At 49.5% G+C, this 72089-nt stretch overlaps 1 long non-coding RNA gene across 1 annotated transcript; it reads left to right on the forward strand.

The window, feature by feature from the left end:
• Window positions 1-15240: 15240 nt before the first annotated feature.
• LOC140394778 (uncharacterized) lies at window positions 15241-41747 on the forward strand. The gene is made up of 4 exons (XR_011935999.1): window positions 15241-15576; window positions 16400-16675; window positions 23092-23354; window positions 41611-41747. It is a non-coding gene; the product is annotated as an uncharacterized lncRNA (long non-coding RNA).
• Window positions 41748-72089: the final 30342 nt, after the last annotated feature.

Here is a 72089-nt window from a genome sequence, read left to right on the forward strand (position 1 = left end):
TTCAGAGGTGCACCCGACTGCACTGGGAGGGTGTTGCAGCATGCTGCCTTCTCAGCCACTTTTCTAAATTGAGGGCTGCCAAGAGCATTGCCGACTCTCCGGCTTGCTGCTCAGCACGAGCATCCTTACAGTTGACCAGCATCACCATTCCCATAGCATCGGGAAACTGTCAGGCAGTGAAGTCTCAGTCGGGCTCAATTACTTATCCTAAACAAGGCTGTACTGTGATTGATACCCGCAAGACCCTGCCCATCACCATTGAAAGCAAACATGGTGAGTATTGAGAGTTTCAGGGCATTACGACACCCTGGGCTAATGCACAGTCAATTCCAGTCCCACTAGACCCAGAGTCACAACACAGTTGAATTAACCAATAATTCTTAGAAAAATATCTGGAATCTTTGGCCCCAGGCTGCCCAATAATTACAGTCAACAGGTTTGTAAGTTTAAACACAATTTCTTTTTAATTATAACAAGACCTATAATGAAGTATGCAACAAATACAACTGGTTAACTAACATCTACTTCCTAATCCCCCACTTCAATTTGTCCCCACTTTCTACACATACACACACATACACACACACATGCACACACACACACACACACACACACACAGAGGGGTGTAAAGGCGATTTGAAAACAAGGATGTGAGTTTTAAAATCAGAATGTTGCTTGACTAGCAGCCAATGTAGATCAGGATGCACTGGGGTGATTGCTGAATGGGAATTAATGCAAGTTCAGACAAAGATAGCGGAGTTTTGGAGACCTCAAGTTTATGGAGGGTAGAATGCAGGAGACCATTGAGGAGTGGCTGGAGGTAAAGCATTTTGGGTCATCCCGTGGTCATGAAAGGCACTATATAAACGCAAGTTTTTTTTCCATTACAGTTCTCTTATTAAAGTGATAGATGGAGTATTGCAATCCAATATAATCCAGTACCAAGATTACCATGCACTCCTCCCATCCTGTCCCCTTTCCTACCGCCATCCAGGTTTGTGTGGGTTTTGGCGTTGTTATCACCATCATTTCTTGGTTTTGTAGTTTGTATCGTTCCTGTGGCTAATGGGGTCATAAATGAGGTAATTTTTTTTCTGTTGGCCCTTATTTAAATATTGAGAACTAGTCGCAGCGGTTGTTTTCTCATTTATTGAGGAAGGTTTCGGCAGTTAATGCACATTTCTGAATCAGCAAATGCTCTCAGTACACTGAAGCTGATTTTCAACCTGCAGTACTGTATCTAACAGGAAGGCGTGTGGAATAGATGACCTGCCCCAAGAACCTGTCTCAACTCCAGCAAGACTGAAGGCTCTGTCTCAGTCATATAAACGAGGTACAGGCTGCTCCATGTGGTCCTTGCTTATAATCCCAGCTCAAATGTATATATATCACGGTGCAATGACAGCTGAGGACTTACTCCTCCCATCCTGCTCCTTTCCAATTGACCTTCACACATCCAGGGCTGTCGGATAACCTGTTTGTCAATATTGTTACTCAAACTCGACACTCAACGATTGGCTATAGGTCCAGAGCAAACCCTTATCAAATACCAACGCTTTGCTGAGTCTGCAGGGAGATTCTGCGAAAGGTGCTCAAAACAGACTTGGAAAGAGTAATAACTTGTTTCACTTTATTAAAAAAAAACTTTTTTAGAGTACCCAATTAGTTTTTTGTTCCCCAATTAAGGGGCAATTTAGCGGGGCCAATCCACCTCACCTGCATATCTTTGGGTTGTGGGGGTGAAGCCCGCGGAGACATGGGGAGAATGTGCAAACTCCACACGGGCCGTGGCCTAGAGCCGGGATTCAAACCCAAGTCCCAGTGCTAACCACTGTGCCACGTGCCGCCCCACTTGTTTCACTTTCATCCTCCAATTCCCTCTGTTGCTACTCCTCTCTCGAAGCTGCTGCCCCTTACCGGGCAAAGGCACCATAAGAATAATCTTTATCATTGTCACAAATAGGTTTACATTAACACTGCAGTGAAGTTACTGTGAAAATCCCCTAGTCACCACATTCCGGTGTCTGTTTGGGTACACTGAGAGAGAATTTAGAATGTCCAATTCACCTAACAAGCACGTCTTTTGGGACTTGTGGGAGGAAACCGGAGCACCCAGAGGAAACCCACGCAGACACGGGGGGAACATGCAGACTCCACACAGACAGTAACTCAAGCCGGGAATCGAACCTGGGGCCTGCCGCTGTGAAATAACAGTGCTAACCACAGCATCAATGAAATATTGCATTGATGTAGCACATTAAAAAATTTCCGGAAGCACTTCACAAAAAACATTATAAATCGAAAGTTGACACTCAGCCACTTAAAATGTTCAACAGCTTGGTGGAGAAAGTTCTAGAATTTAGGACCTTGAAGAAGACTCCCAATGGTGGAGTGATGAAAATCTTGGATACTCAAGATGCCAGAACCTGAGGAGATTAGAGATCTTGGAGAGATATGGGGCTGGAAGAGGTTACAGAAACTGGGTGGGTGTGGTTTGGCGGGGGGGGGGGGGGAAGGCTTTGAAAGCAATTTTGATTCTCGGCTAGGATCATTATCTGTGTGTGTGCAGCTGTACGTTCCTCCCTGTCTGCGTGGGTTTCCTCCGGGTGCTCCGGTTTCCTCCCACAAGTCCCAAAAGACGTGCTGTTAGGTCATTTGGACATTCTAAATTCTCCCTCGGTGTACCCGAACAGGCGGCGGAGTGTGGCGACTAGGGGCTTTTCACAGTAACTTCATTGCAGTGTTAATGTAAGCCTTCTTGTGACAATAAAGATTATAAATAAAGAAATGTTGGCCCTAGGTCTCGCCACCTCCCTCACTCTCTCTTCTCTTTTAAGGCGCTCTCTCTGTCTTTTCAATTCCTGGAGTGAAATGCTTGGAGATATTTTAGCGCATTGAGGGTGCTATATAAAAGAAAGTTGTCATGTTTCGGATGCTTAGGCCATTAGTTCTTGCCATTGGAGTCTCGTGCAGCTGATGTTAACACTGGTATAAACGTGTTGGATTCATTTAGGCCAGTTGTCAAGGCGATGAATTTATTTTGGTTGGGCTTTCCTGCTGCTCAAACCCCATTAAACCTGGAATTAAAAGTCTTTACGGTGATCAAGAAACCATTGTCGGTGGTCGTAAAAACCCAGCTGGTTCACTAACGTCCTTTCGGGAAGGAAATCTGCCGTCCTAACTTGGCCTGGCCTACATGTGACTCCAGATCCAAGCAATGCAGTTGACTCTTAACTACCCTTCGATATGGCCTAGCAAGCCACTCAGTTCAAGGGCAATTCGGGATATACAACAATTGCTGGCCTAACCAGCAATGCCCACACCCGTAAATAGATTTTTTTTAAAGCCCAATGTAAAAGCAGCTATTAATATTTGATTGACGCAGAATTATTTTTCATTCTCCATATTGTTTCATTATCCAGAACAACATGAAATATGCAGCACAGAAACAGGCCATTCGGCCCAACCGGTCTATGCTGGCATTTATGTTTCACACAAATCTCCTTTCACTCAACATATTTTCATTCCATAAGCATAACTGTCCACTCCTTTCTCCCTCGTGTGTCTATGTGGCTTACCTGTGGTTTCCTGGGCGATATTTATCTCCCAATCAAGAAAAGAAAACTGATTATCTTAGGGGCTGGTTTAGCACAGGGCTAAATTGCTGGCTTTGAAAGCAGACCAAGGCAGGCCAGCAGCACGGTTCAATTCCCGTACCAGCCTCCCCAAACAGGTGCTGGAATGTGGCGACTAGGGGCTTTTCACAGTAACTTGATTTGAAGCCTACTTGTGGCAATAAGTCATTTTCATTTCATTTCATCTGGTCATTATCACATTGCTGTTTGTGGGAGCTTGCTGTGCGCAAATTGGCTGCCACTTGTCCTACATTATAACAGTGACAAGACATCAAAAAAAACTTAATTGGCTGTAAAGTGCCTTAGGATGTCAGGTGGCTATATAAATAAAGTTCAGCTTCTTACTCTTAAAGATATCTATGCAAGTTGTTAATTGCATTTACAAGCAATCACCTCCTAACACGACAATCACAGTCTGAGTCCGTTTCTATTTACAGGGGCACAAGTGAATCCTCAGTTGAAGCTTATTTCAAATTTGCAAGTTGCACGAGAGCTCGAATGCTTGTAACGTGTAACTGTGCAAACAAATGTTTTTTAAAAATGTTTTTATTCTCCATTTTCACATTTTCCTTCACAATTTACACCCCACCCACAAACAGTAAACGGTAACAAATACAAAATCAATCCCCTTAACAATACCAACGATCCCATCCTTCCACCACCCCAAACAACGGCCCACCTGTCAATAAATGCATCCCATAAAACAAACCCTCCCACGGTGGAAACAAAAAACAAAAGAGAAAAAGAAAAAGGAGTCCGGGACCGCCCATGGTCACCATTGACCTATAGAGTCCACTCCCCCTCCCCCCCCCCCACACTCAACGCCAACCAACCTCTGAAAGAGTACCGTACATGATACCCAAGAGTTGTACACTCCCCCCACCCCCCCCCGCAGTCTCCAACTCCTCCACTGCCTCTTGTAAAACTCCTCCCCCAACCTTGGTTCCTTCCCCCCCCAACTTTCCACCCCGGCTAGACCACTCGGACCCTGTTCTGCCAGGCTCCGATGGCCCCAGCCCCTCCCCCCCACCTTACTCCCGTTCACTGGCCGGCTTAAACCGGCAAGCGTGGAGGCCCCCGCCCGGGTCCCTTTTCCCCTTGCTCGGCCCTAGGAAAGCCCAGAAATCCCCTTTTAGCACACACACCCCTCATATCCACCTACACCCCAAAGAGCCCTCATTTCGAGTGAAAGTCCCATCACTTCCCTTGTCCAAATATATACAACATTGGCTCCTTTAGCCCCTACACCCGCGCGCAGTGAAACAAAAAAGAAGAAAATACAGTCATGAGGTCACATCGGCACATGGCCATTTCTCAATTTCTCAGTTCTGCCACAGTCCTTCTGCCTTCGCAAACTCCTCCGCTGCTTCCGCCGTTCCAAAATAAAAGTCCCTGAGCTTGTAAGTCACCCTCAGCTTCGCTGGATATACAATGCCGCACTGCACCTTATTAATGTACAGTGCCCTCTTCACCCGGTTGAAGGCAGCCCGCCTCCTTGCCAGCTCCACCGTAAAGTCCTGGTATACACGTATACCAGCTCCAGCCCACTGCACCACCCGCTTCTGCTTGGCCCAGCTCAGGGCCTTCTCCTTCACACTGTACCTACGGAAGCACAGAGTCACTACCCTTGGCGGCTCACTCGCCATTGGTACAGGCCTCCACGACCGATGAGCCCGATCCAGTTCATATCGGAAGGGATCCTCCCCCTCCCACAATAGTTTCGCCAGCATTGCGGCAAAATACTCAATCGGCCTCGGTCCTTCAACTCCTTCGGGCAGCCCCACAATCCTCAAATTCTGTCGCCTGGATCTGTTTTCCAGGTCTTCCATTTTTCCTCGCAGATCCTTGTTAATGTCCATCACCTTCCGCATCTCCTTCCCCATCGAGGCAAGTTGATCACCGTGCTGCAATAACGTATCCTCCACTTCCTTCAGCGCCTCCCCTTGCTCTCGCACCTCCGCTACTGCGCTCGCCACCGCCAGCGCACTCAAAACCTCTCTCATCTCCTTCCTCATTGTCTCCATGTATCTTGTAAACTGCCTTTCGAATCCCGCAGCCATCACCTTAGTTATTTCTTCAGCCACAAGCAATGCGGCCTCCCCTGGTGCTCCAGCCTCCATTTTCCTTGGTGACCCCACGGTGACCTTTCCACTCCCCGACGGACCTTCAGCTGTTTTCTTTACGGTCGATTTTTTGCTTACCCTCGACATTTTTCTTCACTGTGCCTTCACTGTTTCTTCCTGCTTTTGCCGCCTCCGTGGACCCTGGGACCGGGCTTAAAGCCCCGAAAGTGCCGTTCCCGAACGGGAGCCCTCCATTGTGCGGCTGCCTCCCGCCCGCCATCACCGGAAGTGGTGCAAACAAATGTTTATAAAAGTATGTAAAGTGCAGCACGGTGACGCAGTGGTTAGCACTGCTGCCCCACGGCGCCGAGGTCCCAGGTTCGATCCCCGCCCTGGGTCACTGTCCGTGTGGAGTTTGCACATTCTCCCCGTGTTTGCATGGGTTTTGCCCCCACAACCCAAAGATGTGCAGGCTAGGTGGATTGGCCACGCTAAATTGCCCCTTAATTGAAAAAAATTAATTGGGCACTCTAAATTTATTTTTTAATAAATAAATAAATAAAAGTATGTAAAGATTGGCTCCAGTTATATCCTTCAACAAGCGACTTTCTGGGATAGAACATCGGTTGCCTCATTTTGATAGCAAGTTTTAACCACTCCCTGAGTAAAGACGTTTCTCCTGAATTCTTTATTGGATTTCTTAGTGACTATATTATATTTATGATGCGTTGGTTTGGGGCTGTGCCACAAACAGAAGGATTAAATACTTCAGAGGGTGTGTTTCTTTTTAAAATTAATTATGTCTTCTACATCTGTATGCTGGAAATGCCACAAACACTTCTTACAAAACCCACTGTTGGAAGGTTAATGAAAGCCCAGGCCCAATCCCCTTGGCGCGGAAAGCAATCCCTGTGCTGTTGGGAGTGTGAAAGGGCAATTATTCCTCCCCATGAAAATAGACTCAAACAAAACCGCTGTTGTCTTTCTTATTTAGGGGGGAGGAGGGGGGGGGGGAGGTGCAGGGGGGGGGGGGGGCTTGCGTCTTCACAGCTTTGTGCAGTTGGCTAGGACTGGGCCTTTACTTTGCATGGGGTAGCTATGACAGGCTGGAATGAGTCTGAGGGGGTGGGGCAAATTGGACGTGCAAAGGAAACCCAATTAACAAAGGATAATCCGTGACCCGTGAACGCTCTCCCCAGCGAGCCCGAGCAAGCTCTCAGAACAACAGCCAGTTTCTTCAACAACAAGAAAGTGAACACAAAGGCAAAAGCTCAGATGCACAGTGCGCCAATTAACACCACGGTTCTCACTGCCTCGTCCCTCCAAAGCCCATGACAGCAATGGTGTTTGGGTTAATACCAGATGGCTGTGAAGAATTATTATTCACTCTCTCCTCTTCCCGCCCCCCACCTCCCTTTTTTTTTCACAGCAATGCCTTTACAGTTCAGTGAACATTCAAAAGCTAATGGGAGATGACTCTGTAACACGCTCAGTTTCCAGAGATCCTCGAGCTGGAAGCTCACTGAATAGAATATGAATCTGGACAGATTTTGGAGGTTTTTTTTAAGATGGGATCAAAGGCTCATTAAATAACTTGTCAATATGTTTTGTCATTTAAATCGAAGCATTTTTCTCACTTCCAATTTTTCCCCCCTAACTCCTCCTTGCTGCCCCTTAGTCGGTACTTGATCCAAATGGCTGTTCTTCATACGTGATCCGAGACTAGGAGTGTTAGCTGGCTGCCCAACTGTGTGGGGCATCGCAGTTGAGCTTGTTCAAGGTGATTGGCAACAGAACCAGAGGCAACTGAGGAAAAAACATTTCTTTACGCAACGGCTGGCTAGGATCTGGAATGCACCGTCTGAATGTGTAGTGGAGGCAGATTCAAGTCAAAAGGGAATTGGATAATTACCTGAATTGAAAACATTTCCAGGGCTACAGGCAAAGGGCTGGGGAGTGAGACTAGCTGAGCGGCTCTTGCAGATAGTTGGCGTGAGCATGGGTATCTCTCCGCCAAGGCCGCACTTAGAGTCAGCTGCCAACAGGAAAGGCTCCTTGCAGATTGGGACGCCATTTTGTCTGGCTGTCCCGATCTTTCTCCCCCTTTCAACACCCCCCCCCCCAATTTCTGAACTCCCACTCTACCCCCAACATCAGGGAGGTCCCCGGGAACACCCCCCTCCACCTGGTAAGGCCCCCTAGGCCCAAACCTTGGCAGTGCCAACCTGGCACCCTGGCATCATTACCAGGCACCCTGGCAGTTGGAACTGAGAGCGTGCCCGAGTTGCATTGCCAGAGTGCCAGGCTGGAAATACTAAGGTGCCCATGTGCCAGAGGGAGTGATAGGGTGCTACCCTGCCCTGTCCCAGACCACGAGTCTCTAATGGCCTGGGAGACTCTCCCCCCAGGTGCCATTATGACTGATCCATGTTTGTGGAAACTAGTACTAAATGGCATCCTGGCAAGGTCTCTCAAGCACGGATGTTAGGTCCAGATTGTGATGTCTCGTGAGATTCTGTTAAATTGTTTTTTTTAGCTTTTAAAGTATACAATTCATTTTTCCAATTAATGGGCAATTTAGTGTGGCCAATCTACCTGCCCTGCACATCTTTAGGTTGTGGGGGCAAAACCCAGGCAGACACGGCGAGAATGTGGAAACTCTATACAGACAGTGACCCAGGGCCGGGATCGAACCTGGGACCTCGGCGGCGTGGGGCTGCAGTGCTAACCACTGTGCCACCGTGCTGCCCTGAGATTCAGTTAAATTTAGTGAGGCACTTTGAGCGTCGCAAATCTCGCCAGAGGTCTCTCGTGAAATTCAACGGCTTCGTCCCGACACCAAATCGGGTGCAACCAGGCCATTTTTTAGTGATGTTAATTAGAGGGATAAATAATGGGCAGAACAGGAGAAAGTGTTCCCCTGCTCTTCTCCAACATAATGATTTCAGATTTCTCATATGGCAGGACAGATGTGGCCTCAGTTTAATGTCTCCTCAGAGAAGGTGGTGCCTCAGGTATTGCAGCACTCCCTTGGTACCACCCAAACTGACAACTTAAACTTTGTGCGCACGTCTCTAGAATGCGACTTTCGCCCGCGACCTTCTGACTCAGACGCTCATTGCGCAAAGGCCACGGCTGGATAATCCGCAAGACTGTTTGATTCGATTTCTGTGCCATCCCAAGTGAGGGAGTGCTGGATCCCTGAGGCCTGAGGATCCTAAGCCATTGTATTTGATAAAGATCGGAGCTCTTTTTCTCTGAAATTAATCTTGCCTTGTTGTTCTTTGTGGAACTTTGTTATTTGCAAAAGGCTGTCATTAACAGCTACATTTCAAACGTAAAATAGTTGATCATGAAGTACTTGGAGGTGTGATAAGTCCTTTCCTTCTGTTGTCGTTGAGTGGGATCTTGCTGTGCAAAATAACAGTTGCTGTATTTTACCTGAATATCAACAGCAATCAAAAACATTATTCATTCTACCCAATGCGCGTTGAAGGGAGATGGTGCTAATTACCAGTTTTTTCTGAATATATAACATTCAGACATATGTATTTCCATACAAAGGTGGATACGGTGAAAGTTGCTTTGCAGATTATCCCCTGTTTTCTTTTGAATGCTGCATGGGAGGTCCTTGTTTGAGGACAGAACTTATTTTGATCCTACGAATTAGAAGCAGGAGTAGGCTGTAGAAACAGAAGGCTGTATAAGGCTCTGGTCAGACCCCATTTGGAGTATTGTGAGCAGTTTTGGGCCCCGTATCTAAGGAAGGATGCGCTGGCCTTGGAAAGGGTCCAGAGGAGGTTCACAGGAATGATCCCTGGTATGAAGAACTTGTCGTATGAGGAACGGTTGAGGACTCTGGGTCTGTACGTTGGAGTTTAGAAGGATGAGGGGGGGATCTTATTGAAACTTACAGAATATTGCGAGGCCGGGATAGAGTGGACGTGGAGAGGATGTTTCCACTTGTAGGAAAAACTAGAACCAGAGGACACCATCTTAGACTAAAGGGACGATCCTTTAAAACAGAGATGAGGAGGAATTTCTTCATCCAGAGGGGGGTGAATCTGTGGAACTCTTTGCTGCAGAAGGCTGTGGAGGCCAAATCACTGAGTGTCTTTAAGACAGAGATAGTTAGGTTCTTGATTAATAATAATAATCACTTATTGTCACAAGTAGGCTTCGATGAAGTTACTGTGAAAAGCCCCTAGTCGCCACATTCCGGCGCCTGTTCGGGGAGGCCGGTATGGGAATTGAACCCGCGCTGCTGGCCTTGTTCTGCATTACAAGCCAGCTGTTTAGCCTACTGTGCTAAACCAGCACCATTAATAAAGGGATCAGGGGTTACGGGGAGAAGGCAGGAGAATGGGAATGAGAAAATATCAGCCAGGATTGAATGGCGGAGCGGACTCAATGGGCCGAGTGGCCTAATTCTGCTCCTATGTCTTATGGTCTTATGGTAGGCCATTCGGCCGTTTGAGCTTGCTCCGCCATTCAATAAGACCATGGCCTCAACTGGTTTTGGCGTCAATGTCACCACCCCGTTGCCAGTAGCACGGTAGCATAGTGGTTGGCACAGTTGCTTCACAGCTCCAGTGTCCCAGGTTCGATTCCCGACTTCGGTCACTGTCTGTGCGGAGTCTGCACATTCTCCCCGTGTGTGTGTGGGTTTCCTCCGGGTGCTCCGGTTTCCTCCCACAGTCCAAAGATGTGCGGGTTAGGTGGATTGGTCATGTTAAATTGCCCTTAGTGTCCAAAAAGGTTAAGTGGGGTTGCGGGGATATGGTGGAGGTGTGGGCTTGGTAGGGTGCTCTTTCTAAGGGCCAGTATAGACTCAATGTGCCGAATGGCCTCCTCCAGCACTATAAATTCTATCCTGCCTACCCCCACTCCCCAATTCTCTTTGACTCCCTTGTTAGTCAAGAATCTATTCACCACTTCCTTAACATTATTCAATGACCCTGCCACCACTCTCTGGGTAAGAGAGTTGCACAGACTGTGCTCGGTGGAGGTAGTCGTGTTGTGGCATTGACACTAGAATCGTAATCCAGAGGCCCGGGGTAAGGTTCTGGGGACCTGGGTTCGAATCCCACCATGGCAGAGGGTGAAATTTGTATTCAATGAAAATCTGGAATTATAAAGTTGAATGATGACTACGAAACCATTGTCGAGTGACGTAAAAACGCATCTGGTTCAACAATGTTCCCTTGCGAAGGAAATCTGCCGTCCTTACCTGGTCTGGCCTTCATGTCACTCCAGACCGACAACGATGGGGTTGACTCTTAACTGGCCGACCAACCAATGGTCTATCAAGCCACACAGTTTTTTTGTTATAAATTTGGAGTACCCAAATCATTTTTTCCAATTAAGGGGCAATTTAGCGTGGCCAATCCACCTACCCTGCACATCTTTGGGTTGTGGGGGTGAAACCCACACAAACACGGGGAGAATGTGCAAACTCCACACGGACAGTGACCCAGAGCCGGGATCGAACCTGGGACCTTGGCGCCTTGAGGCAACAGGGCTAACCCACTGCGCCACCGTGCTGCCCTCAAGCCACACAGTTGATGGGCGGTTTGGAAATGAGTAATAAATGTTGGCCCAGCCCAGTGATGCCCACATTCAGTGCAAGGAAAAAAGGTTTCCTCATCTCTGCCTTAAATGGGAGACCCCTTCTGCTGGATTCTCCACCGGCGGGATTCTCCGTTACGCCGGCAGCGCACCCACGCCCGTGGGTTTCCTAGCGGCGTGGGGTGGTCACAATGGGCAATCCCATTGGCCGGTGGCAGGAATGGAGAATCCAGTTGCCAGTGGGGTCGCGCCGCCCAGGAAAACGCGGCTGGCGGGCCGGAGAATCTCGCTCCTTATTGTTAAACAGTATCCCCAGTTTCTGGTCTTCCCCACACGGGGAAGCATCTTTTCAGCATCCATCTGTACACCAAGCCTTTGAGAATGAAACATTTTCTGTTTAACCTGTGCCTAGTGTGGAGGAAACTCCACCCGTACCTGCAACCTGACACAGGGCATCAAGCTGAGAGCAAATACTCACGGATATTTGAGTAATTATAAACACAAATTAATGAATATATTTCATTATAAAGTATATGCTGATGAGTTTTTCTTTTACTTTAAATATCCCTCAAGGTTTAGCCACATAATTGAGTCTATAATATAACATGGCGGGGAACAGAGGGAAGTAGATCCTTGGAAAATAGAAGACAGGTTTAGATAAAAGATCTGGATCGGCGCAGGCTGGGAGGGCCGAAGGGCCTGTTCCTGTGCTGTAATTTTTTTTGTTCTTTGTTCTTTAACCGAACACTCCCAGTAAAAAGTCACCATAGTCCCAGATGACCATAGGCTGCTTTCCCCCTTGAGGGGGAGAGCTGACTGGTGGAGATTTAACCTGAGGGTCACCACACCTCAGGCGAGGGGCAAGGTTGAAAAACCTTGCCTTAGTGAATGATCACAGCTGGTACAGGGCTTGAACCCATGCTGTTTGCCTTACTGCGCATGATGAACCAGCCAACTGAGCTAAACCGGTCCTCAACTCCAAGCGCAGTCCTGAGGGAGTGCTGCACTATAGAAGGTGCTGTCTTCCAGGTCAGACATTAAAAATGAGGAGGAATTTCTTCAACCAGTGGGTGGTGAATCTGTGGAACTCTTTGCCGCAGAAGACTGTGGAGGCCAAATCATTGAGTGTCTTTAAGATAGAGTTAGATAGGTGTTTGATCAATAAGGGGATCAGGGGTTATGGGGAGAAGGCAGGAGAATGGGGATGAGAAAATATCAGCCATGATTGAATGGTGGAGCAGACTCGATGGGCCGAGTGGCCTAATTCTGCTCCTATGACTTATGGTCTTAAACCGAGGCTCTGCCTTCCCTCTCAAGAGTATGCAAAGGGCCTTACGACATTTTTTCAATAAAGAGTTGGAGAGATTTCCCTGGGCTCCTGGCCAATATTTATCCCTCCAAGAACATAAGAAAGTAACGAATTACCTGGTGATTATTCTCAATGCTATCTGTGGCAGTTTTCTTTGTGAAAATTGGCTGTTCTGTTTCCTAAATCACAACAGTGACCACATTTCCAAAGTAATTCACTGGCTGTGAAGTGCTTCAGCACATCCTGAGATTGTGAATGGCGCTGTATAAACACAAGTCTTCAGGTGTGTCCTCCAACTGTGCCGAATTTAAACTGACCTTAAGGGCAATTGGTTCTCTGCCCCTCGCTGAGGAAAGAGGACTTGAGTCAGACGGGGCACCTGCTCCTCGCACCCATGTTGGAAGGTCTTGTGTGAATGTTGCTGAGGACAGCTTGAGGCTGAACTGTGAAGGTCCTATGGTTGAATCGTCTGCTCAATGATCAAGCTCGCACGGAAAGAAGGGCGACTGGAGCAACGTAATCGGGGGCAGCACGGTAGCACAGTGGATAGCACAATTGCTTCACAGCTCCTGGGTCCCAAGTTCGATTCCCGGCTTGGGTCACTGTCTGTGCGGAGTCTGCACGTCCTCCCCGTGTCTGCGTGGGTTTCCTCCAGGTGCTCCGGTTTCCTCCCACAGTCCAAAGATGTGCAGGTTAGGTGGATTCGCCATGATAAATTGCCCTTAGTGTCCAAAATTGCCCTGAGTGTTGGGTGGGGTTACTGGGTTATGGGGATAGGGTGGAGGTGTGGGCTTGGGTAGGGTGCTCTTTCCAAGAGGCGGTACAGACTCGATGGGCCGAATGGCCTCCTTCTGCACTGTAAATTCTATGAAATTTCTATGAAATAATCTGAAATATAACTCCAGGCTACAAGTTATTGTGATTTGCAGTTACATTGTACCTTGTCATACCTGTCAGTAATCTCTGAAGCAAATTCACGGTGAATTCCCTTGAAGAGTATCATAGAATTAGAGAATGGTTACACTACACAAGGAGTCTATTTGGCCTATCGTGTTTGTGCTGGCTCTCTGCAAGAGCTAGTTAGCTAGTCCTCCTCCCCAACCTTTTCCCCGCAGGCTTCAATCTCTGTCCAGCCTCTTCTCAATCTTCTTTTCTCCAGTCTATCCTCAAGAATGAAGTCTGTCATCCCTGGAAGCATTTTCGTGAATCTTTTCTGTGCCCTCTCTCAAGCCTTCACATCCTTCCCAAAGGGTGGTGCTCAGAATTGGACACACTACTCCAGTTGGGAAACAATGTTTTCATACACAGCAACATCCCACAATGAGTAATGAAATGAATAATTAGTCTGATGTGGCGATTTGAGTGTTGTCCTTAAGTGCCGTTTGAACCAACAATCTAATGAGTCAGAGGCAAGAATTCTACCTATTGAGCCAAGTTGATAATGATTGCAGAGTCTGAACTCGTTGGGAAAGGTGGACAGAATTGTCAGTGTAGGACTTTGACATGCTAAGCAACATAGATGCAAATGGAATAGTTAACTGCGGTTGTGAGTGGAGTATGGAATTCAAGACTGTAAAATTAACAACTGTATGGAGTAATGGAAATCCGAGGTGTGTTCAGCATGTGATACAGGATTGGAAAAAGAACTCATAAGAGAGGAGTTGGGAATAATTTCTTTATGCAGCAAACCCTTATGTTCTGGGATGCACAGCTTAGAAGGATGGTGAAAGTGGATGGAATGAACAATTCCAAAAGAGAATTTGATGTACGGAGCATGTTTGTAGGGCTCCAGGAATGACCAGGCGTGTGGGATTAATTGGGCAGCAGTTTTGACGGGCTGGGACAGGCATGATGGACGGAATGGCCTCAACTCGGTGTGATTCTGCATTAACCTGAGCAATGAACCTGTAGGACAAATGGCCAGAGGAGAAATCATTGGCGCGATAGTTGACCCCATTGGCAACTCGACAGTACTTTTTGTGCATTGCAGTGGAGTTTGAATCAAGCAAAGAACATGTTAAGGTTCAAATGGAAAGGGATGAAATGGTCTGATTTAAATGTGGTTCCACCCAAATCACCCATACATTGTTAACAATTGTTTCCAATCCAACATTGGGTTGCTCATACCCTTAGCACAATGCACCCTAAAAACGTAATGATTTATGGCATAAAGTTGGCTCATGTACAGGGGTGGTTGCAACCCTTTTCATGTTATCAGGGTGCAAGTGATGGAAATCGAGAGGATGATTTTCGCAGGCTTTAGTGAGCTGAAGTGAAAGGCTCGGCAGAAGGAATGTCGCTGAGGCAACAAGAGGAGAATACCCAATGTGTTACAAATCATTCACAGACTTGTTGGAGTTCCAGCCAGCCTATTTTCATGGTTATAACTCATTATGTTTGTAGACAATAACACCGAGGTGAAGCTGGGGGTCACTTGCTCGCTCTCATTGTTAAGGAGTACTTGGCCCTTTAGTGACAGACTTTCCATTTCATTCCAAAATACAACTGAATCAACCTCAGCAAGCAGCCAACTGTGTGTTGGACGTGTTTTGCTCCGAGTTTGTTAGAAATATTTCCTGAAATTATCGCATAGAATTTACAGCACCGAAACAGGCCGCTCAACCCAATGATGTCAGTGTTTGTGCTTCACACAAGCCTCCTCCTACCCTTCCTCAACAGCAACAATTCATACAGAGCCTTTAACATAATAAAAAAGAATGTTTGAGAACGAGCTACGTAAGGAAATATTTGGCTGGACATGACCTAAAGAGGTAGGCTTTAAGGAGTGCCTTAAGCGGTCGAGAGGCAGAGAGGTTTAGAGAGGGGACCTCCGGACTTAGGATCTGGGCGGCGGGAGGCACGGAGGCACCAATGGCAGAGCAATTAAACCCAGGGAAGGCAGCAAGAATCAGATGAGCATGGATTACCTCAGAGGCTGCGGGGCAGGAGAAGATTACAGAGATAGGCTGGGACGAGGCCATGGATGGCAATGAAAACAAGGGTAAGAATTTTTAAATCGAGACATTGCCGAACCGGAAGACCATGGGCTGGACTCTCCAGTCATTATGTCACGTATTTCTCAGCGCCGCGCCATTCGCTGGTGGCGGGAATCTCAACTCCCGCTGCTTGTCATTGGGATTTCCCATTGAAGACATCCCACGTTGTTGGGAAACCCACAGGTGAGGGTGCATTGCCGGCGGAAACAGGGGGCTGGATTCTCTGTCTTGTGGATTATGCCGTCATCAAAGCTGTGGCCTGTCACGGCAGAACAACTGCCGTGAAAGGGCCACATATTCCTAGCCCTGCAGGGGGCTAGCAGTGAACCATCGTTCACGGGCCCCCAAACCTCCGGGTCAGAGGCCGCGAATGCGCACGGCGGCGGCCTCCAGCAATGGCCGCAGGTAGGGGATATGCGGCGCGGAGTACCCCGTTTTTCAGGAGAATCGGGGAACCGGCGGCGGTCCCGATTTCATGCAGGGAAATGGCTTCTCCGCCCCGCTGCTGGCCGCGATTTCGCCGTCGGGGTGCGGAGAATCCAGCCCAGGGAGTCCCAACGGCCAGAGAATTCCAGCCAATATGGGTCAACAAGGACAACTATTCAATTAACCCTGTCCGCATAAACGTTTATTACTTCCTCCGTCATGTATTGACCCAACTTCCCCGTTAAGATATTTTTGCCTCTACGGGGTAGTGAGTTCCACATTTTAACCACTCGCCGAGTAAAGAAGTTTCTCCCGAATTGGACTTGTTAATGACTATCTTTTTCACTCCTAGTTTTGGACTGAACCCACAGATAGAAACATTTTCTCTACTTTTTATTTTAGAAACTTCTATCGTGTCACTTCTCAGCCTCCTCCTTCCCAGAGAAAAGAGACTAGTCCATGCTGTCTACAGAAAATACGCATTACATTGCTGGTTTCCCTCACCTTTCCGTGCCATTTGTCACCAAGGCAGCAAGCATCAGCTGACTATTTGGCCATGCCAATCTTCACAGCAAGAATCGGATCGTTTCTTCACCTGGCATCCATGTGTGATAAGTTCCAGAGAGCTGGGAGCCAGGGGTTTGAGGTCAAGGCTGGTTTCTCCTCACGCCATCTTTGGTAAGTTGCCGTGGCCAGGCTGAGGTCAGCTAATTCAACACAAAGTGGGGGTGAAACCTAGGACTGGCCTTGTCTGTACACCTCCATTTTACACTGGGCAGTGAACGTAATAACTGAGCCATTGGGGAGGTTTAGGCATTCCCTCACTCCAATCTTACCACAGAGCCATGTTGCGTTATATCGGCCGTTTGCACGACACAAGAAGAGGAGCAGAAGTGGGCCATTTGACCGCTTGACCCTGCTCCGCCACGCAATAAGATCATGTCTTATCTGACTGTGCCCTCGCCCCCACTTTCCTGTCTGCCCCCCCCAAAACTGTTGCTGAACAAAGATCTGTCAAAGTCAGCCTTCACTGGTCTCTGCGAAGAGAATTCCACAGTCTAATGACCCCCAGAGAGAGAGAGAATTCTCATGACCTCTGTCTTCAATGGGGGACCTCTAATTTTTAAACTCTGTCCTCTGGTTCTAGTCTTCGCCAACAAATGGAAACATCCTCTAAGCATCCACCCAGTCACCCCCCTCACCTCCAACCCCCCTCAGGATCTAATATGTTTCAATAAGATTTACCTCTCATTCTTCTGAACTCAAAATGGTTTGCAATTGTAGAATTAAGGAACGGGTTCTGTTAGTCCACAGTAACACTAAAATATTACAGTGCAGAAGGAGGCCATTTGGCCCCTCGATTCTGCACTGGCTTGCCCAATGAGCAATACGCTTAGTGCCATGTTCTTGCCTTCTCTCCGTGGTACCTGTCTAATTCCCATTCAACTGCGTCAATGGAGCCCCTCACCACCACGGCCTCAGTCAGTGCATGCCAGGCCTTAACTACTCGTTATAATCGAAGGTTTTTGTTCGTGTCACTTCTGCTTCTTTTGCTAAGACATTAAATCTGTGCCCTCTCGTTCTCCATCCTTTCACGAGTGGGAAAAGGTTCTCCTTCATGATTTTGAACATCTCTATTAAATCTCCTCTCAGCCTTCTCTTAACCAAGGAAGACAGTCCTACCCTCTCCAATCTATCTTCAGAACTGAAGTTCCCGTCCTTGGAATAATTCTCGTTAATCTTTTCTGCACCCTCGCGGGGGCGGCACGGCGGCGCAGTGGTTAGCACTGCTGCCTCACGGCGCTGAGGACCCGGGTTCGATCCCGGCCCTGGGTCACTGTCCGTGTGAAGTTTGCACAGTCTCCCCGTGAATGCGTGGGTCTCACCCCCACAACCCAAAGATGTGCAGGGTAGGGGCATTGGCTGTGCTAAATTGCCCCTTAATTTGAAAATTGAAAAAAAAATCAAATGCCTTTGCATCTTTCCGAAAATGAGGCACCCAGACCTGGATTCAGCTGAGGCCCAACTAGAGCCCTGCACAATTTCGGCATAACCTCCTTGCTCCTGTTCTCTATACCCCTATTAATGAATCCTCGGACAGTGTGTGCCTTATTTATTTATTTTTCAAATTTAGATTACCCAATTCATTTTTTCCAATTAAGGGGCAATTTAGCGTGGCCAATCCACCGACCCTGCACATCTTTGGGTTGTGGGGGCGAAACCCACGCAAACACGGGGAGAATGTGCAAACTCCACACGGACAGTGACCCAGAGCCGGGATGGAACCTGGGACCTCGGCGCTGTGAGGCAACAGGGCTAACCCACTGCGCCACCGTGCTGCCCCTGTGTGCTTTATTATCACCTCTCTCAACCTGTCCTGCCACCTTCAATGACTTCTGCACATATGCATAACATTTGTAATTTTCCGGTCCTCTGGCACCACCCCTGAGTCTAAGGAAGATTGAAAAATTGTGAACCCTTCCTCCCCAATTTCCAATCTCGCTCACTTCCTTCAATATCCTTGGATGCATCTCATCTGGTCCTGGTGCCTGAGCCACTTTAAGAACTGTCAGTCCATTAATTACCTTCCACTTATCAATTTTGTCTGGATTATCTCCTGTTTCGCCATGGTTTGGTAACATCATCTGCTTCAGTAAAGGCACAGGAAAAGTGTTCATTTAATACCTCAGCTATGTCCCCTGCCTCCACACGTTAAACTCCCTTTTTGGTCCCCAATCAGCCCTACCCCTTCTTTTACCATAAAAGCAAAATGTTGCAGTTGCTGGAAATCAGAAACAAAAACAGGAAATGCTGAAAAATCTCAGCAGGTCTGACAGCATCTCTGGAAAGAGAAATAGAGGACACAACCTCCCCAAGTTCCATAACGGGCGAGTTTAGTTGGTGTTCCCCGGCACTTGGAATGACGAGAAACCCTACGCTATCAAATGGGACTCGATTCCCATTCGGGTCGATTCAGGACCTCAGTGGGGAACTCCCCAACGAGGCTGCACTTGGTCCCGTTATCTGCACTAAGGATCCCCGCTCTGTACTGAGGACACCCTCTCGCCAGAACTCCTCGGTGCAGAAGGAGATCGGAGTTCCAATTTAAATGGCATCATGATCTCTCAGGCCCCGGTCCAACCCCTGACCCCCCCCAAAAAAAGCCCTAACCCATCTATAATTTGAGCGTAACAGACATCTACAGACGTTGAAAGATGCCCTCGTACGAACAGGATATGGCACTCGACTCATCGATCGACAGTTCCAACGCGCCACAGCGAAAAACCGGACCGACCTCCTCAGAAGACAAACATGGGACACAACCGACAGAATACCCTTCGTCGTCCAGTATTTCCCCGGAGCGGAGAAACTACGTCATCTTCTTCACAGCCTTCAACACGTCATTGATGACGATGAACATCTTGCCAAGGTCATCCCCACACCCCCACTACTTGCCTTCAAACAACCGTGCAACCTCAAACGAACCATTGTTTGCAGCAAACTACCCAGTCTTCAGAACAGTGACCACGACACCACACAACCCTGTCATGGCAATCTCTGCAAGACGTGCCAGATCATCGACATGGATACCACTATTACACGTGAGAACACCACCCACCAGGTACGCGGTACATACTCGTGCGACTCGGCCAACGTTGTCTACCTCATACGCTGCAGGAAAGGATGTCCCGAAGCGTGGTACATTGGCGAGACCATGCAGACACTGCGACAACGAATGAACGGACATCGCGCAACAATCACCAGGCAGGAATGTTCCCTTCCAGTCGGGGAACACTTCAGCAGTCAAGGGCATTCAGCCTCTGATCTCCGGGTAAGCGTTCTCCAAGGCGGCCTTCAGGACCCGCGACAACGCAGAATCGCCGAGCAGAAACTTATAGCCAAGTTCCGCACACATGAGTGTGGCCTCAACCGGGACCTGGGATTCATGTCACATTACATTCATCCCCCACCACCTGGCCTGCGAAATCCTACCAACTGTCCTGGCTTGATACAATTCACACCTCTTTAACCTGGGGTTACCCCATCTCTGGATCTGTAAAGATTTAATCAGCTGCTAATGCTCGCATTCCTAGCATTGTTTGGCATCTTTGAATTTGTCTATATATGTGTTTCTGGATCAGACCTCTTCATTCACCTGAGGAAGGAGCAGTGCTCCGAAAGCTAGTGACATCGAAACAAACCTGTTGGACTTTAACCTGGTGTTGTAAGACTTCGTACTGTGCTCACCCCAGTCCAACGCCGGCATCTCCACATCCCATCTATAATGGGGATCTCAGGCCACCCCAGAAACCTCCTGCACCCATGCCGAACACACCAGGGCTGGATCCTTGCTGTGGGAAAAATGGCACCCTGGCAGTGCCCTGCCAGCTGGCAGTGCCACCGGGGCACCTTGTCAGTGCCAGGCTGGCTTCCAGTTTGCACAGGCAGGTTGCCAGGCTGACAGAGCCAAGGTGCCCAGGTGGTATCAGCAGTGCCAGGGTGCCACCTTTCCAGAGGGCAAGCACCTACGGGCTTCCAATCCCTTGAGAGAATCCCCACGAGCACTGTTCCATCTGGTCCCTGTTTGTGGAGACCAACATACGAACGGCGCTCAGCTGAGTTCTCCAATTAGGTCCCAACATCTTTCCGAAAATGGGGGTCGATCGTGGGAGTGCATATTAGAGTGAGACTAACTGTCTCGCTCTAATATGCAGATTTGCCCAAAAGTCATCCGCCCACAATGGACGGGATTCACCCCGCAACGTCTTGCGGGATCGCATTAGATCTCGCGAGGCGAGTGAAGACTTCATGCAGAGGCAATCGAGACATTTGACCAGAGGTGGAGGAAGCAGTGCGCGAGATCCAGCTTCACGACGACAGACCTGAGGAACTCATGGAATCGGAACCACGGCTGAACCGAAGTAACCTTTACGGGTAGGATAACGAATCTTGGGAATCTTTATTCGGATAATTTGAGGGTAAATATTGTTGTGAAATAAAGTTGGTTTGATTTAACAAAAACGATCTCGCAAGGTGTGCCGATCATGGTAGATCCGGGAAGAGGGCGTAACATGGCCAGTAGATTGTGCACAGAGTTAACGTTTCGAATCCGCATGACTTCTTCAGTGCTCCTTCCAACACCCTTTTACTGTTTATATGCTTATGGAATACTTGGTGGGGGGGAAAACAATATATTGTAAGTTAGCACATAAATTGCACACGATTCTGAACTTGTTGATACAGTGAACTCCCAATGTTTGCCACTCCCTCTATCGCAGATTTGTTTACCTGCACACATTTATTTGTACACGTAATCAAGGCCCCAAAACTTCACTCATCTGCGATATAAAATGTTGGACTCTCAACTTTTCCATGTCATTCCCACATGTCATTCCTGCACTGTGCATTCGGCAAATCTGCACAAGCGCAATTTTGCCGTTCGCAATTTCACACGTTGCGAGAATTCATGGGAACAGAACCCTCGTGAACAGACGGAGTAGACTGTCAATATTCATACCCCACCAAGATTTATCTTCCATCTTCCAGCCTCCATAAACATGAGCTTATCCAAAACTCAGCTGTCCATACCTTAACACACAGTAAACCACATTCATCCTTCTCGAACTTACTCTAATTCTGGCTTCATGCATCTTCAATATCCTTCGCTCCACCACCGGCGGTCGTGCCTTCAGTTGCCTGGGTCCTAAGCTCTGGAATTCCCTCCCTCAACCTCTCCACATTCCTCAAAACCTACTTCTTTGACCCAACATTTGGGGCTGGATGATCCCGCGCCCCAGCCGCGTGTTTCTTGTTGGCACGCTGTTCGCTGGCGGCAGGATTGTCTCTTCCCGCCGCTTGTCCATGGGATTAACCATTGAAGCCGCCCATGTGGGAAACCGGGGTGTGTTGCCATCGAGAAAAGAGAATCCCGACGACCAGAGAATTCCGGCCATGGTCATCTGCCCTAATGACTCTATGTTTGAATCAGTGTTAGTTTTTGCCTGATAATGCTGCTGATAATAATAATAGCAATAATCTTTATTACTGTCACAAGTAGGCTTACATTAACAATGAAGTTACTGTGAAAATCCCCTAGTTGCCACACTCCGGCACCTGTTCGGGTACACCGAGGGAGAATTCAGAATGTCCAATTCACCTAACAAATCTTTCGGGGCAGGTGGGAGGAAACCGGAGCACCTGGAGGACACGGGGGGAACGTGCAGACTCCGCACAGACAGTGACCCAAGCTGGGAATCGAACCCAGGACTCTGGTGCTGTGAGGCAACAGTGCTAAACACTGTGCTACCGTGTCGCCCTAAGCTATGAATAGGGAATTTATACAATGTTAATGGGGGATCCTGTGGCATAGTGTGAGTGTCCTTTGGATCAGGAGCTCTGGGTTCAAGTCCCTCTGGGTCCTGATGGCCATGAAAGGTGCATTTGTAGCATAACAGGTTGTTTATCTGCCTGTAATCTTTCCAAGACATCTGATGATAGGTGGTGAGAGTGAGAGAGTTTCCTGGTCAGCCAACTTGTAGGAGGCAATGGCAGACTACTGCAGTACCTTGCTAAGCAAAGTCATCGGCCAATCCAATGGAAATCCACGATTGCACATCAATGCAAACTTTTATTGCTGTTAGGCCCAGCCAATGGAGAGAAGAATCCGTTCCAGACGTCCTTGGCCATTTCTGATGGTCAAACAGCCTTCAGGCTCTCACTGTGTGTCTGTGACAGAAAGAAAGCCCAGTTGAAAAGTAACTGTAGGTCGGATATCCAGCAGAGATGGATACCAGCGTCAATGGGGAGGGGGCAAGCCTCCCTCTTGTGAAAACAAAATACAAGGAAGCTAATTGTGAGCAAACATCTTCAAGCAAAAAAAAAAAGCATCTCTACTTAATCGAGTCCAGGGCTAAAGTTACTGAAGGAAAATGGGTCACTGAATGACCTGTGCTGGGTGCACTTAATCCTAACTTGGATCAAATGAAAAATGGAAATACTGCAAGTTGCATTTAATCAGATTTCAAAGGACAGGATGGAAGCTCAGGGTTCAGCTCATTTCCTTTTTCATACATTGTCTGTTTTTTCCATTAAAGGAGCAGATTTGCAGAGCGGCCGGTTTTGACCTGACATTCATACTGCAATTCTGCCGAGGGAGTTGAACGGAATGATTTAACTCTTTCTTTCCCCGGAGACTCACACGGAGGACGTGATGAGGGCCAGGTGTAATGAAGCTGGGGAGTTAGGGTCCCGAAGCCAGCGGAGTACAGCATCAAATGAGCTTCCTGCACGGCAAAGGAGAAAACATTTCACTAAGTGGCTGGACTAGAGTCCATAAGGAGCAGGGAGAATCTGGAAGGTGAGAAACAACTGACTGACAATAATGACACCGACAACCTATATAGTTCCTTCAATGTATCCAAACTTACCAAAGTATTTCACAGCAATGTTATATGTATTTTTAAATTTAGAGTACCTAATTCTTTTTTTTCCAATTAGGGGGCAATTTAGCGTGGCCAATCCACCTAACCTGCACATCTTTGGGTTGTGGGGGTGAAACCCATGCAGACACGGGGAGAATGTGCAAACTCCACACAGACAGTGACCCAGGGCTGGGATTCGAACACGGGTCCTCGGCGCAATAAAGCAATATTTGACGCACGGCCGCATAAGGCCAACGGAGAGCTATTATTAAAGATCTTAAAGGAGGAAAGGCAGGAGAGGTTTAGGGAAGGGATACCAGCGTTCCTGAGACCCCTGCTGGGACCGGCGTTGTTGGCGGGCTTTAGCCAACGCGCTCCTCTCTCCAGAACTGGAGCCCTGAACAAATGGTTCACACCGACACTCCCACCTAATCCTCCCCACCCACATCACTGCCCCAGCTGTGGCTCAGTGAGTGGTGCGCCTGACGCCAATTCGGAACGTTGTGAGTTAAAGTCCCACTTCAGCAAAGGCTGACATTCCCCCTGAATGGGTGCTGCACAGTCGGAGGTGCAATTCCTCAAACGAGATATTAAAAACAGGTTTCCATCTTTCCTTGCAGGTGACCGATTCAAGGCCCCACTTTGCAGAGGTGGAGGGGGGTTTCCCTCATGTGTAGGCCGGCACATACCCTCAAACTAATGGCACGAAAAAGTGGATGATCTGGGTCATTATCTCATTACTCTTTTTGGGATAGCTGCCTTTGTGAACCTTTTGGGAAATTGCCTGTGCAAAACCACCCCCCCCCCCGCTCATTTCTCTAACTTGGGACGGGATTCTCCCATTCGGCGGAGGAGTGTCCACGCCGTTGGAAACGCCGTTGCGTTTCACGATGGCGTGAATGGGCCGCTGGGAGTACTGATTCTGGCTCCTACAGGGGGCCAGCACGCCGCTGGAGCGGTTCAGGCTGCTCCAGCCCCCCATCCCGGCGCGAACTGTGCGCCGCCAGATCCGCGCATGCGCAGTGGCGCCAGCGCCAACCCGCGCATGCGCAGTGGCCTCCCTCAATGCACCGGTCCCGACGCAACATGGCGCGGGAGTTCAGGGGCCGGCGCGTAAGAAAATAGGCCCGGGGAGCGAGAGGCCAGCCCGCCGATCGGTGGGCCCCGATAGCGGGCCAGGCCCCATTGGAGACCCCCCCTGGGGTCAGAGCCCCCCTCACCCCCCCCCCCCCTCCCACAGGCCGCCCCCCGACCCTGTGCGCAGAGTTCCCGCCAGCTGCGACCAGGTGTGGACGGCGCCGGTGGGACTCTGCCTTTTTAGAGCGGCCGCTCAGCCCATACGGGCCGGAGAATCGGCAGCCCGGCCGCGTAGAGCGGCCCGCGACCGGCGCCGCGGCGGCGTGGCGCGGTTGTGGGGATTCTCCGGCCCGGCACGGGGCTGGGAGAATCCCGCCCCTTGGAGTTTGAGAAGCAACTCAGTGCTGAAGGAGTTAACATCGCCACGAAGCACGCAAAGCTGAACATAGTTGACCCCCTCCTGGCCTGTGTTTGACTCGCTGCATCTCAGTGCCTGGTGGGACCCAGTCACAATCCGCACCAACATAACACAGCCCTTGGTGTGCGAGGAAAGAGGATTAGAAAAAAAAGTGGGTCAAGAGTTCACAACAGGGTCTGTCAGCTGAAGGAGACAAAAAGTTGATATTAACTAAGATGTAATGGGTCTGCTGAAAGACAGGGTTCACCCTCAGTGCAAATACGGCTCACCGAAATCAGCTCCAATTTGGGGGGGGGGGAGGGAGGGGGGAGGGAAGGTGAGGGGGAGGGGACGGAGGGGGAGGAGAGGGGGGGGTTGGAAGGGGGAGGGAGGTGGAAGTGGGGGTGGGTGGGCCAGGGGGGTGGGGGGGGGGGAGGGAGAGGTGGGAGGGGTAGGAGGGGGAGGGGGAGGGAGGGGGAGGAAAGGGGGAGGGAGGGGGAGGGGGGGCCAGGGGGTGGAGGAGGGGGTGTGAGGGAGAGGTGGGAGGGGTAGGGGGGGAGGGGGAGTGGGAGGGTGATGGGGGGGGGGAGCCAGTGGAGCGGAGGGGGGTCTTGAGGGGGGAGGGGTGGGGGGGATGGGTTGGGGGGTGGAAGAGGGGCGTGGGGGGGGTGGGGGAGGGGGGGCGGGCAGCTCTCCAGGCAGGCTTATTGGCCTTGCCCATCTGCCTGGATTCAGCCGTGGCCACACAGCCCTCTGTGGTGGGGTTTGGGGTACCCCTCTCCACAATGTGGCCTGGACGGCTAAATCAGTTTTAAATTAATGTTAAAAAAGTGGAGAGAGGGCATCTCTTTCATATACACCTCGGAAGGAAGCCTTCTGCATCTCCAGTTTAGCGAGCCTATTGCCATCCTCAATTGCATAGCACGCCTGCCCTCTGTCATTAATTAGCCAATTTGTGGAAAATCACAGTTGGGTAACGGTCCCACACAGTGGAATTCTGGCCTCCCTTTAGCCATAACAGGTTCCGAAGCCGGGGGTGAAAAAGTACTCTGTGCATATGCTTTATTTTCATTTGTCAAAGTATTCGCCAGGCTTTGGACTGTAAAATCCCACCCATTGAATGTGTGGGAGCAAAGTTTGTTCGGACTGACAGTCAAGAACCATCCAATTGGTGTCATCTTTGGTGCCCAATGGGTCGACTATGCATGCAATAGTTCTTGTGGTGCAACCTCCAGCGATCTGTAGGGCTCAGTGCGCGGCATTCCTGCATCTGTCTTACTAGGCTGAAGGTTCATGTCCCATTCCAGGACTTGAGAACAAAAAGCAGGAACTGATTCTCCAGTGCAATATTTGTTAGAATCTCCTTTTCGATCAACATGCATGAGTGAGGCAATAATAACGTGAGTCGTATTGGGAAGAGGGTGGTGGGGCACTTCTGGTTGCGGCTATGCCTAGGTAGGTGACACGTTCGGCAGCTCCCGCCGGGATCGGACTTTTGGGCTCTTCAGAGGGGCCCCAACGGCAATTGCTCGAGGCTTCCAGTGTGGGAAGGCGACAGCAAGGTCCCCCCGACATTATATGGATTGGACCAGGAGTGGAGTGGCTAAAAAAGTGATCCTGGTGCAGCGAAAAGTGCGAGGGAGGAAAAGCAAGATGGCGGCGTGTGGAGACCAAGCAGCATGGGCGCAGTGGGCGCAGGAGCAGCAGGAGTTTCTTAAACGCTGCTTTGAGGAGCTGAAGACAGAAATGCTGGCGCCAATGAAGGCGGCGATTGAGAAGCTTGTGGAGACCCAGAAGGCCCAAGGGGCGGCGATCCGGGAGGTGCGGCAAAAAGCTTCGGAGAACGAGTATGAGATCTTGGTCCTGGCGGTGAAGGTGGAGGCGCACGAGGCGCTGCACAAGAGGTGCTGGAGAATAGGTCGAGGAGGAATAGGTCCTGGAGTGGAGGGGCCCGATGCCGGGACATATATGAGCACGATGCTCAATTCGCTGATGGGCGTGGGAGCTTTCCCGAGGCCCCTGGAGCTGGATGGGGCTCATCGGGTCCTGGCAAGGAGACCCAAAGCCAACGAGCCGCCAAGGGCTGTAGTGGTGAGGTTCCACCGCTTTATGGACAGAGAGTGTGTCCTGAGATGGGCCAAAAAAGAGCAGAGCAGCAGGTGGGAGAACACAGAGATCCGAATTTACCAGGACTGGAGTGCGGAGGTGGCTAAGAAGAGGGCTGGTTTCAACTGGGCTAAGGCGGTGCTCCATCGGAAGGGGGTGAAGTTCGGGATGCTGCAGCCAGCGCGATTGGGGGCCACGTTCCAAGATCGGCACCACTATTTTGAAACGCCTGATGAGGCATGGAGCTTTATACAGACTGAAAAGTTGGACTCAAATTGAGGGTTTGTTGTGGGGGGGTTGTTTACTGTGTTTACCGCGTTTGGGTAATGTTCTTTTTGTTTGAGTGCTGGGTGGAGATGGGTGAATGGATTTGATGTGGGGGCTGTGGGAGAGTGTGGGCGTCGGTGTTGGAGGGGCAGGGCCCCGCGGAGGAAGATGGGGGGTGGAGGCCCGGGGATGGGGAGTTGGGGTAAGGCTCAAAAGGAGCTGCGCCAGAGGGGGCAGGGCCGGCTCAGGAAAGCACGTGCTTTTTCCCACGTTAGGGAAGGATGGAGGCGGGGCCGGGGGGGAAGGGCGGTGCTGGAGAGGAGCGCACACTGACTGCCAAGGGGTGGGGGGGATTCTCACACTGGGGGGTCGATGGAATGGCGGGAGAGGCCGGGGTCAGCAGGAGTCAGCTGACTTACGAGAGTGTCATGGGGGGAGCAAAATGGCTAGATGAGGATCTAGCGGGGGGGGGGGGAGGGGGGGGGAAACTGGGTTGCTGCTGCATTGGCCAAAAGGGAGCTGGAAGTAGGAGAGGTAGTCGGGGCGGGGGTCCGCCGCCGGGGGGACTGGAGGGTGCGGGAGGCGCGGGCACGTAGCTGGCCTAGAAATGGAGATGGCTAGTCGGTGGGGGGGGGAGGTGAGTAGCCCCCCGATCCGGCTGATAACTTGGAATGTGAGGGCCCTGAACGGGCTGGTCAAGAGGGCCCGGGTGTTCGCGCACTTAAAGGGACTGAAGGCAGACGTGGTTATGCTCCAGGAGACACATTTGAAGGTGGCAGATCAGGTTAGGCTGAGAAAGGGATGGGTAGGGCAGGTCTTTCATTCAGGGCTGGATGCGAAGAACAGAGGGTTTGCAATACTGGTGGGGAAGCGGGTGTCGTTCGAGGCACTGAATATTATAGTGTCGATATGGTGGTCGATATGTGATGGTGAGTGGTAGATTGCAGGGGGTGCGGGTGGTACTGGTGAACGTATATGCCCCGAATTGGGATGATGCCGGATTTATGAAACGCATGCTGGGTTGGATTCCGGATCTGGAGGTAGGAAGCTTGATAATGGGGGGGGGGGGACTTCAACACAGTGCTGGACCCAGCACTGGACCGTTCTAGGTCCAGGACGGGTAAGAGGCCGACTGCGGCCAAGGAGCTCAGGGGGTTTATGGACCAGATGGGGGGAGTGGACCCATGGAGGTTTGCCAGGCCGCTGGCCAGGGAATTTTCCTTCTTTTCCCACGTCCATAGAGCCTACTCCCGGATAGATGTTTTAATTTTGAGTAGGGTGCTAATCCCGAAAGTGGAGGGAACAGAATATTCGGCCATAGCCATCTCGGACCACACCCCGCATTGGGTGGAGCTGGAGTTGGGGGAGGAGAGGGACCAGCGCCCGCTGTGGCGCCTCGATGTGGGACTGTTGGCGGATGAGGGGGTGTGCGGACGGGTGCGGGGGTACATTGAAAGATATTTGGAGGCCAACGACAATGGGGAGGTGCAGGTGGGGGTAGTCTGGGAGGCGTTGAAGGCGGTGGTCAGGGGAGAGTTAATCTCCAGCAGGGCCCACAGGGAGAAGAGAGAGGGGAGGGAGAGGGAGAGGTTGGTGGTGGAGATTTTAAGGGTGGACAGGAGGTATGCAGAGGCCCCCGAGGAGGGACTACTTAGGGAGCGATGGAACCTCCAGACGGAATTCGACCTGTTGACCACGGGGAAAGCAGAGACACAGTGGAGGAAAGCGCAGGGGGCGATATATGAGTATGGGGAGAAGACAAGTCGGATGCTGGCACATCAGCTTCGTAAGAGGGAGGCAGCAAGGGAGATTGGTGGAGTTAAGGATAGAGGGGGAATACGGTGCAGAGTGCGGTGAGAATAAACGAGGTATTTAGGGACTTCTATGGGGATCTGTACAGGTCTGAGCCCCCAGCGGGGGGGGGGGGGGGGGGGGGGGGGAGGGGATGCGACGATTCCTAGATCAGCTGAGGTTCCCGAGGGTGGAGGAGGAGCAGGTGGCAGGTTTGGGGGCGCCGATTGGGCTGGAGGAGCTGGTTAAAGGATTGGGGAGTGCGGAGTGCGGAGTCTGCACATCCTCCCCGTGTGTGCGTTGGTTTCCTCTGGGTGCTCCGGTTTCCTCCCACAGTCCAAAGATGTGCAGGTTAGGTGGATTGGCCATGATAAATTGCCCTTAGTGTGTCCAAAATTGCCCTTAGTGTTGGGTGGGGTTGCTGGGTTATGGGGATAGGGTGGAGGTGTTGACCTTGGGTAGGGTGCTCTTTCCAAGAGCCGGTACAGACTCGATGGGCCGAATGGCCTCCTTCTGCACTGTAATCCTATGTAAATTCTATGTAAACATCCCTCCCCCGCCAAAGTCCAAGGAATCCACCGAAGACCCTGGCGAAGGAGGGTGTCGGACTCGTTTTGCCGCAGGCCGGACACCATTTGCACGAGGCGCTGGATCGGGCGGCGTGTAATGAGACGGAGACCGGCGCTTCCGTGATGAACGGCGTAACGGTTATACATCCACGGCCCGTGGGCCCGAGGATTCCCCCTCTGATGCGTCCTGTGTCTCCATCTCAGAGTCAGAGTCTGCTGCCTCCGTCATGTCAGCGTCTCTATCTCCACGGGGCTCTGTAACGACCTGCGCAGGCTTTGAGTGAGGCACCAGAGGAAGATTGTGAGGACTACTTTCCATTGTCTCTGGTCTCTGTGGCTGTAGAAATGAGCTCCGGGGCGGGGAATCTTTGGAAGGGATAGTCTTCTGGACCGAACATGGTCTACATGTTTGCGCTGGCGACGACCCTGGGCTTGCACCTGGTAAGGTATAGGGCCCGTTTGACGAAAGATTACACCAGGGACCCACTGGGCACCACCAGCAAAATTCTGACCGAACACTGGGTCACCGGGCGCAAACTGCCGAATCGGCCGATGCCGAGAAAATCCCTGTCCCTGCCGTTCTCGTGTGCGGCGTACTTTTGCGCCAATGTCCGGGAAAACCATGCTAAGGCGGGTGCGAAGTCTCCGGCCCATTAGGAATTCTGCGGGAGCTACCCCAGTCACCGCATGGGGGGTGGTCCTATATGAAAACAGAAAGCGAGCCAGTCTCGTGTCCATTGATCCGGAAGACTGCTTCTTTAGGCCTCATTTGAACGTCTGTACTGTGTGTTCCGCCAACCATTTGAAGCCGGGTGGTAAGGGGCAGTGCCGATATGGCGTATGCCGTTCATCTTCATGAACCTCGCAAACTCCTCACTTGTGAATGGAGTGCCGTTATCCGTGACCAGCACCTCGGGGAGGCCATGCGTACTGAAAGACAAACGCATCTTCTCAATTGTTGCGCAGGACGTTGTGCCTAGCATCTTATGTACCTCTAGCCATTTAGACTGTGCGTCGATTAATAGAAGGAACATGGATCCTTGAAAAGGGCCGGCGAAGTCCGCATGCAAGCGCGCCCAATGCCGCCCAGGCCATTCCCAGAGATGTAGGGGCGCGGCCGGCGGAAGCTTCTGATGCTCCTGGCAAATGGAGCAGTTTTGGGCCACCTTCTCAATGTTGATCTCGAGGCCTGGCCACCAGACATAACTCCGGGCCAACATTTTCATTTTGGTCATACCTGGATGCCCATTGTGCAAGTCTCTTAGTATCAGCTCCTGTCCTTTTTCCAGGACAATCACATGCGTCCCCCACAAGAGGATGCCGTCTTCCACGCTGAATTCCGACAGCTTGGAGGAAAATGCCCGTAACTCGCCTGGGAGCTGTCTATGCTGCCCACCATACAGGACTATGTGTCGAACCTTTGACAAGACTGGCTCCGTCTGGGTCCACGCACGGATCTGTGATGCCGTGACAGACAAGGTGTCCATAAATTTTAGGGGTTGCAACCACCTCACCAGTCGTGGGGGTCGACATGGGGCCGGTCGATAAAGGTAATCGGCTCAGTGCGTCGGCATTTGCTATCTGCGTTCCTGGTTTGTGCTCCAGAGAATACTCGTATGCAGCAAGCAACAAAGCCCAGCGCTGGATCCGTGCGGAAGCAATGGGCGGTTTTGGCTTATCCTCTCGGAAAAGTCCCAGCAGGGGCTTATGATCAGTCACGATAGTGAAGTGGTGGCCATGCACGTACTGGTGGAAACATTTCACTGCAAAGACCACTGCCAGGCCCTCCTTCTCGATCTGCGCGTACTTTTTCTCCGCTGCAGTCAATGTGCGGGAGGCGAAAGCTATCGGTCGCTCGGCCCCGTTCTCCATCTTGTGGGACAAGACGGCCCCAATACCATACGGGGATGCATCACATGTGACGAGCAAAGGCTTTCCAGGATCATAGTGGGTTAGTAACCCAGACGACGACAATTGTTGTTTTACCTGCTGGAAAGCGGTTTCTTGCGGCTGACCCCAAACCCAGGTGTGAGTTTTCTTGAGCAGAAGGTGCAACGGGGCCAGCGTAGTTGCCAGATTGGGGAGGAACTTCCCGTAATAGTTTACGAGGACGAGAAAAGAACAAAAATGCGAAGTGTCAGTCGGGGCGGGGGCCTGTTGAATTGCACGCACCTTCTCTTCGACGGGGTGCAAACCTTTGTGGTCCACCTAATAACCCAGGTAGACTACTTCCTTCACCTGAAAGACGCACTTTGTGCGACATAAACAGACTCCAGCCTCCGAAAAGCGTCTAAGGACAGCCTCCAGATTTTCTAAATGTTCCTGCTCCGACATCCCTGTGATCAAAACGTCATCTAAGTAGACAGCGACACGCGGTAAACCTCTCAAAATGCCCTCCATAACGCGTTGAAAAATAGCGCAGGCAGAGGATATTCCAAAGGGCAAACATATATATTCATACAGGCGCCGGTGTGTATTAATCGTTACATATGGCCGGGTGGCAGGGTCCAGCTCCAACTGTAGGTAGGCGTGACTCATATCTAATTTTGTGAATGAGAGTCCACCTGCAATCTTCGCGTAGAGATCCTCTATGCGAGGCATTGGATATTGGTCGAGTCGGGAAGCCGTATTCACTGTACATTTATAGTCGCCGCACAAGCGAACTGTGGCATCTGGCTTCATTACAGGTACAATTGGTGCTGCCCAGTCAGCGAAATGGACGGGCCTGATAATACCCAAAGTCTCCAAACGAGTGAGCTCCCCTTCTACCTTCTCGAGCAAGGCGTAAGGCACCGGGCGCAGCCGGAAATAGAGTGGCGTGGCTCCTGGTTCGACTTGGATATGGTCTACTGCCCCTTTTATTTTCCCCAAACCGGGCTGGAATACATCTGGGTATCGTCCTAGCACCTCAGTCGACCCTCCAGAAACTGTTTGGAGGATGTGCTGCCACGCAACCGCAAATGGCGCAACCAGTCCCGACCCAACAGGCTGGACCCACGGCTGCGCACCACGAGAAGTGGGAAACGCCCCTCCTGGCATCCATAAACAACAGGGGTTATCGTAGTTCCTGCAATGTCCAGTGGTTCTCCCGTGTAGGTGGCCAACCTGGCCTGTGTGTCGGTTAATGTAAGGGTCTGTATACCCTGCTTGATGCGGTCGAATGTCCTCTGGGCGATCACGGAGACCGCTGCGCCAGTGTCCAACTCCATCTCAAGTGGGTGACCATTGACCCGTACTGTCACCTTAATGGGGGCCGCACGGGGAGCTGCCACACAATGCAGCTGCAGGCAGTCGTCCTCCGTCTCCACGTCCTCAGGAGTAGTCGCCACAGGTTCATTCACATGGAAGGTACGGCCCCTGGGTTGGTCCCAGTTTCGGTCGGAACGACGGCGCCTCTGCCGCCCCAGGACCGGCGTCCGCGACGGGGTCGGCGCCTACAAGTCTGACACGGACATGGCTCCTCATCCATTGGTTCTGGAGAAGGATCCCTTCGGGGAGGAATGTCCGACGGCCACTGGCGTCGATCCGGACGTCGCCTCGCCCAAGGTACCGCAGGAGTGCGGGGGGACGTTTTCGGACGGAAGGGGTTGCGCCCCAAGGCATGCACCTCCATTCCCTGTAGCTCCTGCACTCCTCGTTCTGCGCTCTCTCGGGACAATACTATTTGAATGGCCTGTTGAAAAGTCAATGTTGGCTCAGCTAACAACTTTCTCTGGGTGGCCGCATTGTTCATACCGCAAACCAAACGATCGTGGAACATTTCTGACAAGGTCTCACCATAGTCACAGTACTCCGCAATCCTGCGTAGCCTGGATGAAAAGTTGGCAAGGGATTCTCCTGGGGTCCTCTCAGCGGTGTTAAACCGGTAACGTTGGACTATCGTGGATGGGGTTGGGTTAAAATATTGCCCCACTAAGTTCACAAGTTCATCAAACGTTTTGGTGTCCGGCGCAGCTGGGTACATAAGGCTCCTAATCACCCCAAACGTATGTGGGCCGCAGGCGTTGAGCAATATGACCACCTGGCGCTCGTTTTCGGTGATGTTGTTTGCCCGGAAATAGTAACGCATCCGTTGTGCGTACTGGTTCCAGCTTTCCAGCGCAGCATCAAAAACATCCACACGTCCATACAGAGGCATGGTGTAATAGAAAACAACTTCCAACCTGTATCCAACAAAAATCCAGGGAGGTGGCTTCAGCAGTGTAGACAGCTATTCACTTTAACCCTCGTCGCCAGTATTGCGAGGGCCATGAACAATCCAGCAGGAGTTTTAAGGATACAAAGAAATAACATTTATTTACAATAACATATATATACAACAGCAGCAGCAACTTCGCTTGCTGCTCACTCCTTCCTGGCTGGTTCCAAACTGGCCAGCTTTATTTATACAGGGAGTCTGCTCATGATTTCTCCGCCCCCCCTCATTGGGGAAGCTCATACTCCCACAGGATTGTGGAATTGTCATTAGTCCCCAGCCAAAGTAAGCAGGCAGGTTATAACAGCTCTTTGGTTGTATCTTTGAATCAGATGCACCCTTTTTGCGCCTAAATCACTGCTTTGGGAGGTGAGGTTCGAGTAAACCCAGGAAAGAAGAAAGAGCTCAACAGCGCCACCATTGCGGTCAATGGTGCAACAACCTATTAAGGCAGTGGCCACCTGAGGTACTGCCAAAAAGCCTGAATAGCTGTCACAAGTTTCAGATAAGCATACAAAAACGCAGCAAAAGGGTACAAGATGACCACAACATCCACAGCCCTCAATAACATAGAACACAGAACATACAGTGCAGAAGGAGGCAATTCGACCCATCGAGTCTGCACCGACCCACTTAAGCCCTCACTTCCACCCTATCCCCATAACCCAATAACCCCTCCTCACCTTTTTGGTCACTAAGGGCAATTTATCATGGCCAATTCACCTAACTTGCACGTCTTTGGACTGTGGGAGGAAACCGGAGCACCCGGAGGAAACCCACGCAGACACGGGGAGAACGTGCAGACTCCGCACAGACAGTGACCCAAGCCGGAATCGAACCTGGGACCCTGGAGCTGTGAAGCCACAGTGCTAGCCACTTGTGCTACCGTGCTGCCCAATGGGTGGTAGCAGACATCCTATCTGAGTTTACTTTGTTCCAACAACATGCGGAGGTGTGTTTTCTGGACCTCAATATTTTCAAACCAAACATTGCTACAGGCAGTGACGGTCTCCACCGACTGAAATGTCAGGTCTGCCTGATAACCAACTTAAAAATCCATGGTCAACAGTCGAAGATTCATTACAAGCGAAACACAAATTCAGAGTAGGGTTTCTACGATTCTATGATCGTCTGCAATTCTTTTTTTTTCCAAAAAAATATACTTTATTCATAAAATCTATACTAAACATTACAGAACATTTCGAATTGTCTTGGACTGTACATTTCCATCAGAGTTACACATTCCCTTGACTTTCTTCCATTCAATTTTGATAACATTACACACATATCGCTCTTTTTGTTACAATTCCTTCTTAAACATTTACATTGTCATGTTTCTTTTATACATTGGAGTGTTAATGGCCCAGACCGAGGGGGGTTTACATTGTTACCCGCCCCTCGGTGTACATTTGCTGGTAAGACCTTACACAGTGGTCTTTCCCCATTGCCCCTTGGCGGCAGCTGCCCCAAGCTTGAGTGTGTCCCTCAGCACGTAGTTCTGGACCTTGGAATGTGCCAGTCTGCAACACTCGGTCGAGGACAGCTCTTTGCACTGGAAGATCAGCAAGTTTCGGGCAGACCAAAGAGCGTCTTTCACCGAGTTGATGACCTTCCAGCAGCAGTTGGTGTTTGTCTCAGTGTGTGTCCCTGGAAACAGTCCGTAGAGCACAGAGTCCTGTGTCACAGAGCTGCTCGGGATGAACCTTGACAAATACCACTGCATCTCTCTCCAGACCTTCTTTGCAAAGGCACATTCCACAAGGAGGTGTGTGACCGTCTCATTTCCCCACAGCCACTCCGAGGGCAGCAACAACGGCGCAGAGCCTTCGGGTGTACATGAAGACTCTGACGGGGAGGGCCCTTCTCACCACCAGCCAAGCTAGGTCTTGGTGCTTGTTTGTAAGTTCTGGTGATGAGACGTTCTGCCAGATGACTCTGACAGTCTGCTCAGGGAACTGTCCAACATCCTCTACAGTCTGCTTTTCCCTGAGGGCCTCGAGGACATATCGTGCTGACCACTGCTTCATTGCCTTGTGGTCAAAGGTGTTTTTCTTCCAAAACTTTTCCACGAAGGACAGGTGATACGGCACGGTCCAACTACTTGGAGCGTTCCGCGGCAATGAGGCCAGGCCCATCCTTCGTAACACCGGGGACAGGTAGAACCTCAGTATGTAGTGATACTTGGTGTTTGCATACCGGGGGTCCACACACAGCTTGATGCAGCTGCACACAAAGGTGGCCATCAGGATGAGGGAGACGTTGGGTACGTTTTTCCCTCCCTTCTCCAGAGGTTTGTACATGGTGTCCCTTCGGACACGGTCCATCTTGGATCTCCAGATGAATTTGACGATGGCCCGGGTGACTGCTGCGCCGTAGGGTCGGGTAATGGGCCAGACCTGCGCTACGTGTAGTAACACCGAGAGCGCCTCACACCTGATGACCAGGATTTTGCCCGCAATGGAGGGGGAACGTTGCTCCCACCAGCCCAGTTTCTGTCCTACATTGGCAATGCGCTCCTCCCAGTAGAGACCATTGATCAATTCAGAAGTAGATGCAGAGACAAGGGACATGATTGCAACTTCACGGTGACCTAGCTAGAATAACTGAGCTTGTGGTAGTATCAACGGCAATAGAAGCGTACCGAAAAGATCTCTTGGACCAACCCAAAGGTACAGCGTTGAGGCACTATTGCAAAGCAGACATAAGTATCAAGTCATACTGCAAGGGACGCAGAGTCTGCAGTCTATGCATAATTTGTCCATCAATGGCCTGATAGCCAATACAGTCACGCCTAACTAGCAATGCGAGTGGTGTACCCAGGAATCTCCCAGCTTTTAACGCTGTGAGCAGGCATGTGGCACTGGAGGAGATTGGAAGCAGCAGTGCAGAAATCAAAGGCTGGTACAGGTGGTTCGACATTAGGAGAAGACACAGCCAAAAGCCGGACGGGTACAGCGTTCAAAACAGCCAAGAACATGTAACAAATGGCATCAGGGCTAGTTCCATGAAATGTTTAGCCGAGCTATATGGTGAGAAGCTAAGAATGACCAGACCAAAGTGAGCACACAATGTGGGCACACATTCAGCAGGGTGAACAACACAACCCTTCGCCACCATCTAGATTATATTCCCCAGGTGAAGGGTCAGCATAGCCTATATGCAAACCTGGATGCAGATGCAAACATCCTTCCACTTCGTGCACTGAAGTCCGTGTACCCACAGAACTGTCAAGTGATGATTTAATCAACCCAGCCACTGCCAAGTTCACGGTGTACAATAGCTTTGGATTCTGTCCCCGGGAACCATTACAGTCAGGTCGACAACACCCCAACACTGGTCGCCCCAGATAATTTAAGCTGTGGACACCAGGGGCGGGATTCCCCCATCCCGCGGCAGAGTGCCCATGCCATCATAAACGCTGTCGCGTTTTACAACGGCGTGAACGGGCTGCTGCCGGGAGTCATTCTGGCCCCTACAGGGGGCCAGCACGGCGCTGGAGCAGTTCGCGCCGCTCCAGCTGCCGATCCCGGTGCGAACTGTGCGCCGTGGATCCGCGCATGCGCAGTGGCCTCCTTCAACGCGCCGGCCCCAATGCAACATGGCGCAGGGCTACAGGGGCCGGCGCGTAGGAAAGGAGGCCCCCAGCCAGAGAGGCCGGCCTGCCGACCGGTGGGCCCCGATCGCGGGCCAGGCCACATCGGAGCCCACACCCAGGGTCAGAGCCCCCCCACAGGCCGCCACCTTGACCCTTGCACGCAGAGTTCCCGCCGACTGCGACCAGGTGTGGACGGCGCCGGTGGGACTCAGCGTTTTAACTGTGGCCGCTTGGCCCATGCGGGCCGGAGAATCGGCTGGCCGGCCGCGTAGAGCGGCCCCCGACCGGCGCCGCGCCAACCACGCCAGCACCAATAGCGCCGATCCTCCGCTGTACGGAGAATCACGTGCTGCCGTCGGGGCGGCGTGGCCCGGTCCCGGGGATTCTCCGGCCTGGCCCAGGGCTGGGAGAATCCCGCCCCAGTGGTCCAGTGACCACAGGCCCACCGATGTGCAAGGACCCATCCTTGGTCACCGCCCATGGTGTCATCAAAACAATGATGAGGAACACAGGCTGCAAGGATTGCCATTGGCTGTGTGGATGCCGGTGGAAGGTCCTGCCGAAGGCCAATGGGGAGCCTCCCGCACCGTGAGGACACACGCCTTGAGGGGTCGGGAAAATCATGTATCTGGTCATTATTGCATTGTCGGGGTTGGCTGTGTGCAAACTGGTGCCATGTTCCCTACATTTCAAAAGTACGTCATTGTCCTGGGGGGGGGGTGGAAGGCACTATTGTAATGTCTGCCTTTCTTTCATTATAAAGTTGACAACCCTGAAAGCACCTAATATACAATTGAGAGTTATCAATATCAGGGGTTCAAAATTGGCACCTGATCGTCAAAGGGTTGAAATAAGAACAAAACACGTAGCACATCTTAAAGTTCTTATAAAAATCAGCTACTTTCAAAATCTAGTCGCTGTTGGCGGGTAAGTAAAACTCTGCACCTCAGCAGGTAATCTGTTGAAAGTGTTCTGTTGTTGGACACCCCTTAGAACTTTCTGGGATTTTTTTGAACAGCCCCTACTTGAACTCAGAAGAAAGGCAGTTTAATATTTCACGTGAAACATGGTACCTCTGACAATACTGCATTCCCCCAGTGCTGCACTGAGCTGCCAGCCGAGATTATAACCCCATTCAAAACGTAAAAGGTAAAGTCGCCACAGTCCTAGATGACCATAGGCTGCTTTCCCCTTTGAGGGGGGAGAGTTGACTGGTGGTGATTTAACCTGAGGATCACCGCACCTCAGGCAAGGTTTAAAAAAAAAATTTTTAGAGTACCCAATTCATTTTTTTAAATTAAGGGGCAATTTAGCATGGCCAATCCACCTACCCTGCACATCTTTGGGTTGTGGGGTGAAACCCATGCAGACACGGGGAGAATGTGCAAACTCCACACGGATAGTGACCCAGAGCCAGGATCGAACCTGTGACCTTGGCGCCGTGAGGCAGCAGAGCTAACCCACTGTGCCACTGTGCTACCCTCGAGGGGCAAGGTTGAGAATGTGGGGGCCTTCGTGAATATTCATAACGTATCCCCCAAGTGGTGACGGTTGTGACCGTTCACTCGAGGAGCACTTTGACATTAATGTTTAGCCTGGAGCTATAGAAAATGATGGGAGAGTCTCCAATGTTCTTTCCTTCACATGGCTCCAGGAATCTCTTTGCCAGCTGCTTTGGCATGCATTGGAAGGATTTGTATTCAGCCCGTTTGACCACGCCATCTTCCTTGACCATCAAGACCTGGGTGGGACTCAAACCCTGAGCTATGACTCAGAGGCAGAGACGATACTCACTGCGCCACAAGACCTTCTATCCCCCAAGCATCCAGTCCCAGCAGATAAAATCCGGTTGATGCATAGTTGGGGTGGTATTTGGCTTGGACTGGCAAATTCTGGCTATGGCAAGGAATTGTATTTACCGTTAAAAGAAAAAGCTGCTCAACACTTGATAATTCTTTCCACTTTTTTCTCTTCCTTCCTGAAGTCATTGGCTGCAAATTTCCAGCTGTTCCCGCCGACGGGGTCTTCCGGTCCTGCCGATGGTGACCCCTGCCACGGATTCCCCGGAGCGTGGGAACCACGGGCAAAACCCATTGACAGCGGCGGAACTGGACCATCCTGTTGCCGGCCAATGGCAAGCCCCACCTCCTCTGCCGCTGCAATATGCACCTCGGGGGTATGAGTGGGAAACCCCAGCCCAGTTTTCTCAATTTGATGAGCCCCCTGTGATCTCAGGGGGTTCAATCTGTTCTTGTTTGTACATCTCATGTATTTCCAAAATGTAAAACGTATTTAAGCTCCACCTGTCCGTCCTTGGCATTACAAATAATACATACAATGGACGATATGTTGTCTTGTTTTATATGAACAGGGCTGTAATCTTGTGCCATCCATCGTGCATTATTTTGTTAAACAGGTAGCGTTCTGTTCCTTCAAGGCCACAATCTAATTGTTGTTAAGTAATCAGAGCAGAGAAGTAATAAGGTTTATGAAGATGAAATTGGTTTACAAACTCGGAAACAAATTGGAAATAACAATGATAAACCTGGCAAATAAATGTGTCAATCTGGGTGGTGTGTGGAGACCACTGCTAAATTTGTTGGACCCAATTTTAAGCCCTTCCATGTGGTCTCCTAAATCAGGCATTTAGGCCCCTCGGACGTGTTTTTGGAGAGGCAGAAGAAGGTGCTGATGCCTCTTCAAGAACCCCTACCCAAAATTGGTCTCTGATGCGCAGTAGAAGTCTCTGTTCAAGACTCTTGGGTGACGGCTGTGGCCTAAGCAAAGACTTCGATTGCTGCCTCATGGCGCCGAGGACCCGGGTTCGATCCCGGCTCCGGGTCACTGTCCGTGTGGAGTTTGCACATTCTCCGCGTGTCTGCGTGGGTCTCACCCCCACAATCCAAACGATGCGCAGGTTAAGTGGAGTGGCCCCGCTAAATTGCCACTTAATTGGAAAAAGTTTTAAAGAAGCAAAGACTTTGAAATGCAGGTAATATTCAAAAAAGTATATATATATTAAATGTTGGTTGGAACCAACAGTTTTAGGAGTGCTACCTCCCCTACTCCACAGAACCCTGAGTGCCCCATATCCCCCTTTACAGCCCCAATATCACCACCATGCCGTCCCTTCAGTCTTGACAGTTGGAAAATGGGTGAGTTGCCTGCAGAGGTGCATCATGGGCCAGCAGCTCACTTATTTAGCATTAATAAGGCCTGAGGCTCAATTTCAAGCTAGTCTCGGATCTCCCTCTTCGGGCACAGGTTGCACTCGCATCTCTTCCTTCGTGTTCAAAGCAAGGAGCCGACGATTTTTCATTCTCAATTGCTTAGTGAGGAAACTGTGCAGATTGAGGTCAGTCAGAGTTCAATTGCCTTTTGGGTTGTAGATGGAAATCCAGAATTTTCTTTTTAAACGCCCGATTATTTTAAGGCTCACAAGTTTCTAGATTATAGACATTGTGACCCATTGTGGTTGGCCAAGATATTTTCTATGCAACCGAAATTAAGTTTTTTTTTAATTGTTGGGGAAATAAAACTGCATTTGAGCCTTCTACCTACAAGACGTTTTCAGAGAATACATTTTCTTAATTGTTGAAACATGACAGAAGAATGACACAGGAAATGGAATGGGCAGGAAATAGCAAGTATAATTCACTATAACACATATTTTTCACCTTCGTTTGTGTTTGGTAATGTGACATATAATGGCGACACATGTTCTGAATTTTCATCGGCCATAGATCGAAAGATTAGAAATCAGCTTTAGCTGTACCCTGCTCAGTTCTTGGTTATTTTTAGACTTGGCTAAAAATGGCCAACATGGACACCTCAGCCAAATAGTCATTGTTTATCCATGTGCGTAGGAGGTATTGGACTGTGGAGAACATTGGAGCCAATTCTGCTCCTGACATCCACACAAACTTGCCAACAGAATTTCCCTTACTTAAGCCCAAGGGGACAGAGGTCAGCTATGCTCCTTCCCCTAAAACCAGTTAACTTAAAAACAGACTGATGATCGAACCTTGGTCCTCTGGCTTAACATCACAACCATCAGTCCTTTATTTACGGAGCCACTGTTGTTTTTTTTCAAAAGATCAGTTCTTTTTTAGATCCTTTCCATGAACCACACCAACGCAATGTTACATTTGATTTTCTTCTTACTGTGAACAGTCCTATGTTGGTTTCTCAACAGGCAGGCCATTAAGAACGCCCTGGAAATACTTGAGGCGGTGTTTAGAGACACACAGCTACACAAGGGAAGATGCCAGGTGCAGTTGACTCACTGCGTGAAGTGCTTTTCTCCAAAAATAAAAGTGGTCTTTAAATATGGTTCTATAGCCCTCATTTAAAAATAATACCTCATTTTGTGGTTGAACGTCTTTCTTTCCACAATTTTGTGCCCTCCCCTACATGCCAGCTGTAAGTTATCAAGGTCAGGCCTTCAAGTTTCACTCCAGGACTTGAGGGTACAATCCAGGTTCACGGGGGAGTTTTTAAAAATTATTTTGCAGAACGTTGGTGTCACTGGCCAGGCCAGCATTTGTTGCCCATCACAAATGGCTTTTGAGAACGTGGTGGTAAGCCACCCCTTTGAATCACCGCAATCGACTGGTAGAAGTAGAACCGCAGCTATGTTGGGGAGGGAGTTGCACACTTTCGATCCTGTACCAGTAAAGGACTTGTGATACATTTCTAAGTCAAGGTGGTATTGTTGCTCTTTTGGCACCGGAGAAAGATTGCCAATTAATAATGATGCTCTTTAGAGTCGCCAGGTATCAAATGAGACCACCACAAGGCTTTACCAGATATCGATCAAATGACCTCACAACCAGTTAGTCAGTTCAAGTTCAAAGATGGTTTATTTACACACAAGAATTACTTCGACATGCAACACAAAACACTACAAGTTAAACTACACCTAACAATTACAATAACCTATACTTAACTTCAGGGCAACCGGCTCTATGCAAATGGACAAGGCCTTTGTCCGGATCTTGCGTGGCTGGGTGGAAGAAGTGGCTCTGTTTCTGCTGGGCTCATCCGTCTGGTAGCGATCGTTGGTCTTGAACTTGTCTGTCTGGTCGTTATTCTGCACTTGGGTTGGCATAGGCCGGGTCCAAGAGAGATCAAGCACATGGCTGTGTCTCTTTTTATCCCGCTGGGTTTTCGCGCTCTTTGGGGCGGTCCTTAACTTGAACCCCATAATTCGACAGGCTTCGATCACTGCCTTCGATTTTGCCCAATAAAGGGGCGGGTGCCTTGATGGCTGGGCGTGTCCTTAGTGGTCATTGACCTTGGCTGTTTGGGCTCCCTGAGTAAAGGGAGTGCCGCCGATTAGTCTGTATCTGTATCGGTTACCTGAGTACAGCTCTTTTGATCTGGGGAAATGGGTCATTAGAATGCAAACGAGCGGGGGTTTCGATCGCGTCTCGCTATCTGGGTTGCAAATACACCCACAAGCTCTGAGTCTATCTGAGTCCTGGGTTGGCCATAATTCCCATGGTCCTTTGCAGGTGGCCATCTGAGATGGCTACAGTACGTGGCTTGGAGAGGAACTTGCAGCCGCTGGTGTTCCCATGCGTCTGCTGTCCTTTTCCTCCTAGGTCATAGAGGGCATGGTTTTGGAATGTGTCGCCAAAGGAGACTTGGCGAGTTGTTGCACTGGATTTTGTAGATGGTACTCTGTCACCATGTATCAGTGGCGAAGGGAGTGAATGTTGAAGGTGGTGGATGTACCGCCAATCAGGCTGGCTGCTTGGCCATGATGATGTTAAGCTTCTTGAGTGTTGTTGGATTGCACTTGTCCATGGATCCAGTGACTTACGGGAAGGGATGGAATCAACCTCCAATGTGGTCGGGACAGTGACACAATCCTGGGCTAGGGTTTGGGTCGGATCCAATGAGGCAATGGGGGAGCTGGAAGGCATTGTCATTTTTGAGTACAAAATACTTGTTGAGGGCCACACGGTGGCGCAGTGGTTAGCACTGCTGCCTCACGGAGCCGAGGATCCGGGTTTGATCCCGGCCCTGGGTCATTGTCCGTGTGGAGTTTGCACATTCTCCCCGTGGGTCTCACCCCCACAACCCAAAACGACGTGCAGGGTAGGTGAATTGGCCACGCTAAAATTGACCTGGTAAATGGAAAAAAGAATTGGATGTTCTAAAATGTATTAATATAAATAAAATACTTGTTAAAAGTGTTGGTAACTTCTTAACTTCTTGTGGTGGAACACTCTGGTTATTATTGGGATCTGAGGGCAGCACGGTGGCGCAGTGGGTTAGCCCTGATGACTCACGGCGCCGAGGTCCCAGGTTCGATCCCGGCTCTGGGTCACTGTCATAGAACATAGAAAATACAGCACAGAACAGGCCCTTCGGCCCACGATGTTGTGCCGAACCTTTGTCCTAGATTAATCATAGATTATCATTGAATTTACAGTGCAGAAGGAAGCCATTCGGCCCCTCGAGTCTGCACCAGCTCCTGGAAAGAGCACCCTACCCAAACTCAACACCTCCACCCAGCACCAAGGGCAATTTGGACATTAAGGGCAATTTATCATTGGCCAATTCACCTAACCCGCACATCTTTGGACTGTCCGTGTGGAGTTTGTTCGTTCTCCCCGTGCTTGTGTGGGTTTTGCTCCCACAACCTAAAGATGTGCAGGGAAGGTGGATTGGCCACGCTAAATTGCCCCTTAATTGGAAAAAATGAATTGGGTACTCTAAATCTGGGCATCATTGGCAAGTACGGCAATTGTTGCCCATATGGTTGCCCTTGGGAAGGTGGTGGTGATCTGCGCCTTGAGCTGCTGAAGTCCGTGTGCTGAAGACACCCCCACAGTGATGTGAGGAAGAAGAACTCCAGACTTGTCGGCCCAATGAAGAAATGATGAAAAATGTCCGACTTTGGATGGCGAGGGACTCAAAGGTGCTGGTCTCTCCCTGAATCCGCAGATGTTGTTTGTTACTTGCTTCATTGCTGGTATTCACCCCGAGTATCCCTGTATTTAATGTGTGCAGCATCGACTGTGCTACCAAAGAGTTAACGAAAGAAAGGTTTATTCTTAAAATAAACTCCAGACTGTTATATTATAAAGAATAACGAATGTTAGGCAGTGAGTTTAAATGTTAATCATGTCGGCAGTGTTACACATTTGAATTACTGCCTTGTAGCATAACGCCCGCCATCAATGTGTGTGTGTGTTTGTACCCTGACTGTGTTACGTCTCTATCTCCACGTGGTGAGGTTTATTTATTCCAGACCTGCCTCATCTGTTATGCCAGGATTCCGCTTTTCAACACACTATCTGAATATACACAGTTCTGGCGCAAAAACAAGGCCACACAAACTCTCACATCCCTTTAGCCTCCCCCCCCCCCCCCCCCCCCCCCCCCCCCGCCGCCCCCCCCCTCCTTTCCAAGTTTACTTGGCTCACAACTCTCTAATGTACTGACTCACAAATCCCTCATCCTGTTTCTTGAGAAGGATTAAGGCCAATGCTGCCTTGCTGTACTGAGGGAGTGCCACACTGTTGGACAGACTGGGTCGGATTCTCCGTCCCGCTGCACCAGTTTTCTGGTGCGGCGCGCCCCCCCGCCGGCAGCGGGATTCTCCGTCTCACCACCGGCCAATGGGGCTTCCCATTGTAGGCAGCCCCACGCCATCGCAAAATCCCGGGCGTGGGTGCGCAGCCGGCCCAATGGAGAATCCCGACAGTGGAGAATCCAGCCCACTGTCTTTCAATTGAGGGGCTGGATTCTACGATTTTAAGTCTATATCAGAGGAAGTGCCTGGATTCACGATGAAGAAGATCGGCGAGGGCCCAGCACGGATGCTCCGACCGGTGAGGGGATAGCAGCCGTGCCACATAAAACGCACGGCCTTCCCGATATAAACACCTGGAGAATTGCCGGGTCTGTGGCCGGGCAGGCACACGGCGAGGACCTGCAGCGGTCACGCCGTACAACATGTCGCCGGCCACGCATGACCCGACCTGCCAGATACTGCGCCCCTGGACACCCCCTGGCCACCCTCGGGCCACCTCCCCAACAGTGTCCCCCCCCCCCCCCCCCCCCTCTCTGCCAGCAGCTTGGCTCCCCCTGACTGTGGCGGCGTTAGACACAGTCTGCAGCCGCCACCCTGGTTCACGAAAACACATGTCCCGCGCCGTCGGGAATGCGGGCCATCGGGGGCGCAACATCAGGGGAGGGTCTTCCGGTAACGTCCTGAGGCAGTCCCAACGGCGTGCAGCGTGCTCCTCACTGATGCCGTTTTGGGTGGGGGGGGGGGGGGGGGGGGCAAATTCTGCCCATAGATGTTAATCTTTCTGTTTTGCAATGGTACAGTGCATTGGTGAGATATTGTGGCGAAGTGGATAATGCCTTTGTCCTCTGAGTCAGAAGCTGTAGGATTGAGTTCCCCCCATGGGACTTGATGGTTGTGGTGAGCCACGTATGGCTGCGTAAGGCTGCTGTGTATATGTTCACTATTGTTCTACTGTTCTATTAGTATTGTTATCTCCACTGTTGTATATACTTATTGTTATTGCTGTTCTGTTGTTGGTTGTTGCTGTTGCACTGTTGGAATGTTATTATTGGTGCTGCTGTTGGCTCCGCCTGTGGCTCCGCCCAGCTGTGGAGGTATATAGCCTGTTGACCTGGGTCAGCCCTGCAGTGCGGGAGGAGCTACAGGTCGGCACATATTTAGCTTATTAAAGCATCAGTTCACTGCTTCTCAGCGCCTCGTCTGAATTGATGTCTATCAATGGACAAGGAAGATATATTCATAGTATAGCCAAACATGTCGAGTATCAACCTACAAATCCCTGTGAGAGGGATTCCTGGTCAGTCGTGTGTTGGAAAGAATGATGGGGCCTCCATCATCACTATCCATGGCTCCAGAATACAACATGCATGTGAAAGCGTGTGTTGCCACAGCAACTCAGGCTCGCTGAGTGAACTGTAACACACCATCACCACAGACATCGTATTGAGTTTATTGAGGGCTAATTGTCACCTTTTGGCTAAGATCAAGCCTGAGATCGGGTGTAATGCCTGTTCCTGTCAGCTTGGATCTGGTTTGTCCCGTTTGCGGGGGCCATGAATTGGATTCAATTTGAATTCGAATTGGTTTTCGGAGCAAGCAAGGAGATGGACTAAGGGCTTCCCATGTCCATAGAACATAGAACATAGAACATTACAGAGCAGTACAGGCCCTTCGGCCCTCGATGTTGCACCGACCTGTGAAACCACTCTAAAGCCCATCTACACTATTCCCTTATCGTCCATATGTCTATCCAATGACCATTTGAATGCGCTTAGTGTCCACGACTGTTGCAGGCAGGGCATTCCACTCCCTTACTACTCTCTGAGTAAAGAACCTACCTCTGACATCTGTCTTATATCTATCTCCCCTCAATTTAAAGCTATGACCACTCTACGCACTGACTGTGTAACTCTTATAATTCCAAATCAGGATAGTGTGCACCTTGTAGGGGAAGTTGCAGATGGTGGTGTTCCCATGCAACTGTTGTCCCTATCCTTCTAGGTGGCAAAGGTCACGGGTTTGGATGGTGCTGTCGAAGTAGCCTTGGTGAATTGCTGCAGTGCATGTTGCAGATGGTACACACGGCTGCCACTGTGCGCCAGCGCTGGAGGGAGCAAATGTTTAAGGTGGTGGATGATTTGCCCTGGATGGTGTCAAACGTCTTGAGTGTTGTTGGAGCTGTACTCACCTAAGCAAGTGCAGAGTATTCCTTCATGCTCCTGACTTGTGCCTTGTAGATGGTCGACCAACTTTGGAAATTTTGAGGGGGATTTTCTGCCCCCCAGCGCATCTTCAGTGGTGGGAGACAGCCCGCCACTGGCCAGAAGTGGGATCTTGTGGTCCCACTGCTGTCAATGGGAATTCCTATTGAATCCACCTCCCGCCATTGGGAAACCCGTGGCAGGGGTAAACCATAGGCGGGGCTCGAAGATCCCACCGGCAAGAACGGCTGGAAGATCCCTCCCGTTGTCTTAGAACCTCTTAGCATTTGACTTGGGTTTCAGCTGGTCGCCATTCCCAAATGACCAAGTGGCAGTAAATGGTGGAGCTACATCGCCTGTCAGGGTCAAGAGATTCCAGAACCATAGTTTTGGACACCCCACCATTTGGAGTGGTGTTATTTTTGCTGATACTCAAGCCACAATCCAACATTAAAAAGGTCTTTGAATGAATGTGGGAATTATGCCCGATTTTCATGCTAAGTACTGAGTCCTTCTCTGTTGAACAGCTTTCCTTTTTTTTTACTAGTTCTTTCCATCCATGTGTAACCTCGACACACCTGGGACTACATGAGGTAAAGCACAGTAAATATTTGAAGCTAACATTTTGAAATTATTGGAATACTATTAATAAATTAGGCGAAATATAAGTTGCCTTATTTGCTCGCCGACAGCCCAGCTGTAATAATATCCAGCGGACGTTACACTTGGTCAGAAAGTATTAATAAAGGTGATGCCGTTTCGCTGCGAGAGGTTCAGCGGTCCAATTGCTTTTAACTTCAAAATTGCTTTCAACTAATTCTTCAAGACATTAAAGGGGTCAACTGTTAATTACCAAGAGTCGATGTACTTTGCCCAAATCTTGTCCTGTTTTGACTGAAGGCACAGCTTCTTAGCTTGAGTCATAGAGCTTTACAGCACAAAGAGGCCATTCGGCCCATCATGCCTGTGCTGGCCACCAAACACCTATCTACTCTAATCCCATTTTCCTTGGTCCGTAGCCTTGTATGCTGTGGCGTTTCACGTGCTCGTCTAAATGCTTCTTAAATGTTATGAGGGTTTCCGTCTCTACCACCCATTCAGGCCGAGAATTCCAGACCCCCACCCCCCTCTGGGTGAAAAGGTTTTCCCTCAAATCCCCTTTAAACCTCCTGCCCCTTACCTTAAATCTATGCCCCCTTGTTATTGACCCCTCTGCTAAGGGGAAAGGTTCCATACTAACTACTCTATTCATGCCCCTCATAATTTTGGACACCTCAATCATGTCCCCCTCAGCCTTCTCTGCTCCAAGGAAAACAACCTCAGCCTAACCGGTCTCTCTTCAAAGCTGAAACTCTCCAGCCCAGGCAACATCCTGGTGAATCTCCTCTGCACCCTCTCTCGTGCAATGACATCCTTCCTATAGTGCGACGATCAGAACTGCAGACAATACTCTAGCTGTGGCCTAACTAGCATTTTATGCAGCTCCATCATCACCTCCTTGCTCTTATATTCTATGCCTTGGCTAATAAAGGCAAGTGTCCCATATACCTTTGATGCACTATCAATTACGACGAGACGAGAGTAGAATGTAATCGAGGGGTTACACAGAGATGTGTGACCCCCTACAGCAGCTTACGAAATGGCTGCTGTTCGGAGAGCACACACATTTATACTCCGCCTCCTGGGCGGAGCCAGCAGGCAGGGATCTACCCCCGTACCTGTAGTACAGGGGCCTTACCGTAATACCCATATAGACAATATAATACAATAGTGGTGACTACCACATCCTTCGTAACCACTTTATCTACCTGTCCTGCTGCCTTCTGGGATCTATGGACATGCTCCCCAAGGTCCCTCTGGCCCTCTGTACTTCCTGGAGTTCTACTGCTCATTGTGTGTTCCCTTGCCTTGTTAGCCCTGGGATTTGAACACAAGCCCACAGACACTCGTACCCTCCAGCATGTTACCAAGCAGGTTTTCTACAAGCCAGACCCCACAGACAGTGCGTGTTGGCAAGTGTTTCAACCATGAGTTCAAACCCATGAAATCTGGGACTCTCCTGGTCTGTTTTTCTCTGCTAATCTTACCACTGGGGACGGAGCTCCTCAGGAATGTTTTCTTTTTAATAAGTTGTCTGGGACCTGAATTGGCTTCAGACGATTTCACGCAATCCTCTCGGGCAATTTACCTGAAGCCTAATTTAATAGACGACTCTGTCCATGAGGGACCTGACTATTCAGCTATTTGTAACTGCGTTGTGGATGTAACGCCAATATGCGGAGAATGTCACAAATGCTTACCATATTAGCCCAGCGCGAATCACTGCGGTTATTGTGTGCACGCTGGCTGTGCACAATGTATGTTTTCAGAAAGGGTTACCTTCAGTCTGCCCAGCAGGGGCCTCCCAGAGAAAAAAAAAGACCTTTAGGAATCCTGCCAGATTCTAAGTCTGCTCCCTGGCTGCTGGAACATGGAGCTTCAGGAAGCACGCAGATCTCTGTAAAGACAACAGAGAGGTGCTTACCAGATGGTAGCATTGGACCACAGCCAGAGAGGCCTACAATTTCAACAGACCAAAACATCTCCAGATAAATTTGCCATTGCAGTTTATGTCCTCGGGTTTCCAACTGCAAGTATTTTAACCCTACCGGTCCCAGCTAACTGCCTTGCCCCCTTTAGGTATGATGCACATTGTCATCTTTCGAAAGTTAACAATAACAACTTGCGTTTATATAGTGCCTTCCACCTGGTAAATATTCCAATGTGCTGGGTGAGGGTGCAATTGGACCAGAAATCAATACTCAGCCAAGAAGATCATTAAAGGGCGTGTTGAAGGCAAAGGGAGGGCGGGTCAGCAAAGAGGTTGAGAAAGGAATTCTAGAGCTTATTTTAACGTGCAATAATTGCTGATGCTTAGACAACTGCAGCCATTTAAGCAGAGCAAGATCCCACGAGCAGCAATCAGGCGATTAGCCTTGTAATCCGTTCTTGTGTTTTTGATTTCGGCACGGGGTGTTAGCCAACGCGTGGAGACAACTCCCTGAACCTCTCTAGCAAAGAGAGGATGGTGGAACAGTCTGGCAGGATCTGTGTGGATAGAGAACAGCGTTTGTGGGCACAGTTTAACCAGTACATTATTTCCAAGTGTTACTTTGGGTGGGTTTGGCAGGGTGTTTCCTGCCGGCTTTATGGGTGAGATCCACACCGATATTCACCCACACTTAGGGCGCGATCTAACTAATATAAGCAAAGTCCATTCTGGGCGGGATTAGAGTGGTTGTTTCTGGCGTTTGCAGCGCTGGGACGGACCCCACTATCTAACGGCACCCTGTTGTGTTTACAAGCACTGGTGGGGAACACCCCCCCCCCCCCCCCGCCCCCCGAGGCCAAACTTATCGTTATTTCCGACGAGCGGAGTTTCTTCGTGCAGGAAGAGAGGTCTCTCAACCTCCCCAACTGGACCCCCCCCCCCCCCCCCCCAATACCCCAATTCATCTATAAGACAGTCCTCGAGAGCCAACCGCATCATCCCATACGGGTATGGCACCCCTGGGCCCGGTCTCTGCCATGGGCAAAATGTCACCCGGATGCCTTGGCACTAGCATCCTGGCAATGCCACCTGAACACCCTGGCAGTTTTGAAAGACAAAATCATACCCGCCTCTACCACTCGTTCCAGATGCTCACCACCCTCTGTGTGAAGAAACTTCCCCTCTGGTCCCTTTTATATTTCTCCTGTCTCACCTTAAACCTATGCCCTCTCGTTCTAGACCCCTCTACCTTTGGGAAGAGATGTTGACTATCTACCTTTTCTATGCTCCTCATTATTTTATAAACCTTTATAAAATCACCCTTAAGCCTCCCATGCTCCATGGAAAAAAGTCCCAGCCTATCCAGCCTCTCCTTATAACTCAGACCAATCAAGTCCTGGTAGCATCCTCGTAAATAAATTGAGTCCGCTATCTCCTCCCATCAGAATTTCTCATGGAGTCAAACCATTCTGAAGTGTTGTGGAGCAGTAGCTCGATAGTGCTAAATTGACATCTTTGCTCTTCTTCACCAAAGTTTTCACCGTTCTTACTTCTGTCTTGGCCACGCCATTTGCCTGTGAGTACCTGGGCGAACTAGTTGTGTGGATGGACGAAGCCGTAAATATTCCGGTCCCGCCCACCAGGGGAATCGACCCGGGCAGGATGGAAAAACTGACGCACCGTTTAACGGACCGTTGACCTCGAGCGGGAATTTCCAGTCTCGGGATGGGTGCACGTGGAAAATCCCACCCGTAGCCGTCTGTAAATTTCTTGAGGTTCCTCACAAACTGGGGTCCAATTTCTGAAATGACCAATGTGGACTGTCAGATGTGGCAAACAATTTCTTTCAATTAATTAATTTCTATTTTTGAGAGTTGTACTGTGAAGATGCTGAACCTCAATCCACCTGGAGTGATAGTCAACAACTACAAGGAATGTCTTAGCCCTGAGCTCAAAGAGGCTCACAGGGAGACATTCTCACTGTCTGTATTGAGGTGATCTCGCCATCAGCAGTTCTTTTCATTTTTGACAATGGACTGCTCAGTCGATGAAGCTCAAAATCATTTCCTTGAGTGTTGTTTGAGATTCCTGGCCTCAAAACTGAATTTCAAGCTCTCGCACAACACTTTGATGTTCCTGTGTTTCCTTCTGAAGGATCTTGAGTATGACCAACCTCTAATCCTAAATTAGTCAGTCACCCACGATATTTGAGTTGCCTGCGCTGCTCAAAGTAGCGTATCACGATGAGATGGTTTGGAACACTTCTTCGCCATCCATTTTTGTAGCATTCTCTAATTCTAGTATACTCTTCATCTGCCTTTTGCACTTCTCGGCTGCCTTGTTGTTGCTGGTCAGAGTTTTGTAGTCAATGAGGTAAATGACGCATATCCTCAACAAAATTAGTGCCCTCTGTAACAATATGGATATTGTAAGGAATACAAAGGGTTAACAATTTGATGTTAATACTTCTCACCACCAGATGGAGATAAGGAGCAGTCATATAAATATCACATGACTCCTGGGATACTGGGAGAAGTGGTTTAGGCGTGAGATAAATTAGTTGCAGAGTGCAGAGTTCTGTAGTTAGAGATATCGTATAGTTTCATTTAATAACTTATACCTTGTTGATTTGTTCGAATCTTATTTAAGTAGTGTAAATAAATCAGCTTTGTTCAGCAATTTGGCTTGATGTTCTTTGTTCAACACTACGTTCTCAAGACATCCTGATTTACAAAACAGGGAACATCACATCCTCCTGTCCAGGCTTCTCAACAGGAATGTTTGACAATGTTTCTGCTGTTGTCCGTTGCTTACCTTGGTCATATTTGTCTGGTTCTTTCATCTGCTGTTTCTGTTAAATCTTCTACTTGTTTTTCTCTAGGTTTTCCAACTGATCAACATTGTAGATGAGTTTTAGATCTGTGCAAGCTTTTCAACTTAACAGTGAACATACTTGGTTGTGGGTTATGGAGTCATAGAGGTCTACAGCACAGAAACCGCCCTTCAGCCCATCGCATCTGCGGCAGTCAAAAAACAACCACTCAACAATTCTAATCCCATTTTCCAGCACTTGACCCCATAGCCTTCTATGTCTTGGTATCGACAAGTGCACATCTAAATACTTCGTAAATTTTATGAGGGTCTCTGCCTCCACCACCCTTTCAGTCAGCGAGTTCCAAACTCCAGCCATCCTCTAAGCGAAAAGGTTTCAATGGTTTCAAAGTGAAAAGGCTGTTGTCGGCTGCAAAGAGACATAGATAGGATGCAGAGCTGGGCTGAGAAGTGGCAGGTGGAGTTTAACCCTGAAAAGTGTGAGGTTGTCCATTTTGGAAGGACAAATATGAATGCGGAATACAGGGTTAACGGTAGGGTTCTTGGCAATGTGGAGGAGCAGAGAGATCTTGGGGTCTATGTTCATACATCTTTGAAAGTTCCCACTCAAGTGGATAGAGCTGTGAAGAAGGCCTATGGTGTGCTAGCGTTCATTAGCAGAGGGATTGAATTTAAGAGCCGTGAGGTGATGATGCAGCTGTACAAAACCTTGGTAAGGCCACATTTGGAGTACTGTGTGCAGTTCTGGTCGCCACATTTTAGGAAGGATGTGGAAGCTTTGGAAAAGGTGCAAAGGATGTTGCCTGGAATGGAGAGTAGGTCTTACGAGGAAAGGTTGAGGGTGCTGGGCCTTTTCTCATTGGAACGGAGAAGGATGAGGGGCGGCTTGACAGAGGTTTATAAGGTGATCAGGGGAATAGATAGAGTAGACAGTCAGAGACTTTTTCCCCGGGTGGAACAAACCATTACAAGGGGACATAGATTTAAGGTGAATGGTGGAAGATATAGGGGGGATGTCAGAGGTAGGTTCTTTACCCAGAGAGTAGTGGGGGCATGGAATGCACTGCCTGTGGAAGTAGTTGAGTCGGAAACATTAGGGACCTTCAAGCGGCTATTGGATAGGTACATGGATTGCGGTAAAATGATGGGGTGTAGATTAATTTGTTCTTAATCTAGGACAAAAGTTCGGCACAACATCGTGGGCCGAAGGGCCTGTTCTGTGCTGTATTTTCTATGTTCTATGTTTCCCCTCACATCCCCTCTAAATCTCCTGCCCCTTCCCTTAAATCTTTTCCCCCTGGCCATTGATCCCTCCACTAAGGGGAAACGTTTCTTCCTGTCAACTCAACTATGCCCCTCATAATTCCATACATCTAGGTCGGCACGTAGCACAGCGGTTAGCACTGGGACTACGGCGCTGAGGACCCGGATTTGAATCCCGGCCCTTGGTCACTGCTCCGTGTGGAGTTTGTACATTCTCCCCGTGTCTGCGTGGGTTTCGCCCCCACAATCCAAAGATGTGCTTGTTAGGTGGATCGGCTCCGCTAAATTGCCCCTTAATTGGAAAAAAAAATAATTGGGTACTCCAAATTTATTTTTAAAAAATAATTCCATACATCTCAGTCATGTCCCCCCTCAATCTCCTCTTTTCCAAAGAAAACAACCCCAGTCTATCCCTCTCTTCATAGCTAAAACTCTCCAGCACAGGCAACATCCTGGTAAATCCCCTCTGCACCCTTTCCAGTGCTATCACACCCCCCCTATAATGTGGATTCCGAAACTGCACACAATACTCTTGCTGTAACCACAGTTCCAGCATAACCCCTCTGCACTCAAACTCGCCTTGCTATTTGCTTTCTTACCCACTTTATCCACCTACCTTGCTACCTTAAGGGACCAGTGTATATGCACACCAAAGTCCCTCTGATCCTCAGTGTTTCCCAGGGTCCTGCCGTTTACCCTGTATTCTCTTGTCTTGTCTTGTCGCCCAAATACATCAGCTCACACTTATCCGGATTGAATTCCATTTGCCGCTGATCAACCCATCTGACCAGCCCGTCTGTACATTCCTGTAACCTAAGGCTATCCTCCTCACTACCACCCTCCCAATTTTCGTATCATCCGCGAACTTACTGATCAACCCTCCTTCGTTCATGTCTAAATCATTTATATAAACCACAAACAGCAAGGGCCCTACACCAGTCCCCACGGGATCCCACTGGATCCAGGCTTCCAGTCTGAAAAACACCCGTGACCTCACCTTCTGCTTCCTGCCACTCAGTCAATTCTGGGTTCAATTTGCCAAGTTTCCTTCGATCCCATGAATTCTTACCTTAACTATCAGTCTCCCATGTAGAACCTTATCAAAAGTCACGTACAGAGTCTCTGTGGTTTCTCTTCCTTTGGACTAGAGTTTGACCTTCAGTTGAACACCTCCTGGAATATGGAGTCTTATGGTCGATTGCTGGAGGCAGTCTTGCTTTAACCACTGCTCTTTGTCTTAAAGAATTGAAACTCCTGCTCCGGCGTCTAATTTTAAGTTTGTTTTATGTCCAATAATCATAATGTCTGCATTCCAATGGTTCCCATTTGATCCCAAGAGTGTTTTTTCTTCTTCAACCTCTTGGATGGTAGATGATTTTAGTTGCTTCTTCTTTACTTTTTGTGTTAGGAGCTTTTCGCTAAGGTATACTGGTTCAAGGTGGCATCTCTTCTTGCAGGAATGACACTCTGCATTTCTGACAGTGCTTTCTTCTCACTTATGCAGCCTTTTCCTGCCATAAGAACACTGAATAATGGGGGCTGTTGCGCCCTCTTCACTTTTTCCTTGCTTTGTATTCGGTGGGCTGATACTTTTGTGTCCTACAAATGGTGTCAGCCATTTTTCACCACAAGATTTCCTTTTCTCCTTGACCAAGTACCTGATTTTGCTTTCTCACTCCTGCTTGCCTCGTCAACGCACAGTCTTCAATGGGCTCAAATATCCCCTCAACTGCAGTAAGTCTGATAAAGTCTCCCTGAAGACTTCTGCAACAATGTGAGCTGGAATTAATTTGTCTTTCAGGATTTCATATGTGCAATTCTCAGCTAATCAATATTAATGGTTAATAAAGGAATCTATGCTCTCTCTTGGTCTTGCTCTATAATGGTGTTTCTTAAAAGACTAAAGTATCAGAGGTTTTGATAACTTCTTCATATGTTGCTCCGTCTTCGTTTACGGCCTGTTTGAACATTCCGTCATCTGCACCACTGCCTGTGGCAGAGAGTAAGGTGTTGACCTATTCATTGCTTCTTTGCTAGTCCCGAAGCAGTTCTGTACCTGGTAAACCTGCAACGCCAGTTCCACCACTTCTCAGCTTTATCTGGGCCATCTGCGTGTTTGAAGCACTCTGTTAAAGGTAGCATTTTCTCAATGGTTCTTCTGGAGTTCCGCTGAAGATTTTCCCGCAGTCCTGCAGTGATTTTTCTTGCTAATTCCCCTAGTCTCTGGGCTCATCACTTGTTGCTCCTATCAGCATGTTTTCTGTTGCTACTGCCATCTGTTATCATTGCTGTGGTTGTTCAGCATCCAACAGATAATTACAGATAATTACATTCGGCTAACTATGTACAATAGACATCCAGCACGAGGTTCCACATAGATTATCGTACTCCATGCTCTGTTGAAATGTGATCTTAAGTCACTGATCATGTAGATTCTATCGCGGGATTTTCCGTGAAACCTGCCGTGTGTTTTGTAGTGCCGGAGGCGGCCCAACGGCGGCAGGAACTTCTCGTCTCGCTGTTGCCAATGTGGTTTCCCACTGAATGCCCCCCTCGCCACTGTGAAACCCATGGCGGGAGTGCACCATCGGTGGGAACGGAAGATCCTGCCAGCGTGAACGGCCAAAACGTTCTAGCCTAATATTTATCATTGACCCTTTATAGAACATAGAACAGACAATGCAGAAGGAGGCCATTCGGCCCATCGAGTCTGCACCAACCCATTTAAGCCCTCACTTCCACCCTATCCCCGTGACCCAATAACCCCTCCTAACCTTTTTTGGTCACTAAGGGCAATTTAGCATGGCCAATCCGCCTAACCTGCACGTCTTTGGGCTGTGGGAGGAAAGCAGAGCACCCGAGGAAACCCACGCACACACGGGGAGAACGTGCAGACTCCGCACAGACAGTGACCCAGCGGGGAATCGAACCTGGGACCCTGGCGCTGTGAAGCCACGGCGCTATCCACTCGTGCTACCGTGCTGCCCTAAATATACTACAACATCCTTCACTAGAGAGAAATCTACCATATCACATCCATATAAAACTTTACACATCTCAGTCAGACCATCCACTTCAATATTTTAATACTCAAGGGAGTATAAGCCTAGTTTACATAACCTAGTCTCAAAATTCAATCCTCTGATCCTCAGTATCATTCTGGCAAAAGTGAGACCTTTTGCATGTATCAGAATAGACAGCTTTTTATTTTACACAAAGTATGGAAACCTTTGCCTTAGTGCAAGCTGGAAGTTTCTTTTGGTGTTTTTGTCCAGGGGGTGCCTTAACTATGGCAAGCAGGTGGCTGGAGACATGGTTGGGAGTAACTGAGGGGCGGTTTTGAGTGGGCGGCTTTTGGGCTGCTCCAAGGCGAGAGATTCGGCTCTACCACTTCCTGCTGGAGTGTGTGAAGATTAGCTCGCTATGGTTTTGTCGCGGGATTGTTGAGATGCTGCATTTCAAACTTTCACTGTACCTTCTCCAGTTGCCTTTCTGGAAATTCTATCGCACCTTCTTGGGGCTGTTGACTACAACATTATGAGGGGCATAGACAGAGTGGATAGTCAGAGACTTTTTCCCAGGGTAGAGGGGTCAATTATTAGAGGGTATAGGTTTGAGGTGCGAGGGACAAGGTTTAGAGTGGATGTACGAGGCAAGTTTTTTACACAGAGGGTAATGGGTGCCTGGAACTCGCTGCTGGAGGAGGTGGTGGAAGCAGGGACCATAGTGATGTTTAAGGGGAATCTTGACAAATACATGAATAGGATGGGAATAGAGGGATACGGACCACGGAAGTGTAGAAGATTTTAGTTTGGAGGGCCGAAGGACCGGTTCCTGTGCTGTACTTTTCTTTGATGTGGAGATGTCGGCGTTGGACTGGGGTGAGCGCTCCAAAAGCTAGTGACATCGAAACAAACCTGTTGGACTTTAACCTGGTGTTGTAAGACTTCGTACTGTACTTTTCTTTGTTCTTTGTTCTTTTTGTTCTTAGCCAGAAAGCCATTGCTCCGTACTGCACTCGTCCTAGTACGAGGCACGACCCATATGCTGTATAGAGAGGTGAGAGCTGGTTCACTTTCTGACACTCAAGGAAAGGTAGAGGGAAACATAATGTTGCTGCAGAAGGAGACATGTTGCCGAAGCTTTTCACTTTGCACTCATCAGGACAAACACAAGAATGCCAAATTTCAAACAATCACAAAAATGAATGACAGCTGAAAAGGGTGCTGATTGTTGACAAGGCGACTCTGATTGCCCCAAGCATTGCCATGGAGAAAGCAACAGAGAACTATAAGGTCCCCAAACCCCCAGGTAATTTAAGGCTTGAGCATATTCTTTTTGTTTGCAGAAAATGAGGCCCTGTGTATGATTGTATGGCATGTCTGGCGAACATAAATGAGCCCCGTTATGAATTTAATTGAACATTTCATTAGCACGGCCATTCCAAAGCTTGCGGAAACTGCACTGTAATATAATGGACCATTAATCGTAAGATGTAACACATGGAAAATTTAAAGAAAGAAAGGGGCTAATCAGAAGCTGAAGACTACGGAGAATTGAAATCATTGCAAAATAGGGGGAGGAATGAGATTGCACACACATCAGACTTTCCATTCACAAACTTGGTTGGCGATCAGGAAATATTTCATTAGCGTGGCCATTCCAACGTTTTTGGATACCGCACTGTAATATAATGGATTGTTAATATTAAGACGTAACACATCAAAAATAGTTGACCCTAAAAGGAAAAGGGTGACATCTTTATTGCCAAGTATAAGTTAACTCATTTCCATGTGAGTCATTCATGTTTTTTTATTCACCAAGCTCACTCCCTTCATGTTAGGAATGACTGAATCGTCAATGAAATCTAAGCTGCGGAGTCAAGCATTTTTCAAAAGGGGGAATGAAGAAACGAGAGACCAGGTACAGGGAACATTTGCCGCTGCCCCCTTCCCAAAGCTGGGGGTTCTGAGGCCAATTGTAGCATGCCTGTTGCTGCCTTGACTGGGGTCAAACCGTGAACCACCCTGGTGTGTATGAGTGACTAACATCTCATTGGAGGAAGATGTAAACTTCCTCCAGCATAGTGGCGCTAATTGTTCCCATGTTGAACACTGCCAAAGGCCTTTCCCTCTTCCCGCCTGTACCTCTCCACCCCCACCAGCTTGCTCACCATCAATATTGATCAAGTGTCAGGCGTGGTTCAGACAATCATAGAATCCCAACTGTGCAGAAGGAAGCCATTCGGCCCTTTGAAGCCCATCGAGTCTGCACTGACCCTCCAAAAGAGCACCCTACCTAGGCCCACTCCCCACCCTATCCCTGTAACCCTCCTAACCTTTTGGATACTAAGGGGCAAATTATCATGGCCAATCCATCTAACCCGCACATCAGGGGCTGGATTAGCACACTGGGCTAAATCGCTGGCTTTTAAAATAGACCAAGGCAGACCAGCAGCACAGTTCGATTCCCGTACCAGCCTCCCTGAACAGGCGCCAGAATGTGGCGTCTAGGGGCTTTTCACAGTAACTTCATTTGAAGCCTACTTGTGACAATAAGCGATTTTCATTTTCATCTTTATTCTGTGGGAGGAAGCCCACGCAGACACGGGGAGAATGTGCAAACTCCACACAGTCACCCGAGGTCGGAATCGAACCCAGGTCCCTGGGGTTGTGAGGCAGCAGTGCTAACCACTGCGCCACTCTAGGTGCCAGCCGTGGATAGCTCTCTCACCCCTGAGTCAGAAAGTTTTGGGTTCATCACTCCACTCAAAAACTAGAGCACAATTCTAGAGAGACACTCCAGGGTAATGCTGAGGGAGTGCTGCCTTGTCAGAAGTTCCATTTTTTAAGATGAGACATTAAAACGAGCTACACCGGCTCTCGAGGTGGATGTAACGTGTGACTACTGCAAAGGAGAGCAACGTTCTACCTGCTGCCTTGACCAATGTTTATCCCCAAAAAATCCCCAAAGAGATTCTCTGCTCATTATCACAGTGCTTTTTATCGGAGCTTGCTGTGTGGTTGCCGCATTTCATACATTTTAACAGAGGTGGGAAGGAGGGCTTCTGGGAGGAGGGGGTTAGCTGACAGGCAAAGCCTCATTCAATGAGAAAAGAGTGAGGAATTGGGCCTCCCCGGACCTCCAAGCATGCCGTCCCTTGCTGCTGTCTGTCCTCCATCCTCTGGCTCCTTCTGCTGATCCTCCCTGGGCCCGCCCTCCATGCCCTCCTCCTCAGGTGAGGCCACATGCCCCTCCTTCTCCTCCCCAAGTGTGTCACCCCGCTGCTGTGCCCGGTTGCGGAGGGCAAAACAGACCCCCACAAAGTGGGCGGCCCTCTGGGAGGGTCTTCTGCAGCGTACCAGCAGGGCAGTCCAGGCATCGGAACCAGATTTTGAACAGTCCGATGCACCGCTCAATGACAGCACGGGTGGCAACATGGGCCTCGTTATATCAGATCTTCGCATCGGTCTCCGGCCTCCGCACTGGTGTTATCAGGCATGACCTCAGCGGGTACCCATTATCCCCCAAGAGCCAACCCATCATTCTGGGGTGGGTCTCGAAGGCACCGGGGATCTCCGAGTGTCCCAGGATGTGACTGTCATGCATGTTCCCTGGGAAGTGTGCACACACATGCATGATCCGGAGGCAGTGGTCGCACACAAGTTGAATATTCAGGGAGTGGAGCCCCTTCCAGTCAATGAAGGGTACATGCCTGATTCCCAGGTGCGCACTAGGCAACATGCAACTCAACATCAATTACCCGCTGGACCTGGGACATCCCGGTGGCAGAGAATCCTGCTGCCTGGGCATCTTGGTGGACCTGGACTGGCTCAAAATTTTAACAAAAATAAATAAATTTAGAGTAGCCAATTCATTTTTTTCCAATTAAGGGGTAATTTAGCGTGGCCAATCCACCTACCCTGCACATCTTTGGATTGTGGGGGCGAAACCCACGCAGACACGGGGAGAATGTGCAAACTCCATACGAACAGTGACCCAGAGCCAGGATCGAGCCTGGGACCTCGGTGCCGTGAGGCTGCAGTGCTAACCTGGTCTGGCTCAAAATTGATAATATCTGATGCCATAGCATACGGGGCATCCGTGATCTCATGGATGCACTTGTTGGCTGCAGCTTGTGACATGCTGCACAGGTCCCCGCTCGAGCCCTGGAATGAACTGATTGCACAGAGGTTCAGGGCTTCATGGTCATCGGGAGCGGGTGTCCTCCCCCTCCCCCATGGCGTGCCAAGTCGGCAAGGATCTGGCACAAGTGCCGCACTGTCTCCTTTTTGAGACAGAGAGGCGGGATTCTCCGACACCCCGCCGGGCCGGAGAATTGGCGGGGGGGGGGGGGCGGCGTGAATCCTGCCCCACCGCCCCGATGCCGGCTGCTGAATTCTCCGGCGCCGGTTTTTGGGCGGGGACGGGAATTGCGCCGCGCCCGATTCGGCCTGTCCCGCCAGCGTAAATGACACAAGATTCTTACCGGCGGGACCTGGCTCTGCGGGCGGCCTGCGGAGTCCTCGGGGTGGCGCGGGGGGGGATCTGGCCCCGAGGGGGGGGAGGGGCCCACGGTGGCCTGGCCCGCGATCGGGGCCCACTGATCTGCGGGCGGGCCTGTGCCGTGGGGGCATTCTTTCCCTCCGTGCCGGCCGGCGTGAGGCTCCGCCGTGGCCGGCACGGAGAAGAAACCCACTGCGCCTGCGCAGGAATCACGCCAGCGGTTCTGGGAACACGCTGGCGCTCCTGTGCATGCGCCAACTCACGCTGGCCAGCGGAGGCCCTTCGGCGCCGGTTGGCGCGCTGCCAAACACTCCAGCGCCGGCCTAGCCTCCAAAGGTGCAGAGGATTCCGCACCTTCCTGGCGGCCAAATGCCTGAGTGGTTCACGCCACCCTTTGGTGCCCGCCGGATACCGGAGAATCCCGCCCAGAGTCTCCTGCGGCATATGCTGTCCATCACCTTCCTCGAAAGACCAACGACACCTGTACACCTTGGGCCATCGCTGGCCTCCCCCTCAGGGTTCCTTCTCGGCCTGATGGGCGGCCGGGTCGTCAGAGTGTGTGGCGGCCCCCTGCCCATGGGGTGCCGCCTCCAGCCTGCGTTCACGCTGCTGCCCTCTCCGGTGTCTAGCTGCCTGGACTGCCACCAGCTATCCACAATATGAAAAGATGGCTTAAAGGCATCAGAGACAAAAAAAACCTCACCTCCCTCGATGGCCCAGGGGCCACCCCCAACCTGGAAAGCTTCAGCCCCCCCGACCAAGCCCAACCCCCATGATGGGTAGCCCCCCCCCCCCCCCCGAGCACAGGGTAAGCAGCTCCGATGGCCTTCAGCTACATGCCTGAAAATGGAAATGGTTCCCCACCTCCTCTGTCTCCCTCAGCAGCCAGTGCCAGCTACACCTTTTTAAAAAGGAGTACTAAACGACACCCGCATGATTTTTCGCTGGGGAGCCGGTTAATTCCCGGGAGGCTGTTATAGTTGACTTCAATCTCGGTAGTGAGATGGAAGTTAATGCGAATGAGGGTTAATGATATGCTCGCCATATTTGGGCGTGATCCAGAACTCACAGTCGAGAGTGGGCTGATTCGTTTGCATACAGATTCGTGCCTGGTGCAAATCTCGATTTTGGCCTTTCCCGTTATTTAACCGCTGTGCCCAGATCTGTGCCGGGCACAACGCGGTGGTTAAATCACACCCTGTGTTTGATTGGTTAAGCCTGGGTGTTGACTCAGAGGTAAGCAGACAAACAACACTGCAGCTACCACCAGCTGAGCTGGAGGGACAGTGTGCACATCTTATAGAATTCTATAAACTTCTGTAAATGTAGTTCCTGGACATATAGAAGCTAGCGTCATCTCTGTATTACTTTGATGGTAGCACAGTGGTTAGCACTGTTGCTTCACAGTCCCGGGTTCAATTCCTGGCTTGGGTCACTGTCTGTGCGGAGTCTGCACGTTTTCCCTGCCTCTCCGTGGGTTTCCTCTGGGGGCTTCGGTTTCCTCCCACAAGTCCCCGAAGACATGCTTGTTAGGAAAATTGGACATTCTGAATTCTCCCTCCGTGTACCTGAACAGGCGCCGGAATATGGCGACTAGCGGATTTTCACAGTAACCACATTGCAGTGTTAATGTAAGCCTACTTCTGACACTAATAAAGATTATTATTATTTGTAAAACATACAACAACCAATGGGGTAGTTGAGAGTTTTCGTTTACCTAAAATGACTATTCCTATGAGAAACTCTGCCCCCCACCCCCACCCCCCCACCCCCCACCATCCATCCCCTCTCCCACACCCTCCTCTCCGCCATGCACGCTCTCTTTTAGGGTAGAAAGGTGTATGGTCATTTTATGGTGTCATGGTTTACTCCTTTTGAGAGAAGGGGAAAGAGGTCGTGGCTGCCTGTCAACTGGGGGCTGCAGCTTTCTCCGATACACGTCTCTGTTAAATGCATTATTTTGGAGAACCGTGCTGGTTTCCGTGGACGGGATTTCTTGCAATGGGAACGCACTTCTGAGCAGAGGAGATAGCAAAAGGAAAAGAACAAATCCCCAGGCATGAAATAATTTACTGCTGAGCTCAATAATCCAGACAGGTTTTGCACTGTGAAATTCATCAGGCTGGGGATGGAAGAAGGAGACCTCTTACATCCCCGTCCCTCACCATAACATCTGGATAGAGAGACACTGTTGTACATAATGATAAATCAGTTTAAATATGAGCATCATCCTTGAAGTATTGATATTTTGACTAAGAAACCAATTGGGGCTGAATGTAAAGCTTTAGGTTGTCGAAATTAGTTGTTACCCCCCCCCCCCCCCCCCCCCCATTTATCATCCAATGCTTTACCATTAACAGGGCCTTTTAAGGTTTAGAAAACACTTATTGTTTTTCACCTCTTGGTGGGGCAATTCTTTGTCATTTTCTCTGCAATTTTAAACACAAGGGGCTGGATTTTCCTTCCTGAGATTGGAAACAAATCTGGTGACTGTTTCTGAGTGTAATAATAATAATCTTTGTTACAAGTAGGCTTACATTAACGCTGCAATCAAATTACTGTGAAAATCCCCTAGTTGCCACACTCTGGCGCCTGTTCGGGTACACAGAGGGAGAATTCAGAATGTCCAACTTATCTAACAGCACGTCTTTCGGGACTTGTGGGAGGAAACAGGAGCACCCGGAGGAAACCCACGCAGACACGGGGAGAATGTGTAGACTCCGCACAGACAGTGACCCAAGCCGAGAATCGAACCTGGGACCCTGGCGCTGTGGAGCAACAATGCTAACCACTGTGCTACCGTGCTGCCTAGGGGCGGGCAGGGAGGGGTGTGTGTGGGGGGGGGGGGGGGGGGGGGGGGGGGGCAGTCACTAATTTGGACCACCTTTAATTTAGCTCGGAGACAGGTTCGCCATCCAATTGAAGATGGAGGGTGGGGTCTCTAAGCTGGAGGGGCAATCAGAGACCTTCCAGGTTGAATGGGGCAGAGGGTTGTGATGATGGCTAAGTAAGTGGGAGGGTGCTTCAAAATAGAGGTGTCTTCTCTTTAACTTGTTTAAATTTGATATTTTAACCTTTTAAAACTTGAAAACATAAATGGCTTTTGGAGCCGGCCTTCCTTGTCAGGAGGAAGCACCCTAACAGATAAGCCTGTGGCTGTTCCTTCACCCAGGCAGACAGGAAGGGTACCTGGAACATATCAGCCCATCTCCTTTACTTGGCAGTGGAAGTGGCTCTTAATGTGCCATGTGGCTACTCGCCAAGTGCGGGCTGGCAGCCATGCCACCCCCTGAACCCTCCGCCACAAAAATCACCCAGAGTCACGATAGTGCCAGGAAACTGGCACACCAGTTGGAATGCCCACTGAGAGCCTGGCCCAAAGAGGAACAAAAATCCAGTCCAGGGTGTCAGTGTTAGCTTGTACCAAGTGGTAATGGTCTTGCTTCCGAATTAATAAATTATAAGTTTAAGTCCCTCTTGAATGTTGACTCACCCGCTATCAGATGAAAGGTCTGCGCAGATCATTTATTTTTCCAATTTTCAATAAACTATTAATTTTTTAGGAAGTCCGAAAGAAAGCCTGAGACGCATTTTCAAATGGGCAGCACGGTAGCACAGTGGTTAGCACAGTTGCTTCACAGCTCCAGGGTCCCTGGTTCGATTCCTGGCTTGGGTCACTGTCTGTGCGGAGTCTGCACATCCTCCCCGTGTGTGCGTGGGTTTCCTCCGGGTGCTCCGGTTTCCTCCCACAATCCAAAGATGTGCAGGTTAGGTGGATTGGCCATGATAAATTGCCCTTAGTGTCCAAAAAGGTTAGGTGGTGTTACTGGGTTACTGGGATAGGGTGGAGGCGTGGGCTTAAGTAGGGTGCTCTTTCCAAGAGCCGGTGCAGACTCGATGGGCCAAATGGCCTCCTTCTGCACTGTAAATTCTATGATTCTATGATTTTATGATTCTATAAAAACTTATAATAACGATTTTCCAAGTTTCAGGTGTCATCTGTGCCTCATTTGGTAATTGTACCATATTTCTCTCTCAATCAACATCACAAAAGCGGATTATCCAGTCAGTATCACATTGCCCGATTGTGGGAGCTTGCTGTGCTCAGGTTGGCTGCTGTGTTTCCCATATGACAACAATGGCTACATTTCCAAAGTAATTTAATTGACGGGAAAGCACTTTGAGGCCTACTGGTGGTCAGGAAAGGTGCTGGATAAAAGCACGTCTGTATATATTTTCTAATTATCAGGAGCTCTATCAAAAATATAATGTGAAGAACACAGCCCAGCGACTTGCGTTGCCAGATTCCAACACTGCTCCATTCACAATCCAGCTTGCCATATACTGCTCTCTGCGCCAAATTCAATTTTCTGCTGACTGAAGAAAATGATGATAAATCTAACTTTAATAACAGCAGATGAAAAGGCACACATTGCTGGCCCACAGCTGTGCTAATGAAGCATATACCCAGAAACATGCACATCAATACTTTCCGATCCTCCTGCTGTTCTATCTCTTTACATTCCACTCTGCGCTCAAACTGACTTCATTAAATGATTCAAGGGCTCATTTTTCCCAATACCTGACACAGCTGCTGATAATTCAATCATTATTTTTGAGCCAAAAGCAAAATTATCTGATAATTTGAATAAGGCAAAGTAAATAAAACATCAAAGTGACCATTGGGTACCGAATTTTCTGATCATTTGAATGAAGGAGCAAACCGTAAATTCCACCTTTATCCTGTTACTGCCTTCAGTTAATTAAAATTATTGGATAATTCTATTTTTCTCAATGGAATAAAACTTTAAGTTGCGAAGGTAGCAGGGATTATTGAACCAAAGAAGGTCAATGGTGTAAAAATAACAATCAGCCTTGGTCTGTCTAGCTGGATGGCAGAACAGACTCAAGGGCTATAATGGCCTCCTCCTGTTCTTAGATGCGAAGACGGTGGAGTAAGGTAAGGTAAAGTGGCCACAGCCCCAGATGACCATAGGCTGCTTTCCCCTTTGTGGGGAAGAGCTGACTGGTGGTGGTTTAACCTGAGGATCACCACACCTTGGATGAGGAGCAAAGTTGACAAGGCTCCACCCCCCCCTCCCCCTCCCCAGACCGGATGTGTCATCAGCCAGCACCTAAACGGGTACCCCTTAGACCCCAAGAGTCAACTTGCCATCCTGGGGTGATCCTCAAAAATGTTGGGGTTCCCACACAATTTGAACATGATGCATGCAAGCGACATGCGGGCCATGTATTGTCCCCTAGACCTGGGTCATCCCAGCAATGGTGGAGAATCACACTGCCTGGGAGTCTTAGTGGGCCTGGTCCAGCTCAAACGTGATGTAGTTGGATTCCCGGACATACAGGGCATCCATGATCTCCCAGATGCATCCGTGGGCTGTAGCTTGTAAAATACTGCACAGGACCCCGCTCGAGCCCTGGAATGAGCCGGTTGCATTAACGTTGATTACCCGCCCAGCAAAATAACCACTACCACTGTAATTTCAGGAAGCAAGAGCAGCGAGGGGTGGGGCGGACTGGGTGGCAGATTTAAAGTTGGCCAGGAAAAAGAAAGGAGAGTTTGCATCAACCATACCCCAACTATGTCAATAAAAAGGAGAGAGAGCAGTTTGCCGAGACTGATACTTGCCGCTGCCAGTACACCTTAAGTCAAATGTAAAGACACCTGAGTTACAGGGGTACTTAATGTAAGTATAATAGATTCCAGTCAAACTGCGTAGATAGGAGAATGCACAGGGAGAAGATCCTGGCTTCTCTGAGTGAGTGGCAAGTTCTGCTGATCCCAAAACAGGTCCCCGCAGTCTTGAATGGGGAATGAATATTTTTAAATATTGTGCTTGGATGAAGAATTCTATACAGTCAGAGGGGATGGAATGTGATAACGGTGGACTGGAATTCTCTCCTTGGGTCAACTTGCTATGTGTTCATTGCAATTCTGTCTGTGAACGCATTAAGCATATGCTGTAAATCTGTGCATCAAATCTACTGAAGCAGATTCATCGCAATTTCTAACCTATCCAAACGACTGACTGAAATGATTTTAACTGAGTGTGGGTATCCAATAGGGAACCACGGTGATTTTGACTGCTGGATCCATTGAAATCTGCTTGGTCCACTCAGCCTCTGTGGCTGGGACGTATAGCGTGGGCAATTCTTGGGCATCCATCAGCTACAAAGTTTTGCGAGGGTCTCACAGGAGTGAAGGAGGAGATCGAGTCTGAAGGATGGCAAACTGTGACTTTCCTTGTGGCTTCCAGAGGAGAGCTGCAACTCCAGAATTGCCCCACATGGCAAGTTTTAGGCAAGCCTGAAGAGGTCTCTTTTGTCTTCAGAATCATTGTAAAGGCCTGAATATGCTAGAACGGAAAGCCACATTCTCCACTCCGGTAATTGAGTAATTGGGCAAGATGGAATAGAATAGATGTTTGGCAGGGAACATCACCAACTGGAGGTTCCCCTCCAAGTCACTCACCATCCTGACCAGGAAATATATCGCTGTTCCTTCACTGTCGCTGGGTCAAAATCCTGAAACTCCCTCCCTATTAGCACTGGGGGTGTACCTACACCTCAACGACTGCAGAGATTCAAGAAGGCAACTCACCACCATCTACTCAAGGGCAACTAGGGATGGGCAATAAATGCTGGCCTAGCCAGCGACACTCACATCCTGGAACAATATGAGGCCGATTGACAAATCACAACATCATTACACCTGTTAGTCCCTGGTGTAGTGCTCAATTGTTCAGTTTTGATTGTGCAGATCTGTTAATTGATCCATGCTCACTGTGCTTGATTGGTTAAGCCTGAGTGATGACTCAGAGCTAAAGTAAACAGACACCTTCGAAGCTACTAAAGCTAGGAACACAGGAACACACAACCATAGGAATTAAGAGCAGAAGGAGGCAATTCAGCCCTTCGAGCCTGCTCCACCATTCAGTCAGATCTTGTCTGATCGCTTCCTCGTCTCACATCCACGTTCCTACTTGTTCTCCTTATCCCATTAACCTATTTTTTATCAGAAATATATCTATCTCCCTCTTGAAACCATTTAATTATTTTTTAAAAATTTAGAGTACCCAATTATTTTTTCCAATTAAGGAGCAATTTAATATCGCCAATCCACCTACCCTGCACATCTTTGGGTTGTGGGGGTTGAACCCATGCAGACACGGGGAGAATGTGCAAACTCCACACGGACAGTGACCCAGGGCCGAGATTCGAACCCGGGTCCTCAGCGCCATAGGCAGCAATGCTAACCACTGCTCCACCGTGCTGCCCCTTGAAACCATTTGATGATTCAGAGTCCATTTCACTGTGGGCAGCGAGTTCCATAAATTCACCGCCCTCTGCAAGAAATAGTTCCTCCTCATCTCAGTTTTAAACCTACCGCCTCTCAACCTACATCTGTGACCTCTTGCTCCACAAGGGGGAACATTTGGTCTATGTTTACTGTATCAATCCCTTTTAGTATTTTATACACCTCGATCAGATCCCGCCTCATACTTCTAAACACCAGTGATTATAAGCCCAAACTGTTTAATCTCTCCTCGTATGTCATCCCCTTCATCCCCGGAACCAATCTAGTGAACCTCCTCTGAACTGCCTTCAATGCCACCACATCCATCCTCAAATAAGGAGACCAAAACTGGACACAATACTCCAGATGTGAGCTCACCAACACGTTATACAATTGCAGAAACACTTCTCTACTTTTATACTCCAGTCCTTTTGCAATAAAGCTAACATTCCATTTGCCTTTATTATTACATTTTGTACTTGTGTACAGACTTTCTGTGAGTCATGAACAAAGACACCTCCCGGACACATTTTGAATCTGCTTTCCATTTTGATAATAATTTGCCTGACTACTTTTTCGGACAAAATGGATAACCTCACACCTATCCACATTAAACTCCATCTGCCAAATTTTGGCCCAGTCTCCTAGCCGAACTATATGGATCTGTAAAATCTGTACCTCCTCTTCACTGCCTGCTTTCCCCCCTATGTTATACTCTGTCCCTGCTTGCAGATCATTTGTATAGATTGTAAACAGTTGAGGTCCGAGGACGGAGATAGAGCTGGGAAACACATGAGTGCTGACATTATGTGACTGCAGATATTTTAAAGCTTTGTAAAATAAAACCTGTCGCACACCTAGAAACCTGTGTCATCTCTGTGTTGCTATGAGACATATATGACAAGCCGGCGAGCAGGCAACACATGGTGGCCAGTTTAATTGTACTCACCTACATTGAGCTGTCCTATTCTCATTGCCAGTTAGAACATAGAACATAGAACTGTGCAGCACAGTACAGGCCCTTCAGCCCACGATGTTGTGCCGACCATTTATCCCAATCTAAGATCAACCTAACCTACATCCTGATAAAGGATCTGGATCGGCACAGGCTGGGAAGGCCGAAGGGCCTGTTCCGGTGCTGTAATTTTCTTGGTTCTTTGTGTGGTGATGTGCATCAATGTAAATACATGTAGGCTAGCTAGACACTAGAGGGAGCACCAAAGACATCACACACACACACTCAACCAATAGATCAGGTAGATAGGACACGACCAATGGACATTCACGATACACACGGAGGTGACACGACCACAGGGGGGCATTACACCAACCCATATATAAAGGACACCACACACATGATCTGCCTCTTTCCAGTGGAGACAGTCAGTGAGTACAGACACAGGGTTGATTCAATATTACACCCACCACGTGGATTGCAGCAACTGGTTAGTCAGTCTGGGTAGCTATAGTAGGATTAGCAGTAGTGTCGAACCCGAGTAATAGAAGTGTAAATAGTTTAATAAACGTGTTGAAGTTATCTCCACGTCTGAACCTACCTTTGTCAAGTGCACTACAAGGAAGCCTCTTATGTTACACCTACAACATAACAAATCACTTTGTACACCCCTTCAATTTACTGCTGTCCATGTGCCTGTCTAAGAGTCGCTTAAATGTCCCTAATGACTCTGACTCCACCACCTCTGCTGGCAGTGCATTCCACACACCCACCACTCTCTGTGTAAAGAACCTACCTCTGATATCTCCCCTATACCTTCCTCCAATCACCTTAATATTAAGTCCCCTCATGACAGCCATTTCCACCCTGGGGAAAAGTCTCTGGCTATCCACTCTATCCATGCCTCTCATCACCTTGTACACCTCTATCAAGTCACCTCTCTGCCTTCTTCGCTCCAGTGAGAAAAGCCCTAGCTTCCTCATCCTTTCTTCATAAGCTATGCCCTCCAGTCCAGGCAGCATCCTGCTAAATCTCCTCTGTACCCTCTTCAAAGCACCCACATCTTTCCTACAATGAGGTGACCAGAACTGGACACAATATTCCAACTGTGGTCTAACTAGAGTTTTATAAAGCTGCAGCAAAACCTCGCCGCTCTTGTGCAGGAAACGTATAAATGTAGCCTTTCCCTCCTATCATCCTGTCACTGCGAATAACCCAGCAAATAATTTCCTGTCAAGTGACTCAATTCTTGCCGGGACACTTGGCTTGCTCAACAGGGGAGGCGCGGATACCTGTCGATACACAGGTCCCTCAGATGAAAGTTTTCATTGACTCAGCGTACAACAGGAAGTTGGATTGCCAACCCTTCAAGGATGTCCTGGGGTTTCAAGGAATTGAAGATTCATCTGTCAGAGGGAGAAATATCATAGAGGACATTTAAAACATTTAAAAAAAAACTTCCTTGGTGTATCGATAAAAATATTTAAGCTGGGGAACAAAGATCGTTTTGACTCATTGTCAAGATTCAGCCCAATGAGGGCGGCAGGGTGGCTCAGTGGGTTAGCACTGCTGTCTCACGGCGCCGAGGTCCCAGGTTCGATCCTGGCTCTGGGTCACTGTCTGTGTGGAGTTTGCACATTCTCCCCGTGTTTGCGTGGGTTTCGCCCCCACAACCCAAAGATGCGCAAGGTAGGTGGATTGGCCACGCTAAATTGCCCCTTAATTGGAAAAAATGAATTGGGTACTCTAAATTTATTTTTAAAAGATTCAGCCCATTGGCTTTCCAATCCTGTCGGGAAGGCAGGCAGGGCATTGTGAGGATGGACATGTTGGGTGACCTATTGTGGAATGTGTGGGAGTGGGGTGGTTAAAGGTCATGTGATCAAACCACATACAACCAACGTTGACGATCCTAACCGGGTTGGAGGGGGCAGCTGGGCAATGCTGCAAAGGGAAGGAAGAATTGCATTTATATAGCACCTTACATGACCTTGGGGCGTCCTGAAGCACTTTACAATCAATGAAGTCCTTTTTGAAGTGTTGTCATTTTTGTCATGTAGGACGGGCAGCAGCCAATTCGTGCAGAGCAGAATTCCACCACAGTAATATAATAATGACCAGGCAAACTGTTCTGGTGATGTTGATTGATGCTTGAACATCCAACAGCACAGCACCCCCGCAGTATGGCACTGGGGTCCCAATCTAGATACTGTGCTTAGGTTAGCGGTGTGGGACTTGTACCCATAACTTGATGGCTCAGCGATGAAAGTGCAAACCGCTGGACTCCGGCTGTCACAAAGCCAGGTTCCTTGTCTGGCGGGAAAGGGGTGTGGGGGGGAGAAGCATTAGGTTGGGTTCCTGTGGGCACTGAGTGGAAGGTATTGTGCTCCGAACAGCTCATTCCTGGACAGCTTTGCGGTTTATTTACCCTCGAGCAGACGTTGACCGTCAATATTGAAGAACACTCCAACTTCTGACCATGATGGAATAAGGAGGTAGAACGCACAATCTCAGCAAATC

This window comes from Scyliorhinus torazame, chromosome 18 (assembly GCF_047496885.1).
Source record: "Scyliorhinus torazame isolate Kashiwa2021f chromosome 18, sScyTor2.1, whole genome shotgun sequence".
Taxonomy (NCBI): Eukaryota; Metazoa; Chordata; class Chondrichthyes; order Carcharhiniformes; family Scyliorhinidae; genus Scyliorhinus; species Scyliorhinus torazame.